We start from the raw sequence: 72,089 nt of genomic DNA, 5'->3' as shown, positions 1-72,089 counted from the left end.
CTCCCCCCCCCCGGATAATAACCCACGGACTGAGGTTGATATAAAGAAATAATAACGATGATGTGAACCAAAAATATAAAAGAAATGACATTAAATATTAATTTAATTTTTTACGACTAAGTAAATTGTTTCTACCTAAAATGCGTTGGTTTTTGTTCCCATTGAACACATGAGTTATGCCTTTGAAAAATTTATTGGAAATTTTCCCCCAAGTAGCAATGCCAATTCCAGACTATTTTGAGGACTATTATATTAGCAGACCACAACGTCGAGGTCGGAGACAACCTGTTTCCACTTGAGATATGGAACATGCACACACAGGCAGAAGACTATATGCCAAAAAACAAACAACTCAGTTGAAAGCTGGCACAGAAGTTTCCAGTCGAATATAGGATGCTGCCACCCAAATATTTGACTTTTTTAAAAAGGAACAATCGTTTCAAGAGGTTTAGCAGCGCTCGAATTTTAACAGTAGTTAAAAAAATTAAATGAGTCAACCATTATTGAGTATTTGCGAGGCATCGCTCACAATCTGTCTTTTTAAAGTTATAATAAAAATAAAAGTTTTTTTCTAATGTTTTTTTGTGTATTTATATATTAATCTTGGTTCTCATCATCTTTGGTTTTTCCTTATATAAGCCTCAATTGGGGGGGGGGTTGTCTAGGGGGTTTATATCGCGGGGGGGGGGGGGGGGGTTGTCCAGGGGGTTTATATCGCGGGGGGGTTTTGTCCATGGGGTTCATGACGCTAGGGTTTTATGTCCATGGGGTTTATGTCGTGGGGGGGGGTTGTCCAGGGGGTTTTTGTCCAGACTTTTTTTGACCGGACACCTTCCCTACGGCCAAACCATTTATCTATAAGCATGCCATACATTAGCCAGATGTATAGAGGGTAAGTGCCCTATACTCCGTTTTGAAATGACCCTCTGTTTTTCCCATAAAATACAAAGATTATATAGGGAGATATGACTGGTCAGTTTCGACCCATTTCCCGATTTTTCACGGACATTGCGAGCTTGTTATAACACCCCAAGGCGTTCCCCTACCTCCTCACAAAATTTCAAGGGGGGGGGGGGGGGGGTCGCCGGGCAAAAGTTGTTTTCGTAATAGAGTCCATATAAGGCGCCGGTCAGTCGAGGTCAGTTTTGACCCCCTCTACGTTGACTTGTTGGCCAACCGGCACCAGCTCTCATGTCCTATCGCCTCAAGGCAGACTCATGCTAAATTTGAAGCGCCTGCGGCGCCGGGAAGTGCCCTAGTGGGCACTTGACCGATTTGTATTATAAAGAAAAATTTGTAAGCAAATAATCGTGTGATGTAAAACAAAAACGCAAGCCTGTACTGCAATAAACTATTAAAACATGCTTCTATCTGAGACAAATAAGATCTAGTTAGGGTCTTTTCAAGCTACGCCTTGCCTTATAAAGGATAACAAGTAATATTAAATTACACAAATGTTTTTACATATTTAAGTAACGTAGCATGGAATTGTTTGTACATTGTGATCTTCTATACATGCCAATATAAAAGAAGCTTAAACAATCAAGTATTTAGACAATTTTTTTTTATTTTTTCAGAAAAGTGGCACGATTATCCGTGTAATCATACGCCCTATGCATTGTGTGAAATGTCGCTCAAGCCAACTCGCTTGAGGAATGTCAGCAAATCATTTGGTGAGGGGAATAAATCAATCGACATAATCTCATTTTTAAAAAATTAAGCCTTTAGTGATTGATTAAATACATAAATACACTACAACATAAAAGTAAATACTGAATGCTACTAATGTAAACCTCTAGTGCTTGATTAAATACTTAAATACACTACAACATAAAAATAAATAGTGTATGCCAATAATTGGTATTGAGGAAAACGCATTTCTAAATCAAAATATAAATCTGGGGAATATGTTTAAATATTATATTTAGTAAATCTGTCTATTGCTAGTTTATCCTCTGGATTTTTAAATTGAAATATATATTTACGGATATGAAATAATTTTCGACTAGTGTATATTTAATGTTGCGATTATTTAGGGAGTCAGCGTTTGAAAAATTTTATCAATTGAAGAATATTTGTAAAATTCGCAGCGTCAGCAGAGATCAGAGTTAAACAAGGGAGATTACTCTAAGAATTCATTTCAAGTTATAATTCTCTTAATAAAATAAAAAGTGGCAATAATCAAACCAGATTTTCACTTATTGTAGAATGCTATTTATATACGTGTAATGTGTTAGCTGTAAATATTGAAATTCGTAATCTGGATTATATATATATATATATATATATATATTTATTTATATATATATATAAATATGTGCCTTTTCTTTACGTTTAGAAAATGTAAATTTCACCGTAGTTTACTCTCAACAACCAAACGTACGTCCTGTGTTGATGCTGCAGATAATCCTCTTACTAGTGCTTGTTGGTTTTATTTACTTTTAAAACAGGTACATACAATTATTTTAGTTGCAATTTGCTAATAGATATTACTGTTTATTGGTTATTGTATAATTTAGTCATCAACTTTAATTATATTTATCTAAATGATGTTACGGTTTTCATTTATTTTTTTAAATAATTTTTTCCTGATAGGTTTTTAAAAAAAATATTTCTGATACTAGTGTTTGATGTTTATCACATATTTCCAGATAACAAACATTTAATAAAGTAAAAAACTTTAAATATTTTATTTCTTTTGATTAATGTAAACAACGATTTACATCTTCATTTCCTTGTTTTTTTTCCCGTAGAACTTTTTAAGAAAGAAACTACAAAACCTTATGAAAGGGCGATAGCTACAAAAACTTTTAGAAAGGGTGATAACTACAAAAATTGTGTTTTAATGATAAGAATAAACTGTATTCTTATGTTGCTTTTCCCTGTGTGGTTCAATATCTAACGACGTTTTCTATAAAGACGTTATATTAAACGACGTTATATATGACGTCGTTATATTTGACGTCGTTATATATCACGTCGTATATTTAACATCGTTATTATACATTACACAATATTCAGACAAATGAATTGCATGCTAGCTCTGTTTCTGAGTGGCTGACTGCGACAATGGAAAACTGATATTTAAATTCACACACGAAAACACGATCATACATAAACACATAGATTTTTACCATAGTGATAACGATTACAATACTAAACAGAACCATGTACGTAAAAATCCAAATTTTAAAAGGTGAACCAAAAAGGTTATTTATTTTAGTTTGCCATGGAGTGTTTTCCAAAATAGAAATCGAGTTGTCTGAAGATGAGTAAAAAGCTGGTAAATAATAGCATTGCTTTCTTCCCTGGTCACAGCAATACGCGCAAGATACGCTAATAAAATAGATATCAAATCACTTAATTTATATTTACAAATAATGTTTAAGTTATATCTTTAGAAAAATGCAAACCTTGCTGCATGTTCATTGTGAAGTTAAATCAGTCTAACAATGTCATGATATTGATTTCATATAACTTTAAATTTAATAACGTATCTCGATTCTCTCTCCCCCCTCTCTTCCCCCGCCTCTAACACACACACACATTCTTATTGCAAAACGATCACTTTTACAACCGTCGAGCAAAGGGTTTCAAGACACGTTCCGTTACTTCCCTTAGTTCTCAGTGGAACAAATTTCAGCTCACCAACGAAAGTCGTTACCCTACACGTTTGTAAGGTACACATGTAAGGTAACCGCAACAATTACAAAAAAAAAATCGCTTTAATGATATGCAATTTATAATAGGTTATTACAAGTTTAGTAATGATATTATTTTTTTTTAATTCTATAAATGTATTATTAAAATCAAATTCTATTGCATTTTCGTAATTAAAAAGAGTAGTTCGTTTTTAAAATACTTATCGCGCAATGCATCGCGGCATAGTAACATTTACAATTACGGTGTTTTATTGTAGCCTTTGAACGTTTCACATGCTAAACGATTGTAAGATTGAAATTAACAACACACAATGCATAACTGTTTAAAAACTTTCTAAATATAGCGAACAAGATTTTAAAATTCTGAAAAAAATCTAGCAGTGTGGATTATATCATAGTTATAACCACAGGATGGTGTTCAAATTATCCCCAATGACATGTAGACTTTTGTTCAAATTATCCCTATTGGCGTGTATGGTGATGTTCAAATTATCTTCAATGGCATGTAGACTGGTGTTCAAATTATCCAAATTGGCATATAGGTTGGTGGTGTAATAATCCCCATTGGCGTGTATGCTGATGTTCTAATTATCCCCATTGGCATGTAGGCTGGTGGTCAAGTTATCCCCATTGGCGTGTAGGCTGGTGGTCAAGTTATCCCCATTGGCGTGTAGGCTGGTGGTCAAGTTATCCCCATTGGCGTGTAGGCTGGTGGTCAAGTTATCCCCATTGGCGTGTAGGCTGGTGGTCAAGTTATCCCCATTGGCGTGTAGGCGGGTGGTCAAGTTATCCCCATTTGCATGTAGGGGTTCCCTGCTTTCCGTGGGGCCCAGACAATCCTCCTCGTCTGGCACCGTGTGACGTGTGGACATCCGGTCAATCAGCGAGCCGGGACACACGGGTAAGTACCTTTAAAAACGGGCATCACATGATTCATGCCGTAATTAGTCGTTATAAAATTATAGAACACACCTCAATTAATGATTTAATTAGTCGTCACCGACGGCGGCTGCAGATAATCGTCTTTCAGAGATCGCGAGTTACTGATCATGTTTTAAAGCGAACTTTTTTTATCGTAGTGTGTTTTATTTGTGTTTGCTTTGTAAATTATTAATAACTAAAAAGTAGATTTTAAAAAATAGTTTAAAAATAATAACAAGCTTTTTAAAGCACTAAAACTAAGATAATTAATCAAACTTGCTTTCCTCAAGAAAAGCTTCGATAGCTAAAACACGTAATCGATCTCGTGAGAATCATAAATATTTACAAAAAGAGCAAACTCGTTTTTTTTTCTTATTTTCAGGCAATTGAACAGCATTTTGAATGCTTTTCATTTGTTAACTAGATAAGCAAGAAAGGAGAAAATAAACGATACAAACATTATTTACAAACTATCGATAGCTTAAATGTTTTTTGTCTATAAAAATACAAGTTTATCTCTAAATAAAATGAAATTCTATAAACCTAAACAATTAAATCTATAAAGAGCAACGTAAGTCGCTCTAAACAGCCCTCATTGCTCCGAATATCCTATCGACACAAATACTGAACTTTACCATATCGTAAAGCAACGTATACAATTGTAATACACTATTCTCATAATTGTCGCTTACCACATTAGGTCTCAAAATATGTGTGTTTATTGAAATGGTTTTCTAACATCAGTTATTGTACATTCGAATTGTTTAATTTCAGTTAATATTTAAATATGAACCGTGCTTACCCTATTGAACGCATTAGGTATTTGAATAAAAAAATCTCACTCGGGTAGTTTTCTAACATACAGCTAGGAAAGATATAAAATGAGAATAAGCAACATGTTTTACTTTAGAGGGAAGAACTGTTTGATACATAAGATATTTTCATATTAGGTGCAAACAAAAAAGATCAACCCTATTATGACCGATTGTAACAACTTGCACAGAGGAACAACTGACCAGACATGTTCTAAAGGTCGAAGCTGTACTCAGATGACACGCCATGTCGAACATGAGAGATTCCTTACATTCACCAATGTTGGCATTACATACACAACATCCACCTTATTAAATATGGATGCCCGATTAAAATATGCAGCATGGAAGCATTACATACATATTGGTGAATACCTTCTTAAATTATCAGAATAATTGAAAAACAAGAACACTTCATGTAGATTTTATTTCGAGATAATCTAAATATTTAAAGACACGACATTTGAGACGACATTTGGCCTGCAGTTTGTCAACACTGAAGCAACTGGGTACAACGGCCAGTTAATTTATGCACCACCAATCAGGGAATAGATCGTCATTAGACACAAACCACTTAAAGCTTATTGGTTGGTTCAAGTTGAAACATCCCAGCAAGTATTTGAGTCAAAGTAACAGTGAGAGTGAACACACCTGTCCGTAGTTAACACCTGTGTTAACAGACAGTAGGTGAGTATTGTATAAGATTAGGATCCGGTGATTAATTCAAATGTGATAATCCAAGGCTGGATTCATCAATCAGATTCTATTGATATAATCAAATGACTGAATAAATAAACCGGGAGTGATCTCCCCTAAACTTTCTCGAATATTTTTATATATAAAAACAGGGGATGTGAACACGGGATATAGAAATGAATTTTAATCCATTTTAAATACTTAACTTTTTAAAATTGAATAAAATTTCGTAGAAAAAATAATTGCACATCAGTGAACGCCAAATAAAATGTGCATAATAGTGCGGAATATTATTAGTACTTTATAAAATTACATTAGATTTTGAGAAATCGGAAATAGCGTAAATTATTACTTCCTTCCGTTTAACGGAAATTACTCAAAATTTGACAGAAGGTAGAGAATTAGATCTTTTACTTACATGTGCATTTCATTTATGTATCTGAAATAGTACTTAATATATAGGCTTTTGAAAAATTCAAAGTGGAAAACCACTTCCGGTTATCGGAAATCACTCAAAATTTGATATTGATTTACGATTTTGAAAAAATTACTTATATATGAAATTTCATCAACCTAGCTGTAACGGTACTCAAGTTATGATTTTTACAGACACACAGACACACACACAGACCCACACATAGACATACACACAGACATACGGACAAGATTGCAAAATTATGTTTTTCCGTATCAGTGAGGTGCAAAACGTCGAGATTTGCAAAAATGTCGATTTATTTTGCACGATTACAAGATTTTCTGTATACTTCGTGTACACAAACAAGAAAGTAAAAAGCAAGTGTCAAATGATTAGATCAAGAAGTGATGTATTTAACTACCATGGATTGAGCCTTTCTTTAAGCATTCAACATTATACATTCAACATGCAACATGCGACATACATCATGCAAACTGCAAACTGCAAACTGCAAACTGCAAACTGCAAACTGCAACATGAAACATGCAACATGCAACATGCAACATGCAACATGCAACATGCAACATGCAACATGCAACATACTACATACTACATACAACCTACAACCTACAACCTACAACCTACAACCTACAACCTACAACCTACAACCTACAACCTACAACCTACAACCTACAACGTACAACGTACAACGTACAACCTACAACCTACAACCTACAACCTACAACCTACAACCTACAACCTACAACCTACAACGCACAACGTACAACGTACAACGTACAACGTACAACAAACAACAAACAACATACAACATACAACATACAACATACAACACACAACATACAACATACAACATACAACATACAACATACAACATACAACATACAACATACAACATACAACATACAACATACAACATACAACATACAACATACAACATACAACATACAACATACAACATACAACATACAACATACAACATACAACATACAACATACAACATACAACATACAACATACAACATACAACACACAACACACAACACACAACACACAACACACAACACACAACACACAACACACAACACACAACACACAACACACAACATACAACATACAACATACAACATACAACATACAACATACAACATACAACATACAACATACAACATACAACATACAACATACAACATACAACATACAACATACAACACACAACACACAACACACAACACACAACACACAACACACAACATACAACATACAACATACAACATACAACATACAACATACAACATACAACATACAACATACAACATACAACATACAACATACAACATACAACATACAACATACAACATACAACATACAACATACAACATACAACATACAACATACAACATACAACATACAACATACAACATACAACATACAACATACAACATACTAGATACAACATACAACATACAACATACAACATACAACATACAACATACAACATACAACATACAACATACAACATACAACATACAACATACAACATACAACATACAACATACAACATACAACATACAACATACAACATACAACATACAACACACAACACACAACACACAACACACAACACACAACACACAACACACAACACACAACACACAACACACAACACACAACATACAACATACAACATACAACATACAACATACAACATACAACATACAACATACAACATACAACATACAACATACAACATACAACATACAACATACAACATACAACATACAACATACAACATACAACATACAACATACAACATACAACATACAACATACAACATACAACATACAACATACAACATACAACATACAACATACAACATACAACATACAACATACAACATACAACATACAACATACAACATACAACATACAACATACAACATACAACATACAACATACAACATACAACATACAACATACAACATACAACATACAACATACAACATACAACATACAACATACAACATACAACATACAACATACAACATACAACACACAACACACAACACACAACACACAACACACAACACACAACACACAACACACAACACACAACACACAACACACAACACACAACACACAACACACAACATACAACATACAACATACAACATACAACATACAACATACAACATACAACATACAACATACAACATACAACATACAACATACAACATACAACATACAACATACAACATACAACATACAACATACAACATACAACATACAACATACAACATACAACATACAACATACAACATACAACATACAACATACAACATACAACATACAACATACAACATACAACATACAACATACAACATACAACATACAACATACAACATACAACATACAACATACAACATACAACATACAACATACAACATACAACATACAACATACAACATACAACATACAACATACAACATACAACATACAACATACAACATACAACATACAACATACAACATACAACATACAACATACAACATACAACATACAACATACAACATACAACATACAACATACAACATACAACATACAACATACAACATACAACATACAACATACAACATACAACATACAACATACAACATACAACATACAACATACAACATACAACATACAACATACAACATACAACATACAACATACAACATACAACATACAACATACAACATACAACATACAACATACAACATACAACATACAACATACAACATACAACATACAACATACAACATACAACATACAACATACAACATACAACATACAACATACAACATACAACATACAACATACAACATACAACATACAACATACAACATACAACATACAACATACAACATACAACATACAACATACAACATACAACATACAACATACAACATACAACATACAACATACAACATACAACATACAACATACAACATACAACATACAACATACAACATACAACATACAACATACAACATACAACATACAACATACAACATACAACATACAACATACAACATACAACATACAACATACAACATACAACATACAACATACAACATACAACATACAACATACAACATACAACATACAACATACAACATACAACATACAACATACAACATACAACATACAACATACAACATACAACATACAACATACAACATACAACATACAACATACAACATACAACATACAACATACAACATACAACATACAACATACAACATACAACATACAACATACAACATACAACATACAACATACAACATACAACATACAACATACAACATACAACATACAACATACAACATACAACATACAACATACAACATACAACATACAACATACAACATACAACATACAACATACAACATACAACATACAACATACAACATACAACATACAACATACAACATACAACATACAACATACAACATACAACATACAACATACAACATACAACATACAACATACAACATACAACATACAACACCTTCACCTAGTCTTATCCAACCAACTGCCAAAGTCACCATCTGGCCATTGTACTTGTCCCAAATGAATTTAAAAATACTGGACCCCACAAAAGACATAATTTTGTCACTAACTTTAAAAATAGATGTTTATAAAAAGTAAAAGTAACGCCCCCAACTACTTTTTTCAATCGGCATGTGGTTGTGTTACCATCTGGTCCTGATTCAGCCAACCTTAGCATAAAAGTAACATTCTTCTTTAGACCAGCGATCTTTTTGGAAGATGAAGTAGAGTTCCTATATTTCCTGATCCTGACATACACATGGATACTGTGGTCAGCACTATGTCTTTGCTTTCCCCGACGTAAGTCAGGCACCCAATTTTAATGTAGCTGTATTCTATTTACGCAATGGTTCCCACACTATTGTGGCCAATACCCTGCTGTTCGTAATAAACAAAAATTACAACAAAACACCAGAGAGTCCGCAATCACGCTGCAATAAATGTATTCAGTTTCGATTATGTGAATTTAAAAACCGCAGCCTATTTTAGTAAAGTTCCATTTTAACCAGGCAGGAAAGATTTTGGAATCGAGTCGATTGAGACGGCAGTGTATGCAATCACAAGATGCCAGCAATGTATCTCTATCTCGTATATATTGGACTCTTGACCGCTTGGCCAACATTTGCATCTGGGATCAAATCTAAAGGTACAAATATTTGATGGTGAGTTGTTGGGGGGGGGGGGGGGGATTAAGGAAGTCACATTCTAGCAAATTATTCCCTCTTAGCCACCCCTTCACATCCCACATTCAGTTATTTATAGTTTTTTGGAGAATTCGGTTTTGCAGAAAATATTTGAGCTGATTCCGTTGGCAAGAAAATAAAAATCTAGTTTTAGTTAATTAATCCTTATACATTTTTGCGAAATGGTTTAACTTAAAACGGTAAAATATCAATCGTCATAGTTTGATGTTACATACTTATTTTTATTATATTATCATTATTTTTTATTATACACTTATTTTTTTTTAATTTAAAGATTTAAAAAAAAAACAAAAAAAAAACTACGAGACAACAATACAATTTTAAAAAATATAAAATTGAACTAAAAGTTATTTTATTTTGTCCCAGCACAACTTTGCCCAGACGGTGTTGGTAAAATGTTTTCCGACAGGTGCTACTACTTTAGAGAAACAGCTCTTACATGGCAAAAGGCACAACAGTTTTGTACATTACTGGGGGCCAACCTGGCCAGTTTACTATCCATGGACGAGATAGATTTCTTAAACGCAATGGTAAAGTACTAAAGACGAGATAGATTTCTTAAACACAAAGGTAAAGTACTGAAGACGAGATAGATTTCTTAAACACAAAGGTAAAGTACTAAAGACGATATACACTTCTTAATCACAAAGGTAAAGTACTGAAGACGAGATAGATTTCTTAAACACAAAGGTAAAGTACTGAAGACTAGATGGATTTCTGAAACACAAAGGTAAAGTACCGAAGACGAGATAGATTTCTGAAACACAAAGGTAAAGTACTGAAGACGATATACACTTCTTAATCACAAAGGTAATGTACTGAAGACGATATAGATTTCTTAAACACGAAGGTAAAGTACTAAATAAGAAATCGAAATTTTGTTTTCAAAACTAAAAGTAGAAACAAAGTAACACATTTATAGTTTCAGAAGACGAGATAGCTTTTATGAACAGAAGTACTAATTAAGAAATCGAAATAGTTTAATTTTTTCAAAAACTAAAAGTAGAAACAAAATGACACATTGATACTTTGAGTAGACGAGATAGTTTTATGAACAGAAAGGTAACATACAAAATAATCTTTAGGTAATCGATACGGATTTTATATTTAAAATTTAAAAAGAAAAAAAAATAACAAAAAAAATGATACCCCCAGACACGAGCTTTCTCTTATACAAAAGAAAGCGAAAAAGTGGTTGACGAAGTAAACCTTTCGATGCGAACTTCGAGTTGAAACTACAAAGATGGTTTACACCCTGAGTCTAGCGAGAATAGCACAGGACAGTGAGAATATTTGGTTGGTGGCCGATACCCAAGCAGGTAGAAGACTGAAGAACTTTGGTTGGGGGCCCATACCCCAGCAGGTAGAAGACAGGAGAACTTTGGTTGGTGGCCCATACCCTAACAGATCAGACGGGCAGTGATAATAATACTGAGTATCTAGGTGAAATCTAACGAGTTCGAGCCTACCCTGTTATTAAGGTTAATCGACCAATGAAATTAAAGGCTGTTTGGACTACTGCTGGCTACATGTTCCTTAGTATATTCTGGACACACAAAGTAGGCAAACTCTAGTTCATGTGCAAGTATGATTGATTGGTTCGAATAAGTAGATATTTTTGTTTTGTTTTTTTAAAGTACATTTTAATGAAAAAAAAACATGAATCATACTAAACGCAGACTACTGATTGAAATGTTTTTTTTTTTATTTATGTGAAGATTCAAGGTCACACCGCGTGGATTGGACTGTACAGGGGGTCAGACAACAAAACCTGGAAGTAAGTGAATTGTAGGTCAATGTAAGTGAATTGAAGGTGAATGTAGGTGAATGTAGGTGAATTGTAGGTGAATCGTAGGTGAATGTAGGTGAATGTAGGTGAATTGTAGGTGAATTGTAGGTGAATGTAGGTGAATGGTAGGTGAATTGTAGATGACTTTTAGGTGAATTGTAGTGTTGGCTTTATGCTGTTACATCTTTGATTGTATCTGTCCAAAACTTAACTGTCATTTCAAAACTATTCTAGATCAATAATTCTATACTGAAAATACAAAAACACACGTTTTCAAAAAAAAAAATCTATTGATAGCTCGGATTTGAAATTTCAGATGGGTGGATGACGAGGAAGTGAGTATCACAAGATGGGAACTTGGCCAAGGGATAAACATGGACGAAAACTGTGCACTTGCCTATAATAGTTTTAAGTGATTTAAGTGTTTTGGTAAAATATTATAGATTTACTTTATTGTTTTGAAATGATTTAAGTGTTTTGGTAAAATATTATAGATTTACTATATCGTTTTGAAGTGATTTAAGTGTTTTGGTAAAATATCATGATTTACTTTATCGTCTTGAAGTGATTTAAGTGTTTTGGTAAACTATTATAGATTAATTTTATCGTTTTGAAGTGATTTTAGTGTTTTTGTAAAATATCATAGATTTACTTAATCTTTTTGAAGTGATTTAAGTGTTTTGGTAACATATCATTTGAAGCGATTTAATTTTTTTAATAAATATAAATCATGTAACCTTTTTAGAATATATAAGCGTAATTAAAATGACTAGCTGCAGAGTCCGTTGGAAGGCAGACAAAAAATGTGTAATTAGATTTAGACCCTCAGTTGTATTGGTCAGTTTTGTAGGATAGCGTTTCATAGAGACATATTGTATACATGAATATAAATATTTAAATATGAAAAGTGGTATTATCAAATATTTGTTACAAAGTAAATAACAAACACATATTTGTAATTGACACCATAATTTGTTTTCAAAGAGTTTGTTTATTTGTATACATATACAATATCAATTATTAATTACAAAATAATTATCATTAAAATCCTCGTCTCCATAGTAATTATAGTCATTTTATCTGTATTCAACAAAACCTTATTTTTGTGATACTTTTAAAAGCAAATGCTTTTGTTGGTAAACTATTAATATAAGTGGAAAGGCGTGATAAAACGGCAGAGCGTTTGACTGCTAGTTCGATGAGTCCACCCAGCTCTGTTAGTCCACCCTTAGTAGGGTAAAACAGAAGCGATGGTGCTGACGACTATACTTTTTATACCGAAGCCAAGAAACATGCAAACTCTACTTCTTATGCCCAATGGACCGCTAGTATAAAGTTGAATCTTACACATTTAGCATCATACTAATTAAAGAAGATTTTGTTTTAAAAATTCAAAATTTGGTATCTTAACTTTGGTGAATCTTTCACTTGAATATTTTAAAATTATTTTTCATCTTTTATATCAGGGGTCTCCAAACTTTTCAGTCCGAGGGCTGCATTAACTATAAAATTTCAGTTCGGGGGCCGGTTTCTTCCAGGCATGTCTTTGATTTTTATGGGCAAAGTTCCTTAGCAATCACCAACGAACGATTTTTCATTGGACAAAAAGATCTCCGCGGGCCGGATGAGAGGACATCGCGGGCCGCATCCGGCTCGCGGGCCGTAGTTTGGAGACCCCTGTTTTATATCAACATACTGACAAGTCACAAAGCTTTTTAAAAGTATAAATTAGTAAACAAAAAATCGTGTGATGTAAAACAAAAACGCAAAGTCTGTACTGCAATACACTATTAAAACATGCTTCTATCTGAGCTCAATAAGATCTAGTTAGGGTCTTTCCAAGCAACCCTTAGCCTTAGAGGATAACAATTTAATTTAAATTTCACACTAATGTTTTTACATATTTTAAGTAATGTAACAAGGCACTGTTTCCACATTGTGATCTTCTATACATGCCAATATAAAAGAAGCTTAAAACAATCAAGTATTTACAAAATTATTTTTATTTTTTAGATAATTGGCACGATTATCCGTGCAACCATACGTCTTTTTCATTGTGTGAGAAGTCGCTAAAGTCAACTCGCTTGAGGAAGGTCGAGAAATCATTTGGTGAGGGGAATAAATCAATCGACATGTACCATAATAAAGGAGCTCATTTTTATTAAATAAAAGTAAATACTACATGCTACTAATGTAAGCCTCTAGTGCTTGATTAAATACACTACAACGTAAAAGTACAAACTGCATGCTACTAATGTAAGCCTCTAGTGCTTGATTAAATACACTACAACGTAAAAGTACAAACTGCATGCTACTAATGTAAGCCTCTAGTGCTTGATTAAATACTTAAATACACTTCAACATAAAAGTAAATGCTGAATGCTACTAATTTGCTTAATCTTTACGTTTAGAAAATGCACCTTTTACCGTAGTTTACTCTCAACAACCAAACGTACGTCCTGTGTTGATGCTGCAGATACTCCTCTTACTAGTGCTTGTTGGTTTTATTTACTTTTAAAACAGGTAGGCCCTACATACAATTATTTTAGCTGCAATGCTATAATAGATATTACTGTTTATAAGTAATTGTATAATTGAGTCGTCAACTTTAATTATAATCATCTATATGATGTCACGTTTTTTATTTTATTTTATTTTTTATTTATTTCCGTTAGGTTTATTTTCGGTAATGTTGATACTAGTGATTGATGTTTATCATATATTTCCAGATAACAAAATGTATCTACAGTAAACAAATTATAAATGTTTTATTTCTTTTGATTGATGTAAAAAAAATCTATTGCGTTGCTCATTTTCCTTTTTTTAATTTACAGTTCCGGCATAGAAAGTCGAAAAGCTATAGAGTTTTTGCCAACAACGAGGAACTTGTTTTTTTCCGTAGAACATTTTAAGAAAGAAACTACAAAACATTTAGAAAGGGCGATAAGTACAAAAATTGTGTTTCAATGATAAAAATAAACTGTATTATTACGGTGCTGTTCCCTGTGTGGTTTAATTTGTAACGACGTTATTTATAAATACGTTATATTTAACGTCGTTATATATCACGTCGTATATTTAACATCGTTATACATTACGCAATATTCAGACTGATGAAATGCATGCTAGCTCTATCTGTTTCTGAATGTCTGACTGCGACAATGGAAAACTGACATTTAAATTCACACACGAAAACACGATCATACATACACACATAGATTTTGACCATAGTGATAACGAATACAATACTAAACAGAACCATGTACGTAAAAAGCCAAATTTTAAAAGGTGAACCAAAAAGGTTATTTATTTTAGTTTGCCATGGAGTGTTTTCCAAACTAGAAAGCGAGTTGTCTGAAGATGAAGAAATGCTGGTAAACAATAACATTGCTTTCTTCCCTTATAACGCTAGATACGTTAATGAAATAGATATCAGGACACTTAATTTATATTTACAAATAATGTTTATGATATAATATCATTAGAAACATGCAACTCTTGTTGTATATTCATTGTGAAGTTAAATCAGTCAAACAATGTCATAATATTGATTTCATTTATCTTTAAAACACACGCATACAAAAACATTGCGAAAAGGTTACATTTACAACCGTCGTGCTAAGGGATTCAAAACACCTCCGTTAGTTCTCAGTCATACAAAAATAGCTCACCAACGAACATTGTTACACTACGCGCTTTTAAGGTAGGTACACACTTGTAAGGTAGGTACACAAATGTAAGGTAGGTACTCCCTTGTAATGTAGGTACTCGCTTGTAGGGTACACGCTTGTAAGGTACACGCTTGTAAGGTAGGTACACGCTTGTAAGGTACACGCTTGTAAGGTACACGCTTGTAAGGTAGATACACGCTTGTAAGGTACACGCTTGTAAGGTACACGCTTATAAGGTAGGTACACGCTTGTAAGGTACACGGTTGTAAGGTAGGTACACGGTTGTAAGGTAGGTACACGCTTGTAAGGTACACGCTTGTAAGGTTGGTACACGCTTGTAAGGTACACGCTTGTAAGGTACACGCTTGTAAGGTACACGCTTGTAAGGTACACGCTTGTAAGGTACACGCTTGTAAGGTACACGCTTGTAAGGTACACGCTTGTAAGGTAGGTACACGCGTGTAAGGTAGGTACACGCTTGTAAGGTACACGCTTGTAAGGTAGGTACACGCTTGTAATTTAGGTACACGCTTGTAAGGTAGGTACACGCTTGTAAGTTACACGCTTGTAAGGTAGGTACACGCTTGTAAGGTACACGCTTGTAAGGTAGGTGCACGCTTGTAAGGTACACGCTTGTAAGGTAGGTACACGCTTGTAAGGTACACGCTTGTAAGGTACACGCTTGTAAGGTACACGCTTGTAAGGTACACGCTTGTAAGGTACACGCTTGTAAGGTACACGCTTGTAAGGTACACGCTTGTAAGGTACACGCTTGTAAGGTAGGTACACGCTTGTAAGTTACACGCTTGTAAGGTAGGTACACGCTTGTAAGGTACACGCTTGTAAGGTAGGTACACGCTTGTAATTTAGGTACACGCTTGTAAGGTAGGTACTCGCTTGTAAGGTAGGTACACGCTTGTAAGGTACACGCTTGTAAGGTACACGCTTGTAAGGTAGGTACACGCTTGTAAGGTACACGCTTGTAAGGTACACGCTTGTAAGGTACACGCTTGTAAAGTACACGCTTGTAATGTAGATACACACCTGTAAGGTGGTAATGCTTGTAAGGTACACTTGTAAGTTAACCGCAACAATTACAAAACAAAGTCGCTTTAGTGATATGCAATTCATAATAGGTTATTACAAGTTTAGTAATAATAGTAATAACAATTAGAAAAAAAAATTGACAACGTTAAAGAAATCAAAATATTGCAAGTTATACAGACATTGTATTCAGCCTTTGTGTGGTCTCCGTTATTTGGTACTAAGATACTAACATAAACTTCTGTCAAGAATTCGACCTTAATTGAGAAGCCTAAATATTGGAAGATTTCAAGCTGCGTTTTCATGAAAGGCTCATCGAGAACTGTACAGGTAGAAGGTGACCTTACAGTTATCCAACTATTGGTAGTTGTTTCTCAAAACATGTGAGCGTATTTCCACTGTGATGGCGATGCTGATGGTGATGGTGTTCGAAACTGATGGTGCTGATTTTGCTGACGGTGTTGGCCTTGTTGATCACCTTTGTAATGGTAATAATAATCATGGTAAAAATAATCATTATTGATGGTTAAAGCGATGGTGATGATATCGTCAACGGTGATGATGACGTAAGTGGGGATAAGCAAAAGCATTACGGTTAAGTTTTAGTGATATATGTTACGGTCAAAGCCCGAAGTGCGGCCAAAGCCCGCATTGGCCACCCAATGTGCGCATTGGCTGGCTCTCTTGGCAAAAAGCCCGAAGAACTTAGCACTAAGAGCTTTTGGTTTTACTTAAAAAAATATCTTGACGTCATAACAAAAATATTTTACAGCTGGTGTTTAAACAAATCTCATTGTGGGATAACTCGAAAGGACAAAAAAAACAGATCTTAATATGCTAAAGATAATAATAGTGTATGCACTTTTATTGGCTTTTTTTTAAAGCTTATTGAATATATATTAAATTTCAAAATAGCTTTCCTGTTGCAAGTCATGTAAACCATAGGTTTGGATATGAATTGTAAAAAAAGGAAAAAAAAAATACTTTAACTTTACACTAGCAAAGGAAATATAAGATTCACTTAATTAATCCACTCTGCTAGCATATCCATTAAAATTACATAGTGTCTACTTGTATAAAGTATGGTATAGTTATCTCTTCTATTTGTCCCCTGTATATGTGTGTTTGGGATATTTATATTTTCTCACATTATTGTATCTATCATGTAGTAGGCTAGACAAATGTATACATAACAACATGACAAACAGTTTTCATAGCCTAAAATTTGTTTATAAAAATTATTATAAACTAAAATTGCTATTTTTGGAATTGTCCAACTAAAAATCCAAATAATGTATTATTTGTTTGTAACTTAAAGCAACAATTTACTAATTTCCCCTAAATAAAGTTGTTGTACATAATAATTGTGTTTTAATAAAATGTGTCAATTTAAAGAAGATTGGACTTTCCAACTCATTTTTGCGATAATTTGATAATAAAAACGTACTATTTCAAAATTACCATATTTAATTGATGTCATTTTTCCTTTCTTTTACATTTGTTATTGTAGTTAGCGTGTATTTAAAAAAAATCACATTTCCATGCGCTGTTTATTTCATTTAGTTTATTAACACTGCTGAATAAATTTATAAATGGCAATCATTGGTACCAAACACGAGTGTACATAAATTTCTATGTTAAATTAATACAACTAGAAAATGGAAGTATTGGTAAATACAACTAGAGAATTGTATTGTAGGTAAATACAACTAGAAAATGGAAATATGGGTAAATACAACTAGAGAATTTTAGTGTAGGTAAATACAACTAGAAAATGGAAATATGGGTAAATACAACTGGATAATTTTAGTGTAGGTAAATACAACTAGAAAATAGAATATTTGGGTAAATACAACTAGAAAATGGAATATTTGGGTAAATACAACTAGAAAATAGAAGTACGGGTAAATAGAACTAGAGAATTGAAGTGTAGTGTAGGTAAATACAGCTAGAAAATGGAAGTGCGGGTAAATACAACTATAGAATTGTAGAGTAGTATTGGTAAATACAACTAGAAAATGGAAATATGGGTAAATACAACTAGAAAATAGAAGTATGTGTAAATACAACTAGAGAATGGTAGTGTAGTGTTGGTAAATATAACTAGAAAATGGAAGTGTGAGTAATTACAACTAGAGAATTGTAGTGTGGGTAAATGCTAGTAGAAAATGGAATTGTGGTAGAAAATGACAGTATGGTTACACTAAAAGCTAATAAAACATAATTTAAGGAGGTTTAGATTAGTAATATCCAAATACAAAACATAATCATTGAAATGTTCACATTAATGAGCGAATTTCATTAACTCTTTTTGCTTTAGTTCTTGTGTATTTTTAATAACTCTATTTGCTTGTAAACTGATTAAAATTAATAAAAAATAATACAAATTTACATAATAAAATTTTGCACACTTAATTTATTAAGATTTTGTATTTAGATTTTTAATTTTAAAAAAATACTTTTATTTGCATTTTAAACAAATACATTAATATCATTTACATAAATATCTCCTACATATATTTTAACAAAAAAAATGTACTTGATGAATATTTACATGTTGTCTAATGTCGTATGTGAGTTATTAATTCAAAGAGATAAGCCAAGACAAGGTTATATTTTATTTTATTTTTTAAATCTTTTTTTTTTTTTGGCCTCAGACATGTAATTTACAGCGTCAGTTTGCCTTGCAAGTTGGCATTATTATTACAGTTTCCATCATCGGTTCGTAAGGACTGGTACAGATTTAAAATAGTTATATATCTTTCTTACTTGTAGCCTACTTTTATATCTTTAATATTGTTTAATTATACATAGATTTAATACAAAACGTCTAATTACAATTTTATTTAAAAAATTAAGATTTTTAAAAGATTTAAAAAGACACAGTGTTTTAAATTGCTACAGCGTTAGAGGGACATAAATAAAAATTATAGCCATGTATAATACTTTAAGATATGGCATATTATATCTTAAATAATGTATTTATATTACACTATTAATCTTACTCTCTACTAGTACTTTCTTTCAATACTTGTAATTTATTAAATGTTTCTTTAATTTACAAAGTAGTTTGAACCTTTTGTATTATTTATCTACTAGAAAATGAGAAATTCATCTTTTTCTTTCAGTTAAAATAATGTAAAACATAAAATTATAACAACATAAAATAAAGATCACAAAGTTTTCAATTCTCTCATTATTTACTACAGAAAAAGAAACAGCAAAATTAAAATATCAAATAAAGGTTAAAACTCCTAATAATGTTAGACTGACCGAAATTTCATTTCAATAAATGATGGATTAGACATGTTATTCCACTGTACATATTGTGTACCCCAAACGCTGTTAAGATTAGAGCGCCAGCAATCATTATACCACCAAGCACCTTTATAGCTACTTGCACATTTAAAAATCGAAATGTCATTATCGCGGTCAAACGTTGAAAACTTCATACCATTGTGGTAGGCTAGACTGTCCCCAGTGTTCCCAGCGAATCCACCAACAAGTAGCCTGTAGCCGTCTGTCTCGCTAGAAATGTTGAAGCTGGAATACTTGACGAAATATTTTGTTCCATTAAATGTCATATCCACTCTCAGTTCTGTTTGACGGTTTGACGTTAAGAGATAAATGTTCTCATTGCCCAGGTAAAAATTACCTGAACTAAAATCACCAAACCCGTTTTTGTATACCGCCCAGTTCCTGTAGAAATCTACTGTCCCAGAAACACGTCTTTGGAAAATGGTCCATCCTCCACCGTCTGTCACTGTGTCACACATGACCTTTAGTCCAGATGTAAGGGTCACCACAGGTCGGGGAACAGTGTTGCTGACACCTTTGCATGAGCCAAGCTGCTGGCCTATAGAATTATATAATTATAATTTATAGAATAATTTCAAAATTCCGACTTCTGTAACGATGTGTAAAGTTTTATATGTAACTACTACTTAATGCCAGTACTCTAAAATTCGATGCCAATACTTTTAAAAAAATTCAAGAAAATTAAATGTAATTTATGTCTGTAAACCTGTTTCTACCATACAGTTTCAATAGCGATGTGCGAATAAAAGTTCTATAAGATTACAAGAGCAATAGATAATATATTTTTACTTTCTTGTATACAAAGTAAAATGGGAGGTATTCTAAGCGAGCGGAAAATTATAATTTAAACGTTATCAAACCACAACGTTTAAAACCTGTCTGCGTGAAGAATATTGTATATATTAGTTTAACATACTGTGAGTGGTTTTTTCATGTTTTAAGGGATTCCGTTTAACGGAAGTTAAACTCTACTCTATTTTTGGTTCAGATCAATTGTATCATTACAAGCTTAATTTTTGCAAGGTTTTATTTATTTCGCAACCTATGTTGCGTGTTTGTGTGATTGTGTATTTGTTTGTTTGTTTGTTTGTTTGTTTGTGTGTTTGTTTGTTTGTGTGTTTGTGTGTTTGTGTGTTTGTTTGTTTGTTTGTTTGTTTGTTTGTTTCTTTGTTTCTTTGTTTGTTTGTTTCTTTGTTTCTTTGTTTCTTTGTTTCTTTGTTTCTTTGTTTCTTTGTTTCTTTGTTTCTTTGTTTCTTTGTTTCTTTGTTTCTTTGTTTCTTTGTTTCTTTGTTTCTTTGTTTCTTTGTTTCTTTGTTTCTTTGTTTCTTTGTTTCTTTGTTTCTTTGTTTCTTTGTTTCTTTGTTTCTTTGTTTGTTTCTTTGTTTGTTTCTTTGTTTGTTTCTTTGTTTGTTTCTTTGTTTGTTTCTTTGTTTGTTTCTTTGTTTGTTTCTTTGTTTGTTTCTTTGTTTGTTTCTTTGTTTGTTTCTTTGTTTGTTTCTTTGTTTGTTTCTTTGTTTGTTTCTTTGTTTGTTTCTTTGTTTGTTTCTTTGTTTGTTTCTTTGTTTGTTTCTTTGTTTGTTTGTTTGTAAATCGAATTATATACAATTTGATGTATCAATTTATAACGTATTAATTTTTTTTATGTGTTTAAAATGTAAATGTACCGATCGAAACATTATCATATGGTCAGCACGCAGAATCATACGTTGAAATGATATGAAAGAAAATAATAAGATTTACCACCTGTGCACATAATTAAGTCTGTATCTGAGATGGAAACATCAGACAGGATCGTGATGTTTCTGGTTGTGTTGCAGAAATTTCCAGTAGAGAAAATTTTTCCCTGAACTTTTTGTTTTGAAGCCTGCAGTGGTACTAGCCAGGAACCTGTTAAATCAAAGTTTAAATATAAATTGCCATGTACGTTGACTTGCATTGAACGCAAGCGATTGGTTGGATCAATAAGTATTGTATACATACAGAATTTATGCTATGTTATTTATTTCAGTATTTTAATGCTAAAAATTTAAACTTGTTTAATTTATACCCAGCCATGATACAGCTCTTCAAATATAATTGTTTCTTACTCGAAGCACGCGTTTCTGAACAATTTTTAAAAATAAATCTAGAAATACGTCAAGTAACAAGATATTAAAAATGCAAGTGTAAAATTTGAATTAATTCAAGCTACATTGTAGAACATGTGTACAAAATCAAACTACAGAGTAAAGCAAGTGGACTCACCCAAACTACAATGTTTTGTGGTTTTGTTGTAGATGTAGCTGTAGCACGTTTTGTTGGAACTTGAACAACGTGAGGCGCAGGACAAAAGGCTGACTTGGTCAAACTCTACATCGATGGGCAGTGTGGTCACGTTTGTGTCATCAACAGCTTTATACTGGGTTTGTTGGATACCGATAACAATTTGAGCTATTGAATAAAATAAAACTAGTTATAATACAGCTAACCTTGTTTGATGATACACAGTAAAGATATAATACATCTAACATTGTGCAATGATACAAAGAGTAGTTATAATACATCTAACCTTGTGCAATGATACACAGTGAAGATATAATACATCTAATCCACATGATGTAAAGGTATAGGATGTGATTGTCCGCTATTTCAATTGTCGCTTTTTTATTCTTATGGTACCTTTTGTATGATAGTTTGTATCACAAAGTGTTATCTGTTCCAAGCATAAAAAAATATTAACAACATACATGCCATTACCTACATTGGCAGGCCAAGGCGTGCACTGGCCGTGATGTCCTGGCCAATGGTCTATCTAGACTAAGTTGTGATCACGTTTTCATTATTCTGGGTGCGGTTTCATTGTGAGTAACGTTTTGTTTTGTTGTTGTTTGTATGACATTCTTTATACAAGGCAACATGGGCCAAAAGAGCCGTTAGATCAAAAGACAGACATACCAGATGGCTGCCAAAATATTTATTAACTAAAGAACATGTGGCCGTAACTTAAACTAGTTCACGGAAAACCAAGGCATAGCCAAAGCCAAGATTCAGTAGAACGTGCTAAACAAGAAGTTCAAAACATGATGATGACAAGGACACAGAAACATGAATCAGCTCAATGGGCTGAGAGTCTCAAATTCATTCAATTTCTGAAAAACCTTTCTTTTCATCAAGAATTGCCATGCGAAGCCTTGTTTGGATGCAAAGCAAAAGTGGGACTTAGTACTTCAAATCTACCAAGAGAGGCTCTCGATAATTTAGTTACTGAGGGAGATCTTGAGAACAGTGAACAAGAAATGGAGGTTGACGTAAATGCAACGACATCCTCAGCTAATACATCTACTGCCGTGGCAGAACGTCTAGACCAGTTGCGTGACAATAATAAGGCCAACAGATTATGTGTAGTATATACAAAAATTGTGTATTGCAGCCCATTCTTGTGGATCCTGTGGCAACGATGTCCATGAGATATGCTGAAGAGCCAATGAAGCAGACGAAGGGTACGGAGGAAACATTACTTGCAGATTGTGTCACAATAAACAAGATATCATGGATAACAGAACAGCAACTTATACTAGCTTGCAAACTCAAGGTGCTAAGATGCTAACATTAAAAAAATATATAAAAATCTGCTTATTATCTTCTAATTCTAACCATGGCCAGTACGCGTATATGCCATGGGGGGCGATATTGGCCAATGTGCGCATTGGTCGACGTCTCGGGCTTTGATGGTAATATATATATATATATATATATATATATATATATATATATATATATATATATATATATATATATATATATATATATATATATATATATATATATATATATATATATGTGTGTGTGTGTGTCTATATATATATATATATATATATTCAGTTATACATTAAATGAGAAAAAAGTCAAACTTGCCCAGCAGAAGCTTATTGCAGTTTCTTTTTGCACATGATTGTATTTCATTAAATTAAGCTTTGGACAAAGCCGTGTATAAGACCATAGGGCAAATAAATGAATATCTTTCTGTATCTTTGGCTTAGGTTAATATATTGTAATAGGTCGAACATCCAACCGCCACTGATTTCCTTAATGTAAGGTTTATAATCATCACGTACGTCTTACAGACTTAAGTCAGCCATTTCGAGACAACATTCGAGCACTCTACACACCACACCCACTTTCACTCAACGACACCGTCACACCAACATGTATCACATTAGATAATCATCTATGTATATACTACTAAAACTCAAGTTACATGTTTGAATATTTATTTTTTGTTTGTGTTTTTGTTTGTCCTTTTGGTTACAGGAGAGAATCTGCACCATGTGTAGAGCTTTGCAATACGTAATTAGGTAGGGAACAATTTTCTTTTTCTAAACAGACTTTTACTAACAAATTATTTTAAAAAGACGTTAATTAATTTATTGACATATTCATTGGTAGATAAACCACATTAATTATAAAATTTCGGAACAATGACTTCAATAATTGTGACATCGCATGATTTATTTACTTTTTATAACAATAATGGCTGCTTCCATCGAAGGTTTTGGTGCCCATTCAAAAGCTTAATGCATTATAAAGCTAATTTTCTGTCGGCTATAGCTTAAACGATACGTCCGTTTGCTAGTTTTATTAGGCTCTAACACTATTTACAATTTTTAACAGTTCTAATTTGAATATACAATAAATTTCTTTAGATCTAGAGATCAGCTGTCAGATGAATGGAAAGTCATTCCTAGATCTAAAATCTAGAATCTAGGTCAAGCCAAAATTAATAAGTTAAAAATAAACACAATTATATAATCACAATAAATTATTGAATTTCTTTATTACACTCTGTTAGTCCTTAAATATTTTATATAAAATTTGCTTTTTAGCTTCAATTATAGTCTAATTCGAGAATACATGGCATTTATCTATCTGTATCTAGGTTCTATCTGGTTCTAGAGTTTGATCTACGGCAAAAACTAGACTTAACGTAAATTCTACATGTAGAAATAGACTTAAAGTAAATTCTAGAATCTAGAATCTATATACTAATCTATTTCAGGCTTTAATTATTTTGTATTAATCTTTGTTTGTTTAGCTATAGGATTGGCTAATTTGGGGTAAAATGTAATTTGAAATAATACTAGATCTATGGCCTATTCGAGTAAATCAAGTTTCTTAAGCAGACTCAAACTATCAACAGAGCACAAAAACAAACGTCAGTGACTTATAGAGCCTAGATAGCTAAGGTGTTAGTGTAATAGGCGCCCATGCGTGTGGCACGGGTTCTAGACACATTATTTCAATGTTTAATTTTTTTTTTTTCAATTTTGTTTTTAGATGTGAATGACAAAGTTGTCTTTTGGAATTTGTCGGGATACAAGGCAGATGAAGTAGCGTTCAACTGTTTCCTCATTATATGAAGGAATAGTGTGGTCAGAGCCATGCTTGCCCGAAATTGTTTTTTAACGATAAAAACTTGTTGTCAGAGACTTTGGAGGACACTGGGCAGTTAAAGTAGAGTTGGGTAGGCGTAGAGTTCACACGTGACGTCAGCATATGAAGGGGTAGTGTGGTCAGACCCATGCTGAGCCGAAATCGGCGTTTTTAAAACGACAAAAACGTCTAAGGTGTGAGGTCAAGGGATGACGGGTAGTCAAGTTGTAAATAAATGTAAAGTTTCTTGTTGTTTAATAATTAAAACATTAATTTAAAATGTACTTGCCGATTGTAAATGATCAGATACCGTACATTTTAGCATTAGTGTGTATTAGTATCGAGTCTATGTAAAGGGTAAGATTGTGACCATAATGTATTAGATAACCAATGCAAAACTTGTTATACTGCCTGCCAGAATAAAAAAACGTTTTGTTCGCTAAAGGTATTCAATAGATTTCTTGACTAATTACCATGTGCAAAAGCAATGTATGAGTAAAAATTGAAAATTTTAATAGACTTAAATTTGTAAAAACACGCCCTGAATATCTTTGAGTAACACCAGAAAGTTATACTACTATAGACAGGACCGTACATCTTGTTTGAAACGTTTCCTCCTTTTATTTGTATTCAACTTAAGTTAAAAAGTTGCTTTTTTCCTTATAGACACCAAAACATTGTACTAGGGTCATTCAAATTTAACTTTTTGTTAATTTAATAAGTGTGTGATCAAATTGTCTACATTTTACAAGAGCAAATACCGTCTAATCAAGGTTAATAAAACGAAGCTGGAATTAAATTTGAGAAAAATCTTCAAAACTTACCTTTACCCAACAAGAGAACATAAACTACTAGTAAACAAGGACGAATTTTTTCCACAGTTGTTAAACGTGAGCTTAGCAGTCCCAGAGCTGTACAGTCTAGATATTGTCTTTCTTTATTCACCAAAAATTGTGGGCGGGCTATTCAGAGCACTAGCATTTAAGGCGTGGGAGTTTAGACAATATATACACTTTAGAATCGATTTACATGTCATTAACATTGTAAGCAATTTTTGTTTGTGTTACTTAAGCGAAAGAAACATGATTATCATACACCCTCGCACAAAGGTACGCTGCGTTGTTTCTCGTACTGCGTCTAAAATAGTTCCAACAAAAGAATGCTCTAGACGGGAACACACCCATTTAAATAGATGCGTTCATCCAGTTGAAACAATACAATAATTCAGTAAAATCAGTTAAATGTATCATGTTCAAAGAATAAATGTATTCATTTTAATTAAAAGATTCATAAAGTTAAAATATTACATTAATTCAATTCAAACAACAGAATCATGCTTTTTAATTATTAAAATAATCCAATTTAAACAACAAATCAATCTAATTAAAACAATAAATTCATCCAGTCAAATCATTATATGCATTAAATTCAAAGGAAAATTAATCCAATTCAAACAATTAATATCTAGTCAAATCAATATAATCTTACAATTCAGAGCATACATTCATCTAATTCAAGCAATCGATTAATCCAGTTAAATCAATATATTCAATTAACTTATAGAAGAGAAAAACGCACCAGTTGACAACAGTTAAGAGGGTGACACCAAGATAAAAATTAAAATAATTGCCGAGAAAACAAAGAACTGGCCTGTTAATTAATAATTTATGAGTTAGTGACATCCGTAGAAACAGATTAGTATCGTTGAAAAGTGACTGGAGTGGACGGTGGGTGGATTGCGGATGTAGATAGTGGGTGGATGGGTGAGGGGAAGGTGCAACGCTCGAATACAGAAGAAAAAAGCAACAGCCAAGGCTGTGTTGAATGTCTAAAAAAAATAAATTCGTTTTAAATGAATTAAACATGAACAGAAGATTACCATATTTAGAATGTCACAATGTTGTCTTCCAGTATTTTTATGTTATATTCGTGTAGGAGGAGGGTAAGAGGATTTTAAAGACTTTGTTCACTTTCTTTCATGTAAATGAAATTTTAAATATTGCTACGACGCAGAGGCGTAGCCAGGATCGTCTTATGGCTGCGCGGGGGGGGGGGGGGGGGGAATTGTAACCATCATTTATATATTTGTATATATTAGTGTGGTAATGTAATGTTTATGAAAGCTGAATACGTGGGGTGGTTCACAGCGTGTGTGTGTGTGTGTCCTGTAGCGTGACGCGAGACTGGGTGTGTTGACGTGTATGTTGTTGTACGGAGTGAACGGGGGTACCAGGGAAGCGGTAATATATTATGAGACAACAAATAACAAACAAAAAAATTGACCTAATTCATTACGGGCGAGATATAATTGTGTTTTAAAAAAAATGTATCTCATTTATTCTATTTATAACCTCCTAAAATTGTGAATCATTATGGTTTCCGTGTTTGTTTTATTCTTGTTTTTTTTCTGCATTTGTATAAATAACTAGCCGTCCCGGCCAGGCCCTGCCTCGCCTCTGTGAAAAACATATCTGTAAAGGACCATGATGGGTGTTTAGTAATCAGCATATACCTGACATTGCCCACCCTAACCACAACCAACCAAAACTAAAACACCCTAACCACAACCAACCAAAACTAAAACAAATTAAAAGACAAAAAACGCAAACAACACAAACGCAAACGCAAACACAACTACAAACACAAACACAAACGCAAACACACACCCAAACATAAACACAAACAAAAAAAGCAAACGAAAACAAACCAAATCAAAACACAAACCCAAACGCAAACCCAACCCAATCTTAACTCAAACACAAAGAAAACACAAGCGCAAACATAAGCGCAAAGGGATCACAGTCTAGCCCGTGGAGTAAATCGCATCATGCTGGGGCGCCGACGGAACCGCCTGTTTCAGCTTAGTAAACGACTCTAGTACACCAATGTATCCATATGCTATTGCACTCACTTAAACGAACGTAGGCGCCACAGCGAACACGGGAAGGCCCGGGGCGACAAATAGCACCCTGTCGGGGTGCCGGAGAACGCCTGGATTTTATTCACTTAAAGACTATAGTAACCTTTCTTATCCATAATTTATCGCAATGTTTAAAGGGAAATTATGCACCATAGCGCTCACAGGATATGGGACATTTAGGAGCTGGCTTATTAACTGTTATTGATTTTAAAAATAATTAGTACGTTCAGTGTATAGAATACATAAAAGGCAGTATTAAAAATACATACAACATTTCACCTGATCAATCCCCGCTAATTATGTAATACAAATTTCAGCTCACTAACGACTTACGCTTGTAAGGTAGGTACAGGCGTGTAAGGTAGGTACAGGCTTGTAAGGTACACGCTTGTAAGGTACACGCTTGTAAGGTACACGCTTGTAAGGTAGCCGCAATAATTACAAAACAAAATCGTTTTAGTGATATCCATTTCATATATTACAAATTCAGTAATAGTAGTATTTTCTAATTCTATAAATGTGTTATTAAAATCGAATTCGAATACATTTTCGTATTTTTTGTTTTGTTTAACAAACTGAAATAGAGTAGTTCCTTTTAACATTCAAATTATAGCGCAATGCATCACGGCTTAGTAAAATTTACACTTACGGTTTTATTTGTAGCCCTTGAACGTTTTACATGCTAACCCATTGTAAGATCGTAAATTAACAACACACAAGGCATAACTGTTTAAGAACTTTTTAAATATAGCGAACACGATTTTAACATTCCGGAAAAAATCTAGCAGTGTGTATCATATCCTGGTAGTCATATAATCACCATTGGCATGTTGACTTATTTTCAAACTATCCCCATTGGCGTGTAGGCTGGTTGTCAAGTTATCCCCATTGGCGTGTAGGCTGGTGGTCAAGTTATCCCCATTGGCATGTAGGCTGGTGGTCAAGTTATCCCCATTGGCGTGTAGGCTGGTGGTCAAGTTATCCCCATTGGCGTGTAGGCTGGTGGTCAAGTTATCCCCATTGGCGTGTAAGGGATCCCTGCTGTCCGTGGGGCCCAGACCGTCCTCCTCGTCTGGCACCGTGTGACGTGTGGACATCCGGTCAATCAGCGAGCCCTGACACACGGGGAAGTACCTGTGAGAACGGGCATCACGTGATTCATGCTGTTATTAGTCTTTATAAAATTATAGAACACACCTCACTTAATTAGATCTTTAATTAGTCGTTTTAAGTTAATACATCTCGGTACAGTCAAAATTATCCTGATGTATAATTTTTAAAAATTAGAAAAAAATTGACAGCGTCAAATAAATCAAAATATTGCAAGTTATTAGAGACATTGTAGTCAGCCTTTTGTGTGGTCTCCTTTATTGGGTACTAAGATTCTACAAAAGCTTATGTCACGAATACGACTTTAGTTGAGAGCCCTTAATGTAGGAAGATTTGAAGCTGCGTTTTCATGAAAGGCTCATCGAGAACTGTACAGGTAGAAGGTGACCTTACAATTATCCAACCATTGGTAGTTGTTTCTCAGAAAAAAATTGAGGTATGTCCACATCTCACCTGACTAGATTTACTGGGGCAGACTTACTTGCTACATGGCTGACGGTTAGTGGTTTTCTACAGACTTACTTGCTACAAGATAGTCGGTTGGTGGTTTTCTACAGGCTTACTTGCTACATGGCTGACGGTTGGTGGTTTTCTACAGACTTACTTGCTACGTGGCTGACGGTTGGTGGTTTTCTACAGAATTACTTGCTACAAGATAGCCAGTTGGTGGCTTTCTACAGACTTACTTGCTACAAGATAGCCGGTTGGTGGCTTTCTACAGACTTACTTGCTACAAGATAGCCGGTTGGTGGCTTTCTACAGACTTACTTGCTACGTGGCTGACGGTTGGGGGTTTTCTACAGACTTACTTGCTACAAGATAGCCGGTTGAGAAAAGGTTGTAACAATGGGATGTCATAGACAGACAGATCACCCTCAGGTCCTTGCGCTTGATTCCTCCAGTGTAGCAGTCCGCGTTCTTTTCTAGTTCCTGGGGTAGAAATGGATAATTGAAGCTCGTCTTAGTTGGTAAACTCATGGATATTGCACGGATAAATTATATCACAACAAAAACACGGACGCATTTTGAAAACTTCTATATCATTGAAATTTCGGTTATAATTCAACTTTCGATGACAATACACTACTATATAATTTTAAAAAAATAAAAAATTGAGAAATTAAAAAGCGTTAACAAATTAATATCACTATAATATCTGATAATATAAAATACTAAAAGCCCTCTAATTTACCTGGGATACTGTTGTCCAGCACAAAAGCCATGACCCCGCCCACTAACATCGAGGTACCAAACAACACGGTCAGTACTTGGTCAGCCAGCTCACTGCCTGTTGCAAAATTCAATTGTGTACTTAAGCCAAGTTTTGTTTGAGTTTGAAATAAAGTATTCCAAAATATGATTAAAGAGATGCCGAAGGTAATCATAAGTCAATGTTAAACTAGCGATTTTTTGTTTTTTGCGCTAAAATTGTGTGAGCTTAAAACTTATTTGCTGAAGATTGTTACTAATTTATAAAATATGCAAAACTGTGTGTATGTTTTCGTGTAAGGGTGTGCGTGTGTGTTTGTGTGTGTGCGTGTATGTGTGTGCGTGTGAAGTTGTGTCTTTTAGTTGATATAGCGTCGCTATTAATGTAAAGGAGAAAACTAGATTTTACAGAACATTATTTTTTTAGTCTCATCTTACATGATGCTGTATAACTGGCTAATTTTTTTTAAATAAGCTGTTGTTTTAATTCCAGCTAAACGTTTCCCAACCGTCCTTCTTTCTTTTTCTTCGTTCTTAATTTTTAGTGTTGGAGGGGCTCGAGTCTTATCTGCCAGAGGGTTAAAACTCCAGATTTTTATTCGAATTTATCAATCATGAGCTTATGCCGACTCGACCACGCCTCCATCACAATTAAGGATACGTGTCAACTGGTTATGCGCCATTGAGGCCATTGACTCCGATTTCAGCCTGATTTTTTTTTTGGATTCGCTTCCATAGCCTTTGTCCAACCAAGAACAAACTACAAGGCAGCAGTTGTTTGATTTAGGAGTTACCTCTCCTAGAAGAGAGGCTGTCCCCAGCTAACGAGCCTCATGTGCCCGAGGGTTCAAAATGTTTCCCTATCGTCTAAATGTTTCCCTATCGTCTAAATGTTTCCCTACCGTCCAAATGTTTCCCTACCGTCCAAATGTTTCCTAACCGTCCAAATGTTTCCCAACCGTCCAAATGTTTCCTTACCAGCTAAATGTTTCCCAACCAACTAAATGTTTCCCAACCGTCCAAATGTTTCCCAACCGTCCAAATGTTTCCCAACCGTCCAAATGTTTCCCAACCGTCCAAATGTTTCCTAACCGTCCAAATGTTTCCTAACCGTCCAAATGTTTCCAAACCGTCCAAATGTTTCCCAATCGTCCAAATGTTTCCTAACCGTCCAAATGTTTCCTAACCGTCCAAATGTTTCCTAATCGTCCAAATGTTTCCCAACCGTCAAGATCTTTCCTAACCGGCTAAGCGTTTCCCAACCGTCCAAATGTTTCCTAACCGTCGAAATGTTTCCTAACCGTCCAAATGTTTCCTAACCGTTCAACTGTTTCCCTACCGTCTAAATGTTTCCCTACCGTCTAAATGTTTCCCAACCGTCCAAATGTTTCCCTACCGTCTAAATGTTTCCCAACCGTCCAAATGTTTCATAACCAACTAAACGTCAAGAGAACTACCTGTCTTGACCTGATGTGTGCTGACCCAGTTAGACACGCTGAGACCGAAGAAGACCGGCAGACCGAACACGAACAGATTTCTGGACGAATTGAGGTCAACATGTTGGAGATTAGAGATCCCAACCGCCGCCACCATACCTGGTAGGGGAGATAATCAATCTCTTACTGTCTGCTGTAATACTCTTTGACGTTATATTATGTTGTTTCAAGCTAAAACTAATTGTATTTTAATATATATATATATATATATATATATATATATATATATATAGAGAGAGAGAGAGAGAGAGAGAGAGAGAGAGAGATACTCAGCATGACCGCTGAACGTACCAAACATGACGTAGAAGAGTCCACCTAAAACAGGCTCAGGTATAGTGACGAACAGCGCACCAAACTTGCCCACACAGCCCAGGACTAGCATCAGACAACCAGCACACTGGATCACAACACGACTCGCTACCTTGTGGCGGGGAGGGAAACAATTCAACGGGAGATGAGCGACGGATGGTGAATAAACAATATACACCTCACTCACAGCAACAACGCACCCATTCAATTATTAATCCCTTAACATATTAAAAAAAACTATTCCTGAACATTAAAACTTTTATAATTTTGATTACATATTTACCAGATGGCTGTTAAACACGAATGTTGTTTGCATACTTCGATAGGGGGGATAACTTATAATATAAATAACTTCCTGCTTATCATATTAATTCCCTTTTAAAAATGAACTCCTCTATATACTTCGACAATTATTGTGTCATTTTTTAATAAAAATATTGCAGCAAATAAAATAATGTATGCATTCGTCACCAGCCCACCTCCTCTTGTGAAACTCTCTGTCGATGTTTACGTTATAGTTTTACCTTATTTTTTACTACGCTTCCATCTTCAAGCTTCTGGGTTTGAGTGGTTTAGTTGACTTGTCACGATGAATAATCATACCATTAAATCATGCTGCACTATAAAATGTAATTGCGCAACTTTTTAACTTAACCCTTACCCTATGGTAAGCACCTGTGGTCAAAACCCCATGATCAAAGCACCTGCTACCAAATGTCCACATACCGCTGTCCTCAGCTAACGAGCCTTAAAATACTTCCAATACGAACTCAAAACATTTGGATTAGTTAGTTGCTCTATGCCCCGACCAATTCCTTCTCACACCTATGGGGATTCACATGTTACATACAATGTGATTACACACCTTAACAATCTGTTAACTTTGATGTACGCACTCACCTTTAGTGATGTATTTGTTACCTATCATAGGAGTACTCACCTTTGTGATTCCAATGGCGCCGATATTTTCACTGTACGAAGTGGTGCCGCCCCCTGTCCCCCAGGCTCCAGCCAGCAGACACGTGACTCCCTCCATGGCTATACCTGTAGTAAACAGACTTGACCTACTTCTACAGCTGACACATTAAAAGCTTGAACGTACAACCATTCAGACTACCACGCTCACGATCGATTCATATTATAGCTGTCATTTGTTCTTTAATTCTGTCAGTCATTTGTACCCTTGCTCTGACATTAATTGGGTTTATAGTGTAACGAACAGGTGAGTTGATGAAAGGTATGAATATTATGAGTACGCTGTAACCTGTCCCGTTCGTCCATGCTCAATCCTCGCGCTGTGAGCTGTCACATTACATCGTCTGGCATGCATTTAATTTTGCACGTGTATAAAACTCGTGTAACATCGTGGTTTAATGAGTTAGTCCAGTACTTTAAATCAAGCATGTTAGCGTAGTTTAATTCTTTGTACTTTAGTTCTGTAGCCACTGTATATTAGACTTGTGTACACTTCTGTGTCATTTAGTTAGAATATAATACAATTAACTATGTGTTGATAGCATAGAAAGTCGTTAAAGTTTTAGTTCGTATTGTAGAGAGACTTCGTGTAATTTAGTCTTGCGTTTTGTAACCCCTTTGTTTTTGTTTTTTGTCTTCTATGTTGCCTGACGCCATTACGTAAAGGCGTCAGTGTGTCCACGACAATATTTCTGACAGCTTTTTGGTCTCCTAGTTCTGAGAGTTTTGGGTTTTCTACCATTGAGAGTTATGGTTTTTTTTTTTTTTACAAATGAGAGTTTTGAGTTTTCTACAAATGAGAGTTATAGTTTTTTTTTTACAAATGAGAGTTTTGAGTTTTCTACAAATGAGAGTTATAGTTTTTTTTTTACAAATGAGAGTTTTGAGTTTTCTACAAATGAGAGTTATAGTTTTTTTTTTACAAATGAGAGTTTTGAGTTTTCTACAAATGAGAGTTATAGTTTTTTTTTTACAAATGAGAGTTTTGAGTTTTCTACAAATGAGAGTTATAGTTTTTTTTTTACAAATGAGAGTTTTGAGTTTTCTACAAATGAGAGTTATAGTTTTTTTTTTACAAATGAGAGTTTTGAGTTTTCTACAAATGAGAGTTATAGTTTTTTTTTTACAAATGAGAGTTTTGAGTTTTCTACAAATGAGAGTTATAGTTTTTTTTTTACAAATGAGAGTTTTGAGTTTTCTACAAATGAGAGTTATAGTTTTTTTTTTACAAATGAGAGTTTTGAGTTTTCTACAAATGAGAGTTATAGTTTTTTTTTTACAAATGAGAGTTTTGAGTTTTCTACAAATGAGAGTTATAGTTTTTCCACCAATGAGTTAAGAGTTTTCTAAGAACGAGAGTTTTGGGTTTTCTAAGAATGCGTGTTATGGTTTTTCTATTAAGCAGTGTTTCTCTCAGGCATCTCTTCGGTGGGGCTCTGCACCTCCCACTCACCCCCCCCCTCCCCCTTCCCCACCGAATAAAGTCTACCGCTTCCCCGAACGAAATGGAATTCATATAGAAAACATATACTTTAAACAGTGTCGCCCCCCCCCCAGGAAAATGTAGTCCTCTCCCCCCCCCCCCACACCCCCCACCACGAAAATTTAGTCCGCTCCCCCCAGGAGAAAAATTTTTCTTGAAGAAACACTGCTACCAATGAGAGTTATGAAAGATGGTTGTCGTGATTGTCGTAGTTCCCTACCTCGACTAACTGCACTCGGTGGAGGCGGTGGAGCCCCAGCAAGTCTTGCGCATGCGTAGTAGTCTCCGACAGATTCAATTGTAGAAGCGAGTAGGGCAGCCAACATGCCCAACACGCCGGTCACAGTGATCCGTGGCACGCCCCACTGACCTGCAAGAGGCAAACCATTGGGTCAGTTTTAATTTTTTTTTTACTTGATGCCATTTTAACGTTACATTATCATGTTCAATATAAAATTAGTTGATTTAAAAAATCATTTTGAAACAAGAATTTAAAAAAAAAAAACTATTACAATTCGTAAACATGTACGCTACCGGCGAGAATGAAAAGAACTCACATTTTAGAGTGTGTACATAAAGGACAATGATCTTGTGTACACCCCCTACCAACGGTGTATAAACTAACTTGTGTACACCCCCTACCAACGGTGTATAAACAAACATGTGTACACCCCTAGCAACGGTGTATAAACAAACTTGTGTACACCCCTACCAACGGTTTATAAACAAACTTGTGTACACCCCTACCAACGGTATATAAACAATCGTGTGTACACCCCCTACCAACGGTTTATAAACAAACTTGTGTACACCCCTACCAACGATGTATAAACAATCGTGTGTACACCCCCTACCAACGGTTTATAAACAAACTTGTGTACACACCTACCAACGGTATATAAACACACGTGTGTACACCCCTACCAACGATGTATAAATAATCTGTAACTCACCTGGATAAGGAAGACGGAACCAGTTGGATGCGGACAATGCCTTAGCCCTGATGTCAGTTCTAGCCTTGTAGCCCCACTCGTCTGGGTGGTCAGTCAGGGCATTGCTCACTGTCAGTATGTGGCATATGCCCCAAGAGATCATCACAGCCAGCAACACCTATAATCATATACATATATATATATATATCTTTATATATATATATATATATATATATATATATATATATATATATATATATATATATATATATGTATATGTATATATATATATATATATATATATATATATATATATATATATATATATATATATATATATATTGAAACACCTAACATAATGTCTTCTTTAATGTGTAGATAACTTACCGGAAATAAGGCAAAAATTTGTATTTTTATCTTTATGAAAGGAATTTTGATGGCAATGTTTCTCAAGTACTGGGAGAATAAGACCACCAAAAAGATTGTCCTGAAAACATTTTGTTTACTTAGTTTTTCTCATTCTGGTAAGACAGATGTACTCATGTGAGACACATTTACTCCCTTGATAAATGTAAGTACATGATACAATGTACTTACGTGAAACAGATGTACTCAATATATACAGATGTACTGAGTCATATATACTCACATTACACATAAGTACTTAGACGTATGTACTCACATTACACAGATGTACTTAGACATATGTACTCACATAACACAGATGTACTTAGACATATGTACTCACATGAGACATATGTACTCACATTACACAGATGTACTGAGACATATGTACTCACATTACACAGATGTACTGAGACATATGTACTCACATTACACAGATGCACCAATGACTTGACCCTTTATCAGCAGCTACATCAAACAAGGACAACGCTATGAGACAGATGGTCGGCGCTATGGTCAACGGACCAATGAACCTCATCAGAAGCCCGATCATACCAGAACATCCAAGTACAATAGACAGGAGTGACGCCACCATCAGCGAACCTTGCAGCTGAAATAATTTTATTACCCTCGTTTGGAGCTACGCCATTGTAAATTCAACATTGAACAATGCCTATACAATAATTCGCCTAATCTTAGAACTAATAAGCCTTTAAAGAAACAAAACGACACATTTAATTTTCGATATCCTGTAATATTCTCTCAGCCATCAATATATTTTGCATTCTAAATGTTTTAGTAAAACATATGTCAACAGTCAAGTAGCCTACACAATTCACACACATGAAGTTGGTTTTCTCTTCAACATGTGAAACAGATCCCACCTAATTCTATTTAGTTATATATACATACTTTATCAGATATATATATATATATATATATATATATATATAAAAAAAAATATATATATATATATATATATATATATATATATATATATATATAAAACTCGTGACTAATTAAACCTCCTATGAAATTAAAATTAAATGTCTCAAGACTAACTTCCGGCCAATCAAAAACAATTGTCTTTAATTAAAGACAACACATGTACATTAGTTTAATTTAATTTGTTTGCTAAAGTTTAATTGAATGTTTTAATACAATTCACAAATCACACTATAGTAAGGTAAATTTAAATCTTCTGCAGATTAAGATTTCAATTAGACCTCGCAATTAAATCTTTGAGAACCGCCTTAACAAAAATAATAACCGAAAATAACTGTTATTAACTAATTAAAATAATGTTTTAAAAGTTCTAGTAAAATACTTGTTATTGTTAAGTAAACAGTAGCAACTTAATCTAACTGGCCTTGTTTACAACGTGAAAAATAACTTAGTTTTAGAGAGAAAAAAAAAGGTAAATACCATGCATACCTCACAGAGGTTTGACTTCCAAACTTCCTGATGTGCAGCAGATCCATAGTCTGGCAGGGTGGATTTGTTGACTGAAATATAAAGCTAAGCTCTACACCTCAAATGGCTTTTCTTCCCATGCGAAACAAAAACACCAAAATTATTCTTGTTCAATATTTTGTAATGTTATACTTAACAAGATGACTGCTATGTAACTTAATGAGGTAGATCATATAAAACTTTTACTATTTAGGTTAGTCAGATTGTACACCTTTCCCCTTCCCTGATATATGTAAGGGTAGCTTTTGATATAACTACACCCTTACACTTACCTGAGAAGTTTTAGGGTAATTATTGATATAACTACACCCTTACACTTACTTGAGTTATGATAGGACAAGTGTTGATATAATCACTCCCTTACTTTTACCTAAGAAGTGTCTGTGCAGGTGTTATAAACACACACACTTACCTGTTGGGTGTAAGGGTAGGTGTTGATATAACTAAACCCTTACACTTACCGGACAGATCATGGTACGGACAGCTGTTAGATCTGACTGACAGCACAACAAACGCTGGGACGATGAAAGTGTAACTACAACTTTGTATGATGGGCAGTCTGAAAATGTGAACATGAAAGTGTAACTACAACTTTGTATGATGGGCAGTCTGAAAATGTGAACATGAAAGTGTAACTACAACATTGTATGATGGGCAGTCTGAAAATGTGAACATGAAAGTTTAAATACAACTTTGTATGATAGGCAGTCTGAAAGTGTGAACATGGTGAAAGTGTAACTACAACTTTGTATGATGGGCAGTCTGAAAATGTGAACATGATGAAAGTGTAACTACAACTTTGTATGATGGGCAGTCTGAAATTGTGAACATGAAAGTGTAACTACAACATTGTATGATGGGCAGTCTGAAATTGTGAACATGAAAGTGTAACTACAACTTTGTATGATGGGCAGTCTGAAAGTGTAAACATAAATAAAACATTGATAATACATTGATTAGTTCACAGTCAAGTAAAAATGTATTCAAAAGATATGTGTTCTTAAATAAATGGCGACATCCCAAATTGACAATCATTTAATTAGAGTGTAACATATGTAATTTAGATAAGATGTTCTAGAAATGCAAATATTCTTTCATATATTGTTCGAGCATTGTTTTCTTGATGAAATACTATCTTAGTCATTTTAGTTTTCTCCTATATCTACTAGACTGTGTATTATGTTTCTTGTACATTATATTATCTTATTGTAGTACCTTTCTCCTGTGTTTGTGTTTTGTATCTTGTACATTATATTATTCTGTTGTCGTAACGTTCTACTGTGTTTGTATTATATATCGTGTGCATGATATTATCCTGTTGTAGTACCGTTGTCCTGTGTTTGTATTACCTTACACCAAACGTTGATTGTAGAATAGAAGACGCGCCAGCTACAAATATCACAGTACTTATCAACTGTCCTAGACCGACATCGTCACCATCTATACACAGAACACCGCTGATTATCACAGGGTATGCAAAAGTCGCACCGAAGGCTGTGAGAAACTGCTGTTGGTGGAAGAAACATAATATGTTAACCTAGTTGTGTGGATATATATAGTATGTCAATATTGTTGTCTATATGCAATATGTCAATCTTGCTGTCTAGATATATGCAATATGTCAATCTTTCTGTCTAGAAATATGCAATATGTCAATCTTGCTGTCGAGATATATTTACCATGTCAATCTTGTCTAGATATATGCAATATGTTATTATTGTTGTCTAGATATATGTAATATGTCAAAATTATTGTCTAGATATATGCAATATGTCAATATGGTCTAGATATATGTAATATGTCAATATTGTTGTCTAGATATAAGCAACATGTCAATCTTGCTGTCTAAATATATGCACCATGTCAATCTTGTCTAGATATATGCAATATGTCAATCTTGTTGTCTAGATATATGCAACATGTCAATCTTGTTGTCTAGATATATGCACCATGTCAATCTTGTTGTCTAGATATATGCAACATGTCAATATTTTTGCCTAGATATATGCAATATGTCAATCTTTCTGTCTAGATGTATGCAATATGTTAATCTCGTTATCTAGATATATGCACCATGTCAATCGTGCTGTCTAGATAGATGTAATATGTTCATCTGATAGTGTAGATTGCGGACTGGTATTTATAAACATGTGGGTTATGTTGGGGGTGGTTCACCAACAACATATGCGGTCAGCTATATGTCTGCACAAGACATGAGTATATAGTAAGAAATCTTTATTTTTTAAACAAATGTATCAATGTGGTTTGAAGGAAGTAGATGGAAAATAAATGTTCCTAGATCAAATTAAGGCTACATGTTTGTGGAGGTAGCAAGTCACATTAGCTAGAAAAATGTTTTACCTGAAATCCTAGAAATACACAGAGATACCAAGGCGGGATTTCGTCAACCTTGTACAAAATATCCGAGTTCATCGTTGTAGTGTTACTTGTCTTTCAAAATAAAACTTTGGTTAGGATGTAACCGTCCGAGTTCATCGTTGTAGTGTTACTTTTGTTTTAAACTAAAACTTTGGTTAGGATGAAACCGTCCGAGTTCATCGTTGTAGTGTTACTTGTCTTTCAAACTAAAACTTTGGTTAGGATGTAACCGATCAACTCCACATTCAAGTTTATAGATGCTGAATCTGAAAAACCGCAACACACCTGAAATAACAGACTTTTCCAAATAGCTTAATAGTTTTTATAAGTGTTGTAAGTGGCTCTAGCTTGACCTAGATCCGAACTCGCGACAGTCTGGTTGATAAGCGACTGGTCTATCACTATACCAGGTAGACTCGACAGCCCGACAAATAAGTAGCTCTATAATTCCTTTCCAACCCAAGCGATCAAATACAAACCTCCTGTTGTATTAGCTAGTGTCAGTCGGTTGGTGTTGTTAGTGTTGTGTGCACTACATGTAGTTAGAGGGCTGGTAGTGGTGTGTCATTGTTTAATATATGTTTAAATATTTTACAATCGCTAATCTAGTAACATTGTGAATTCTAGTTTAATGTTTTTATTATGTTCATTAGCCTTTTTTCCTATTAAATTATTACTATTTGCTTTTGATTATAGAAGTTGTCCATTCATCGATTGTTTTATACGAAAGTTTTGTAGTCTTTTATCTGAGCTTGATTCGCTATGCCTGGATATGCATTTTTTTTTATTAAACCTCAATAGCATTCTTAGTTATTTGTTTAGTTTTATTTATTAATCTAATCTTAGATGTGTATTCATTTATTGAGCCTCTATATTATTCTTTGTTACTTGTTTAATTTTATTTATTAATCTAAGCTTGAAGATGATATGTGTTATAAGTATTAACAGAGACGTTCATTCTTTAAATATACATTATATTTGCCATAACCCTTACACTTACATATTTCGGCTAAAATGTACAATAAACCAACAACCTCCGTGGTAAAAAAGTGTTTCACAACATATTTTACATTTGACTTTCGATGAACGCTTGGTAATTTAAAATATCCACAAACTGGTTAATTATGATAATTAAGATCGAACCCCTATGACTGTTTGGTGAACAATGGACGTGTGTTAAACAGCTGGAGATACTTGTGGCCGTGGGTATAACAGGAGGATAGGATTATAGGATAGGGGGAGAGGAGGATAGGATAGGGAGGAGAGGAGGGGGATAGGGAGGAGAGGATTATAGGGTAGGGAGGATAGGGGGATAGGATAGGGAGGAGAGGGGGATAGGGTTATAGGATAGGGGGAGAGGGGGATAGGATAAGGAGGAGAGGATTATAGGGTAGGGGGAGAGGGGGAGAGGGTTATATGGTAGGGGGAGAGGGGGAGAGGGTTATATGGTAGGGGGAGAGGGGGAGAGGGTTATATGGTAGGGGGAGAGGGGGAGAGGGTTATATGGTAGGGGGAGAGGGGGAGACGGTTATAGGGTAGGGGGAGAGGGGGAGAGGGTTATAGGGTAGGGGGAGAGGGGGAGAGGGTTATAGGGTAGGGGGAGAGGGGGAGAGGGTTATAGGGTAGGGGGAGAGGGGGAGAGGGTTATAGGGTAGGGGGAGAGGGGGAGAGGGTAGGGGGAGAGGGGGAGAGGGTTATAGGGTACGGGGAGAGGGGGAGAGGGTGATAGGGTAGGGGGAGAGGGTTATAGGGTAGGGGGAGAGGGGGAGAGGGTTATAGGGTAGGGGGAGATGGGGAGAGGGTTATAGGGTAGGGGGAGAGGGTTATAGGGTAGGGGGAGAGGGGGAGAGGGTTATAGGGTAGGGGGAGAGGGGGAGAGGGTTATAGGGTAGGGGGAGAGGGGGAGAGGGTTATAGGGTAGGGGGAGAGGGTTATAGGGTAGGGGGAGAGGGTTATAGGGTAGGGGGAGAGGGTTATAGGGTAGGGGGAGAGGGGGAGAGGGTTATATGGTAGGGGGAGAGGGTTATATGGTAGGGGGAGAGGGTTATAGGGTAGGGGGAGAGGGGGAGAGGGTTATATGGTAGGGGGAGAGGGTTATAGGGTAGGGGGAGAGGGGGAGAGGGTTATAGGGTAGGGGGAGAGGGGGAGAGGGTTATAGGGTAGGGGGAGAAGGGGAGAGGGTTATATGGTAGGGGGAGAGGGTTATATGGTAGGGGGAGAGGGTTATAGGGTAGGGGGAGAGGGTTATAGGGTAGGGGGAGAGGGTTATATGGTAGGGGGAGAGGGTTATATGGTAGGGGGAGAGGGTTATAGGGTAGGGGGAGAGGGTTATAGGGTAGGGGGAGAGGGTTATAGGGTAGGGGGAGAGGGTTATAGGGTAGGGGGAGAGGGTTACATGGTAGGGGGAGAGGGTTATAGGGTAGGGGGAGAGGGTTATAGGGTAGGGGGAGAGGGTTATATGGTAGGGGGAGAGGGGGAGAGGGTTATAGGGTAGGGGGAGAGGGGGAGAGGGTTATAGGGTAGGGGGAGAGGGGGAGACGGTTATATGGTAGGGGGAGAGGGTTATAGGGTAGGGGGAGATGGGGAGAGGGTTATAGGGTAGGGGGAGAGGGGGAGAGGGTTATAGGGTAGGGGGAGAGGGTTATAGGGTAGGGGGAGAGTGTTATATGGTAGGGGGAGAGGGGGAGAGGGTTATAGGGTAGGGGGAGAGGGGGAGAGGGTTATAGGGTAGGGGGAGAGGGGGAGACGGTTATATGGTAGGGGGAGAGGGTTATAGGGTAGGGGGAGAGGGTTATAGGGTAGGGGGAGAGGGTTATAGGGTAGGGGGAGAGGGGGAGAGGGTTATATGGTAGGGGGAGAGGGTTATAGGGTAGGGGGAGAGGGTTATAGGGTAGGGGGAGAGGGTTATATGGTAGGGGGAGAGGGTTATAGGGTAGGGGGAGAGGGTTATAGGGTAGGGGGAGAGGGTTATATGGTAGGGGGAGAGGGGGAGAGGGTTATAGGGTAGGGGGAGAGGGGGAGAGGGTTACATGGTAGGGGGAGAGGGTTATAGGGTAGGGGGAGAGGGTTATAGGGTAGGGGGAGAGGGTTATATGGTAGGGGGAGAGGGGGAGAGGGTTATAGGGTAGGGGGAGAGGGGGAGAGGGTTATAGGGTAGGGGGAGAGGGTTATATGGTAGGGGGAGAGGGTTATAGGGTAGGGGGAGAGGGTTATAGGGTACGGGGAGAGGGGGAGAGGGTTATAGGGTAGGGGGAGAGGGTTATATGGTAGGGGGAGAGGGTTATAGGGTAGGGGGAGAGGGGGAGAGGGTTATAGGGTAGGGGGAGAGGGTTATAGGGTAGGGGGAGAGGGGGAGAGGGTTATAGGGTAGGGGGAGAGGGTTATAGGGTAGGGGGAGAGGGGGAGAGGGTTATAGGGTAAGGGGAGAGGGTTATAGGGTAGGGGGAGAGGGGGAGAGGGTTATAGGGTAGGGGGAGAGGGGGAGAGGGTTATAGGGTAGGGGGAGAGGGTTATAGGGTAGGGGGAGAGGGTTATAGGGTAGGGGGAGAGGGGGAGAGGGTTATAGGGTACGGGGAGATGGGGAGAGGGTTATAGGGTAGGGGGAGAGGGTTATATGGTAGGGGGAGAGGGTTATATGGTAGGGGGAGAGGGTTATAGGGTAGGGGGAGAGGGTTATAGGGTAGGGGGAGAGGGGGAGAGGGTTATATGGTAGGGGGAGAGGGTTATAGGGTAGGGGGAGAGGGTTATAGGGTAGGGGGAGAGGGTTATATGGTAGGGGGAGAGGGTTATAGGGTAGGGGGAGAGGGGGAGAGGGTTATAGGGTAGGGGGAAAGGGTTATAGGGTAGGGGGAGAGGGGGAGAGGGTTATAGGGTAGGGGGAGAGGGGGAGAGGGTTATAGGGTAGGGGGAGAGGGGGAGAGGGTTATATGGTAGGGGGAGAGGGTTATATGGTAGGGGGAGAGGGTTATAGGGTAGGGGGAGAGGGGGAGAGGGTTATAGGGTAGGGGGAGAGGGGGAGAGGGTTATATGGTAGGGGGAGAGGGTTATAGGGTAGGGGGAGAGGGGGAGAGGGTTATAGGGTAGGGGGAGAGGGTTATAGGGTAGGGGGAGAGGGTTATATGGTAGGGGGAGAGGGAGAGGGTAGGGGGAGAGGGTAGGGACGAGAGGCGTATAGGATAGGGAGGAGAGGGGTATAGGATAGGGAGGGAGGAATATAGGATAGGGAGGAGAGGGGTATACGATATGGAGGAGAGGGGAATAGGATAGGGAGAGGATGATGCGATCGAGAGGAGAGGATTATTTGATCAGAGGAGTGGTGATTAGCTGAAGAAGAGTAGATAATGGTTTACGTTTCATTAATCAATAAAAATACATCACTAGTGGTATGTGGAAATATAAAAGGTTGCCAGCTATAATAGTCAAGCGCTTTAACTTTTAACCGAGTTAAAGTACCGTCCGTTATTCATAATCTTTTCCCAATTTGTACCGCAGACACAAGGGGCAGATAAAGTACAAGTCATCTGTTATAATGAGCTCGGGTTGAATGGTGATAGTGTGGTCAGCACTATGCCCTGCCGCCTTACGTTAGTTAGGTACCCATCAGAGCTGGATGGACTCACGAAGAGAGCTGGGTGGACTCAGGGTCCTTCAACTAATTTTTTCCGGATTAGAAGTCAAGCTCCCTACCGCTATAACACGCCGAACCCGTGATTATTTTTAAAATATAGTTACATTTTTATTTTATTTTAGACGCATTTTTAAATTACATCCCGTTAAACATTGCGCTGAATATTTTTTTAAATAACTTCATGTGTGTTACATTGGTTTTTTTTTTAAATAATAGGTAAGTAGCCAAAACTTACTGTGGGGGTGTTGGTTGCTACTCATCGGCTGTTGGTTGCTGTTCAGCCGCTGTTGATTGCTGTTCAGCTGCCCTTTCTCGCGGTCGAGCGATTGAAACTGTGTGCGTCAACAATGTGCGCATCAAACTGACGGTTGATGTAACAGCCCTCTCACACACGAATGGCTAAATTAGTAATATTGTTCGTAAGTGCTCAGTTAACAAACTATCTGAATTATCTTTCTATTGTTGTTGTTTTCTTTGCGTCTGCAAGTCATTAGTACCCCGGCCATTAGAATAATCAATGCGTGATTAAATAAAGAAGGTTATATCATACAGATGGTAATTTTACAATGATATGCTTGGCTGAAGTTGAATATTTATTGCAACGATTGTGTGACATCAGTCTGTTTAGGTCTATTTGAACATCATCTTGAGATATCTGCATAAAAACTGTCGTAGTTATGTCTATTTGAACACAAAATATGATGTCAGTATATGTATATTTGAGTATCATCATAAGATGTCAAGTATGTCTATTTATACATCATTATGGCATATCAAGTATGTCCGTCTGAACATAACATATGATGTCTGCATAGGTACGCATATTTGAACACATCGTATGATGTTTGTATAATTAAGTATATTTGAACACATCATATGATGTTTGTATAATTAAGTATATTTGAGCCCAACATGCGCAACGTGTAGACAATATCGTTATATCAAAAGTGAACTACTCAATTTATATACAATTGGCTACATATTATTTACTAGTACACTTGTTGGTATTTTTAAAGCATTGAATTATCATATCTCAAAATATGACACATACGGCGGTCCATATGGACTACTAGTTTACTTGCCAATGTTACAGATAAAGACGGCAGAAAGCCAAACAAATTTAAAATATTAAAAAATACAGAGAAAAAAAAACATTTCGCAATTGAAAAAAGATAATATTATTTTAGCCAAGGTTAAACGAAATATAGATCTGAATGTTTTAAGTGCTAGAATTCAATTCACCACATTCAAAGGCGGCACAAACTAGATGTTATGAACAAATATGAAGGTATCCCTGGTGCCGTATGTAGCTAAAAAAAACCAACAAATTATCAGAAAAGTGATATGTTCAGAGGTTGAAAAGGCCTCTTCTTTCAACTGTAGCCTATATATTTCATGATACAAGCCTGACAGTTTGTTGTTTCTATTATATGCCATAATATTATCAATTTACGTGTGATACTTTAGTCATATCAGCCAATACAAATTGTGAAGAAAATCAGTTCTGTAGGTCTATTTCGTATTACGAGCGGACCCGCGGCGTATCATATGCTGCTATTTAGTTGTTTTATTTCCTACTTTTCAGTAATTCATAATTTGTGAATTCGACAGTACCAATGCTGCCACTGAAAGTATTTGCTTTAAAACACTATCAGTAGGTCGTTAAGGACGATACCCCCCTCCCACCCTCATTCCCCCAACCCCTACCCTACATCCCCCCCCCGTGAAAGCAGCCTCCTCTAAGTTACCTCGTTAAGTTTAAAATCGATTCAAACTAAATTATCTGCCCCTAATAGCCGTCACTAAACCCGGCTCTACGATTGTAATCATTTAGCGTGAACGACAGCTAACCAGACCATGTGGGGGTGGGGGTGGTAGCTATATGCCTAGAGAGGAAGAGAGGGGGGCTGCTAGGCGCGCTTACAGCTTGGTGTTTTCTATAGTCTTCATGAAGATAATTATATATATATATATAGATAATATTTACTGGTGAGGGCGTGTTCAAAACAGTGGTTATGACATTGACTAGTGAAAACCACTAGGTGAAAGCTTTGCACTTGGCGACACAAGTTTTGCACACGCTGCAAGAAACTGCGTCTACACGTCTGAACATATGTTTTCAATAGCTAATGTGGGTTATCCATACACAAGTCTGTTGTACAAGATGAAAGCAATCCTTCCACCCTTATGTTTCTCGTCTCTCTATTCATCTCACTTTTTTTTCATTCTCCTACCTCTCTCTATCTCTCTTACGCGAAATTTACAAGGCTAATATGATCAGGTGGGATGGCATTTGTATGAGTAACATTATTTAATGCATGTTGTTTTGTTTTTCAAATGAAATACTTGTGGCAATACACATTTATATTAAGCTTTGTCTCCCTAGTTGATGTAGCTATACAAGGAGTTTGTTACTACTTTCTGTTTATCTTAATCATACGTGTGGTAATTTCGAATCAATACTTGTGCTTAACTATATATATATATATATATATATATATATATATATATATATATATATATATATATATATATATATATATATATATATATATATATATATATATATATATAGATATTTGTGTGTGTTTCGAAAATACATACATTAACCTCTATTTTAAGTATACCAAAGTTTTGTATGTGTCTGGACGTATTTGCTGTCGGGTGTCTGTTGATGGAGCTAATATGTCGTCATCCGCTGTTGCATGGCAACAGTATGTCACCATTTTCTTTAGGTTTGTGGTTAACGTAGTATGTTTTATCTAAGTGGTTAAGTGGTTTATACTAAACAGAAAACTAAGCATTGTGTGAATGATAAAAACTTTTTTTTTCTTATTCGTATTGAAAGAAAAATACAAATAATTGTATTATGTTAAAAAAAAACAAATTTACAATTTTAACACAATAATGTACACATATATCTTTAAAAAAATCATTATATCTATATTTGCAAATTCCTTTTTTATCGAATATTTAACCATATGACCTACTGTGCTATTTCATTATATATAACTCGAAAGAATAAAAATCAGTTGCATAGGTTTTTACAATTTTATGATTAATTGTTTAAACTATTCATCAAATGTAAAAGCTGACGAGAAAAAATAATTGTGAAAATAAACTATAAATCATGCAATACAATTTGTGTTATTTCTATCACTCAGTCCAGTTTGAAAACATGCCACATTGATTTGTTTCTATTTAGCTGTTGTCTTACCATGTTCTATTTATAGTTACCCCAACTGCCTGCTATACATGACAGACAGTGAGCTAAAGTATTTTAATGTCGTTACAACAGTTAGCTCGTCATCTGTCCCATGGTTTTTACGTGATCTTTTTTATATCAGAAACGTGTGTACACTTTGCTAATCATTGTAGAAATATAATGCATTTACACAGTTAATAGATAAAAATAAATATAAACATTAATTGAAAATTGGATTTTTCAAAAAACATATTACAATAGACTGACTATAAATATTTTTTAGAATTTTTTTTTTTTAAATGAGGGACGTTTCATAATTTTTAATTATATACTTTGTTTACGATCACGTTATTTAAAAGTCTTGCTAGAAAATACAAGAATTGCTAAAATATACGTTATGTTAAATCAATGGATGTTGAACAACGAAAGTAATTAAATTAGCAATAAAAGTAGCTAAATCGTCATTAAGGTGAAAATAACAATAGATTATTGGGTGTTGTTTTACATAACTATGACAATACTCATATAATTTGAAACAATCCTTGTATCTTATACAAATAACCTGATATATTTAATTTTTGACTAATTACTCTCTTGTATTTAAAGATGTAATAATCGCATCTATTACTAAGTCTGATATTATAAAATATAAAGATTTCATACAGTTCATATTTTCATGAAAAAAACAGCAGTTATAATAAATATTCACAATAACTGATGACACGAACTGATGACACGAACTGATGACAATAACTGATGACAATAACTGAGAATGTGCTGGCTTTGTGATAAAAAGTGTATGACGAATATCATCTAATTATCGTATTGTCACTTTGTATTTCTTTAGTTATAAGATGATACTTTTAAAAAAAATATTACACAATTTTACTATAAACTGCAACAATGTTAATTAAGTTAACAATTGCAACCATGCTTACATTATCAAATGTAAAGCAAAAATTTAATGGTACTTTAGTTTCAGATTAATATTATTAATACTTTTGAAAAATCGATTACTTTGAACAATTTAATGTAGACCATGTCTGTATTTAGTTAGCGCTACAAAGTGTTAAGTTCTTTTTATTGTTTACAAATAGTATTCAATTGCATGGTGTCATGTACATTTGTTTTTAAATTGATACGAAATATACTTAGATTTGAATTCATGTTATAGTGTTTTAGAAGAGTAGATAAACGTATTTCTATGTTGTTTTTAAAATACGCAATAATATAATAATTTTTCAGTATGGTATGGTAAATAGATCATCCAATTCGCAATATGAACAAATTCTTCGTTGTATTTCGATTATGTAATGAAGAGAACATACTGGAAATTATTTAATCTGTTTGTGTATTTAATCTGGTGCTTTTTTGAAGTAAAATGTATATATTTAGGATTCATTTTCGTAATACTATGTAAATGATTTATTTGATGTGTAGAAGTTAACACTAAGCTAACCTCTTAAATATTATTATGGGAAAATGAAGCAACGAGATACAAATATAACTCTACATTAGCGCTAAGAAAAATTTCTAGCATACATCTGTCCGCTCAGCCATCGCCCCTACCTATGGAAAAAGTAGAACCAAAAGTATATAGAAAATATATTTTTTTCACCTCGTCCGCCCACTCCCTCTGGATAAAGTAGAACACAAATAAAATATATATAGAAAATTTATGCGTTCACCTTGTCCACAAGCTGTATTTACATTTCGGAATTTTCAAGTCCTCCCCCCCCCCCCCGCCCATAAAGCTACTATTATTTATAACAGAAAGCCTGTCAGCGAATGGTTAAAACATTGCCTAGTGAATTCATCTGCGTGCACGTTTTGCACACGTTTTGCAAACGCTGCTTGAGACTGTATTTAAATAGCTGAACATATGTTCGCGGTAACTAATGTGGGTTATACATACAAGTCTTTTTTTAACAACATAACTGCATTCCATCTTCTCTTTTATTTACCCTAACATACTTCTCTCTTTATCTCACTTTCTCCAATTACCCACCTCTATTCATCTCACTATCTCTCTCACCCCTCTAAATCTTGTTTTTCTTTCTCGCACTTTCACACCCGTAGTAGGGTACAAGTCAATTATTACTCAGTTTGAGAAAGGTGGTTCTTATAAAATAAAATGCCCAACATACTACATTGATCTCATTAGCAGAGTTTCTTTCGGGCATCTCTTGGGAGTTAAAGTTGTTATACAATAGAGTATACTGATCATTTCTGTTTCTGTAATTCTTGTGTGTCTGTAATAACCAACTAACTAAATAAATTATATATATATATATATATATATATATATATATATATATATATATATATATATATATATATATATGTCAACATAATTATATCGTTACATAGAACTAATATGTCGCCATCAGACGTTTTGCTAATAAGCAGCCATTTACTTTTTTATTTTCTCGTATACAGAGTATAGAGGAAATATTGTCATAGTGCACCAAATCACATGACATTTTGATCGTTTTCACAGTTTTACACCTCAGTATTTTATCACATTCGGAGTATATGGGTCTTATTTTAATCGGGCAATTATAATTCCAGATTTATCAAAATTTTGGCTTTTTATGCGTAATCGAGTCGAAAGAAAAGGGCTTTGCAATTCTGTAAGTACGTCTGCTTGTGTGTTTGTCTGTGAACACAATAACTTGAGTACCGTTACAGCTAGGTTGATGAAACTTCATATTAAAGTATTATATCAATTGTGTAGTTCTGTTGCAACTTTTGAGCGATTTCCTATAAACGAAAGTGGAACTTATTCTACTTTTAGTTTTTCTAAAGCCTATAACCTGAGTATTGTTTCACATAGATAAAGTAAATTTCACAAGTATGTAAAATATCTAATTCTCTGCCTTCTGTCAAATTTTGGGTTATTTCCGTTGAACGGTTGTAGTAATTCTACGAGATTCTATTCTATTTTTAATAGTTTAAGAAATTAAAAAGAACAAAAATCATGCCTATTCCCCGAGTAGCCATCCACGGTCGTGTTATATAATAACTTTTAAGAAAGTTTAGGGAGATCACTCCCGCTTTATTTTTCTGTACAGCAGAATAAGCTTTGTCCCAAATGTATGAAATACAATATAAAGCAAATAACTGTGTAAATGATTAAGACTTTTATTCGTTATTATTAGTGTAAAAAAACAACAACAAATAAATTTAATATAATAAAGAACCACAAGTGTAAGTCTTACACTAAAATGTGCATTATATATTATGCAAGTCTTCATATATTTCCTAAGTTTTTTAAATCAATCATTTAATCACAGGCCATACTGAGCTTATAAATTTTTTTCAATTTTGTGATGTACGCTTTAAATTATTTATCAAAATATGAAGGCTAACAACACATAAATGCTTATGAAAATATGCAATAAATGTAGCAATAAAAATTGTGTTATTTCATGTGAAATGTGTTTTAATAAAAATCCATTTTGTTTATTCTTTTTATTTAGTATATACATAAAATTCAGTTACATAATATCCCCTGTAAACCATCCATCTCAAAAGGTGATGTAAACTTTGTAGAAAGATCATGTTAAAATTGTAAATGATGAAGTTAACATTGTAGGAAGGTGATGACAGCACTATAAAAATTGATATTAACATTGTAAAAAGGAAGATGTTAACATTATAAAAAGGTGATGCTAACATTGTAAAACTAGATATAATACATACGTCAACAATATCACTTGCAAAACAAAGGCAAACACCAATCTATCATTACAAGGTTTGTAATTTAATAAAAATGACAAAGAGTTGTCACATTTAGTTTTAAAAATTCGACATGTAAAAAAAATTGCTAATTGAAATTAAAGTTTAAAAAGAGTGGAAGGTGCGGAAAAATTGGTTTCAAAGTTTCGCTGATATTGCTTAATTTTTAATTAGATTTATTAATGACTCGAGTCCGAAAAAAATATTTTTTAAATGTATTTTTAAAAAAATGTATTCATATTATGGCGTCTTTTGATACACAAATCAAACCTGAACTGATATGAATGCGCTTTTGTTACATAAAAAAATGAACGCGCGTCTTTTATTATGTATTTGTTCTATTTACAAAAATTCAAAATATTTATGTTTTTTCTCAACATCAACCATAGTTTTAATAATAAAATATTTTAAACATGTTTTTAGTGCCTATATACTTGCAACAGAATAAAAGCAACATTAGTATATAAAATTACAATTGAAATAATTAAGGACGTTAATTAAGCTGGTTTAAATTTCATTTCAGTGAAAGATGCATTACGGTAACCGTTCCAGTAAAAGCTACTTGAACCCCACTCAGCGTTAAGATAAGCGGCAGCGCAAGATTTGTACCACCACCCTCCTTTAAATAAAATTGCACAGTTAGCCGGGTTGTACACGTCATTTTCTCGGTCAGGCGTTGAAAACATCATACCGTTGTGGTAATTTAGACCGGTGGAGAGATTCCCCGTATAACCATCAATATAAAGCATGTAGCCGGCATCCTCGCTAGACAAGTTGAAACTGGAATACTTGGCGAAATAATTGATTCCATCGAAGGTCATGTCCACTCTCAGTTCATTGTGTCCTGTTGACGTAAAAAGATAAATGTTCTCATTGCCCAGGTAAAAATTACCTGAAGTGAAATCACCAAACCCGTTTCTGTACTCCAACCAGTTCTTGTTAAAATCAACCGTCCCAGAAACACGTCTTTGGAAAATGGTCCATCCTCCACCGTCTGTCACTGTGTCACACATGACCTGAAGTCCAGAGCGTAGTGTCACTAATGGCCGAGGGTTGCTGCTGTTGATAGTTTGGCATAATTGATCCTGGCCTGTAGAGGAAAAAGTTCTATTTATTTCTGGCTTTTACTCTTGCCTAATATATTATTGCGCGCTATTCTTTTTTAACTAATGTACATATAATTCAAAAGTAGTTGATCCATTTCTAAATCTTGTCAATGCTGAGCACCTAAAAAATACAATGGACAACATGAAATATCCATGGGTTTAACAACAAGTTCAACAACTCGTCTACGTGACGGAATTTACTGTAAGCCTAACGATTTTTATATATTTTAAATTTTAAAACTTACTTTTATGTTTACCTACTAACTGCTAATAAAACCCAATAGAAACGAAACAAAATATCTTACCTGTGCAAATCATCAAGTCTGTATCTGAGATGGAACCATCAAACAGGACCGTGATGTTTTTGGTTGTGTTACAGAACTTTCCACTAGAGAAAATTTTTCCCTGAACTTTTTGTTGTGAAGCTTTCAGAGGGACTAGCCAGGAACCTGTAAAGTTGAGCTTGTGTACTTTTATGTCGCCATAAGATTACATAGTAAGTATTTTAATATTTTTAATATGATTGTTATAAAGTCATCAGTATCATTGATACTACGGGTTGAAGTCGTTGATGACTGCAGGGAGAACAGTTGTGTTGTTGAACTAGACATATTAACAATAGATTACTTGATTATACAAAATATACACCAACACAATCTCAGCTCAGTAACTGTAATATAATGGATGGTTGATTCTTTTGGTGTCCGGGCAAAAACCCCCTGGACAAAAAAAAACCCTGGCCAGCCCTACCACACCTTACAACAAAAATCACGTCTACATCCTCACATGGCTCACATTCATCAACTTTCTGGCACTCACCACCAAGCCTGGGGTCTATGTCTTTAAAAACAATAGGGTCTTTCATTATGTGTTTCTCAAAATTTACTTCTTTGGTCAGTAGGCCTGTCCCAATTCAGGTGGGGAGGAGATACGGGGTATAATCCACTAGCAGCAATAATGGACTCAGTTATGACATTGATATTGTACATAGTTTTTAATATTAAACATTATGCCTATCTTCTATGATATCTAACCTCCAGATCTAAAGTATTTTAACTCAATTATAAGTAAATGAACGAAAACCACTGTGGGCCATTCATTGCATCTAAACTAGTTCCTTCACCATGCTTGTATTATTTCCTATTTCATTTCACTGGTCCTACCCATCCCCTTCATCATTTCCCGATTTCTCGTTCATTACACTACAACATAATACAATCCTTAAAACAAATAAATCTACAGTGAACGTACCTAAGCTACAATGTCTTGTGGTGTCGTTGTAGATGTAGCTGTAGCACGTTTTGTTGGAACTTGAATAAAGATGGGCGCAGGACAAAAGGCTGACTTGGTCAAACTCTACATTGATGGGCAGCGTAGTCAGCTTTGTTTCATCAGCTACTTTATATTCGCTTTCTCTTATCTGAAGATTTGCTTTGGCTAATAAGGTGGAAACGAATTTTTTAATTACGAATAAAAAATACTATTAATGACTACATATACTTCTTTCAATTTAATTTAAAAATCTCTATATACGTTATAATACACAGTAGGCCTATAACTATAACACGTCTAACCTTGTGTGATGATACACAGTATAGTTATAGCACATAGCGTCCACATAACGATGAATGAATGCGAAGTTATCAATTGCCCAGCTCAATTATTATTCAGCAATTCTTGTCTAAGTACCAACATTGTAATTTATGAAACAAATATGTTTTGATTTTTTAACTTATTTCAAGCCTTAATAAGATGATACACGTATGAAATATAATAAAGTTAATATTAATGCAAAACTGCGGAGGATTAACTAGTATAATTAGAAAAATACAATTCAGTACAATATATATATATATATATATATATATATATATATATATATATATATATATATATATATATATATATATATATATATATATATATATTATATTTTTGTTGTAGTGGTGCATCGTGATATAAATATTGAAATAGGCCAATTTTACACAAAGTTGTAGTTGGCTTAGAATTATAAAAAATGGAATCACGTTTGATGTATTCCGTGTAAAAAGAAAGATTTCAACTTAACATTACCACAGTTAGAAACGGTACATATTAAAATGAGTTTGAAATATTTTACTAGTTAGATAAACAAGTGAAAAACCAAATTTATACAATCTTTGGTTGTATTTGAAAGATAATCCCTTAGATTCTCTTTTGTAAAAAAAAAATTAGACTTTGAATATTAATAATTTAAACTATCACACAAAATGCGACCTTATTTTGTACTAAAATGTACACCTACAACAACAGAAAAAATTGAAATCGAAATGCAGACAAAAATGTCACACTTTTCAAATATTTCCTACAAATTGAAGTTAAAATTGAATGTTTAGGTGCAGACATTCTGCATTAAGTTGCCTATATGTCACACATTACCTAACCACAAACAACTGAGCCGTTGGTTACAACGTGTAAATGATACTTTGACAACCTCACAAACTGATATTCCGGGTTGCTGAAGATATGATGAGCAGTTAATTAATAATTTAAAACCAACCGCCGTAAGAAAAGTGTTCAAATATTCCACTACAATGTCCAGCAGAGAGATCTAAAGCACGAGAATAAAAGGAGAAATAGACAAAATAAACAAAGACGTATTTGTAAGAATAAAACAATAAATGCTGATTTGAATCGCATGGTGCGTTCGGACCAAAGTCCAATGTTATCCCAGTTTAGATGTAAACCAAAATATTAATGAAGATTACTTCAGGTTAGGTGGGCCTAGAAGATTACTTCAGGTTTGGTGGACCTAGAAGATTACTTCAGGTGGGCCTATAATATTACTCCAGGTTAGGTGGCCCTAGAAGATTACTTCAGGTCAGTAGGCCTAGAAGATTACTTCAGGTTAGGTGGGCCTAGAAGATTACTTCAGGTTAGTTGGGCCTAGAAGATTACTTCAGGTTTGGTGGGCCTAGAAGGTTACTTCAGGTTAGGTGGGCCTAGAAGATTACTTCAGTTGGGCCTAGAAGATTACTTCAGGTGGGCCTAGAAGATTAATTCAGGTTAGGTGGGCCTAGAAGATTACTTCAGGTTAGGTGGGCCTAGAAGATTACTTCAGGTTAGGTGGGCTTAGAAGATTACTTCAGTTGGGCCTAGAAGATTACTTCAGGTTAGGTGGGCCTAGAAGATTACTTCAGGTTAGGTGGGCCTAGAAGATTACTTCAGGTTTGGTGGGCCTAGAAGATTACTTCAGATGGGCCTAGAAGGCTACTTCAGGTTAGGTGGGCCTAGAAGATTATTTCAGGTTTGGTGGGCCTAGAAGGTTACTTCAGGTTAGGTGGGCCTAGAAGATTACTTCAGGTTAGGTGGGCCTAGAAGATTACTTCAGGTTAGGTGGGCCTAGAAGATTACTTCAGGTTAGATGGGCCTAGAAGATTACTTCAGGTTAGGTGGGCCTAGAAGATTACTTCAGGTGGGCCTAGAAGATTACTTCAGGTGGGCCTAGAAGATTACTTCAGGTGGGCCTAGAAGATAACTTCAGGTTAGGTGGGCCTAGAAGATTACTACAGGTGGGCCTAGAAGATTACTTCAGGTTTGATGGGCCTAGAAGATTACTTCAGGTATGGTGGGCCTAGAAGATTACTTCAGGTATGATGGGCCTGGACACATAGAATCCTGCAGTACATATGCTTACGTACTTTCACCTTGTCTGTACAATTATTGTGTAATGACAGTAATTATTTTTATCTGTACATTTTAAGAGCTTTTACATAAAAAATTCATACAGCTGTCTCGGGCCGGGTCTAAACTCAGCAATTAGACCAATCAATGAATCCACACACTTTCCACTGTTTGGAACAAAAACAAAACACACTTTCTTTGAGCCGAGTCCCATTGATCCATTTTGTACCAAAAGTTTTATACCGTTTCTTTTTAAGCTTCACATTTTAAAGAGCGTCTTGTTAGTTTATGAGTAGATTTAGACATACAATTATAGTTAGGTATAGATTTAGGTAAATATGTTATGAATATAACTTGCATAAAATGAGCTGAGTTTTACATCATCTCAGAATTATATCATCAGTCGAGTTTTAACTTGATGATCAGCATATTTAAGTTCGCGGTGAGAGAGGGGGAAAAAGGACAGAAGTAAAAGGGCTAAATGAATTTGAAATTTCTAAGGGCTATAAACTAAGGGATAAGGGCTAATGTTTTTGGTTTAGAAGTGATTTAAAGCAGGTTCTAGTACTTTCTCCATTTACTACGATCATATGATTTAAATATTCCATCAGTTTATGTGTACCACTGCAAGCCTACACATTTTATCACATGTGTTCTTATTATCACACGTTTCCTACAGATTTCATCTAATGTGTTCTTATTATCACACGTTTCCTACATACTTCATCTAATGTGTTCATATTATTACACGTTTCCTACAGATTTCATCTAATGTTTTCTCAACTACACATACAAATCAATATCCATTTTTAATACGTCCATAAAAGCATTTGAACAGTCAATCACACTACCTTAATATGGCACAATATAACAATATAACAATTAATATCACGCAACATACAATGTATTATATTATATGTTTATAGAACCTAAAGTTTCCTGTTATATAAAGACACATTTGATCCAGGCGATACACAGTTCTTACAGTTCGTTTGTGCTAAAGATGCGATACGTTTGTTCTTGAAAGATTTACATTTGCTATTCTAGAAACCTTGCACAAACGTTAACGGTCTATTGAGCTTTTCATCCGTTTTTGTTACGGTCTGTTTGTCCCGCGTTCTGCAATGATCGCTGCACTTTTGTAAGAATGTATTTGTGTTATAAGTACACATTGTTTTTATTAGCTAGGCTATTTGTCAAATTATTGCTTGATAATTTTAACTAGCTGTTTGTGTTATGATGATTTGTCAACAATTATAAGTCTGACATTAAACAATTTCAAAAAAAGATTATATTAAAACAACTACGAAATGAAAAAAAAAACACGCACTAAATATGTGCAATACTTTATATCATATCTTTGAAAAAAAAATTTCACATAATCTAAATACAAATAATTTTGTTGAGAAGGATTACACTTATAAGTACCAAACAACAACTACTAAATCTAGATATAAATAACATTATATAATAACACAACTAAAATATATATATATATTTATATTAATCGAATAATGTGTTTGATCAATCGATATTTTTTTTTAAATTTCAAGTGTTCTATTTTTTAAACTCCAGTGGGTAGGAACCATGGGGACATTCACGAAAATAACTGTATAATTTTTTATAGAACATTACATTGTGTTACATGCAAGTAAATCTCTGTAACGTTTTTAAATACAGCTTTACTTTGTGGTACTTACAACCTCAGGTTGTCTTTCACATCTTGAGAAAAGAGCAGTAACCCCTAATATCGTCGTGTCCTACGTTGTGTATCTTACTTTTAGACACGCTTTTCCGGGGTGGGGGTTGTGTGAGGGAAATAGCTTGGCAAGAACCGTGGTTACATAATCATTACCCCGTGTTCAATTACCCATCACCAATCGATGAACCCCCCCCCCCCCTCCCCTCCCCCGCTCCAAAAAAAAACATAATGTAGTGAGCCATTAAGTGTGTGACAGGCAACTTGTTGACAAAAATAGAAAATGTTGTACGGGACGGGAAATCAAAGAAACTGTAAAATACAATTACAGCAACACATAATAACTCGAAAATTAACTCACATTTAAACCACAACTAGGTCCACACGCATTTTCATTTTAATTCGTTGGTCACTAAATTATCGAAGAACTTTAAGAGCGACCATTACTTTTATTTTAACTATATTCAAGTTAAGAAACGATTTAAAATTGGCGGAAACATATTATCAAAATATTGATTATTCGTCAAACTGGTTTACTTGCACTTTTAGATACTTTGTAAATTTTCATATTAAGAATATAATAAATTAACAAGAGTTTTTTTTTTAATATGTTTAAAATGCAATTTGTATAACCTATTAATTGAAATTTTTCCCGGATCTTACACGATCCCTACAAAATGTTCAATATCCATCATCTTATTGTATTTGGCCTCATTGGAAAGCTAGATACCACTTGTGTTTGATTCTCGTAATTTCCGTCATCTCTGAAAAATCTAAAACTTAGAATTAGCTTTACAAATTGCTCAAAAACGGTACTTTCGTGACCTACTTTTTGTTACTTTTAGATGTTTTTATCATTTTGCAGTTTTTTTATCACAAAAAGTATTTATTCTTCATGTAATAATAAAGCTTTGTGAAGAGAGATATACAATGGCTTTTATAGAAAAAATGTTTATCTTTAAAAATATGCAAATTTGTAAAGCTTTCGTATAGTAAAAAGAATGCAAATTTTCGGACCAGTAGCCCAATCAAAAAGTCTTCGTGACAAAAGTTTAAATCTATATACTACTAAAATATATACTGAAACTTAAGCAGTGTAACGTTGATTGCGATAAGTGCATACACAAAAATACCTTAGCGTTTTTAAAATTACCCAAACATTTAAATGTCGGGCGTTTTTTTCTGGTTTCCATGACAACCGAAATTGTTTTCGAACCCCTTTTTGCTGTTTAATTCTTACTTTAAAAAGTTGCCTAAAGGCTTTAGAAAAATAGAAAAATTTTAAACACGCATATCCACCTAAGTACATGTTAAACATATCTAAATTTCATTTCACAAAAGGAGGCCTGATAGTATGGTAACCAGTTGACGCCAGTGTGGTCGTTTACACCATATACGCCATTAAGGTTAGATGCGTAGCAAAAGTTATACCACCAGGCACCGCGGTAAAATTGTGCACAGCTACTGGAGTCCATGTCATTATCCCGGTCAAATGTAGAAAACATTATACCATTGTGGTCAGCTAGACTGTCCGTAGCATCTCCTGTGTAGCCACCAACAATTAGCCTGTAGCCGTCTGCCTCGCTAGTAATGTAGAAACTTGAATATTTGGCAAAGTAACATGTTCCATTAAAGATCATATCCACTCTCAGTTCTGTTTTGTTTTTAGACGTTAAAAGATAAATGTTTTCATTACCCAAGTAAAAATTACCTGAACTGAAATCACCAAACCCATTTTTGTATTCCGTCCAGTTCCTGTAAAAATCTACAGTCCCAGAAACACGTCTTTGGAAAATGGTCCATCCTCCACCGCCTGTCACTGTGTCAATCATGACCACAAGTCCAGAGGTAAGAGTCACCAATGGTCGAGGGTCATTGCCGATTACATTTTGGCATAAGACTTGAATGCCTACAGAATCATTACAAATAAATTTAAAGAATAGCATAGATTAACTTTTGCTACACATTTCTGTAACTTTGTGTAAAGGAAAATATTTATGTAGCTGGATTTCGTTAACAATGGATTTAAAAAAGTAATGGAAATAAAACTATTTTATTATATAACATTTACAATCAATTTTTGAACAGTTATTGCATTAAAAGTCCAAACATATAACGCAAACGAGAGGAATTTTCCTTCTTCTAAAGAAAGAATAGTGGGGGGGGGGGGGGGGGTGGAGTATCCTACTCTTGCTAAAGATCAAAATCGAAATTTTAACAAACGAAAGTTAATTTTTACACTTTCCCGTATCAGGAAAAATCGCACTCTGCCTGGGCGAAGACCAAAGTAATTTATTTATTACGAGCCGACCCGCGGCATATCATACGCCGCTATTTAGTTGGTTTTTTTTTCTAATTTTCAGTAATTTATAATTTGTGAATTCGACACTACCAACGCTGCCACTGAAAATATTTCTTTAAAACACTATAAGTAGCTCGTTAAGGACGATAACCACCCCCTCCTTCCCCCCCCCCCTCCGTTAAAGTAAACTCCATTTAGTTAACCCCCCCCCCCCCCCCCCCCCTCTACGCTACGTTTAAAATAGTTTCAAACTAAATTATCTGCCCCTAATAGTCGTCACTAAACCCGGCTCTGCTTGTAAACATTTAGCGTGAACCACAGCTCACCAGACTATGTAGGGGTGGGGGGTGGTAGGGAGCGCGTTTACAGTTTGTTTTCTAGCGTCTCCCAGAAGAGAATTATATATAAAGATTCTCCCACAGAAACCTTCCCAGGAGTATTCTCACCAACTCCCCAAAGTTTCATGGCACTCGGATGAAGAGTGTCGACTCACATTCGACTGTTATCTTTGTATACCGTGCTAGCCATTATGGACTAGGCTTTAATCCAGTAATATCTACCTTTAAATACTAACTGAAACATAAATGTGTTTTTTTTATATTTAATTAAAAAAAAACAAAAACAAAAAAAACATAAATATGCCATTTAAAAGTAAATGTTTGAGTGCTCCAGAAGCGTAGCCACCTATTTCGGTGCCAACGGCGGACTATACATTTTGCGCCCTCTCCATTCTCTTTCTCTTTATATATTTCCTGTCTCAATATAATATTTATGAGAATCTGGTATTTCTCAGTGTGCTTTGGCCGCAAAGCTATCGCCTTTATACAGATCTAGTTTGTATCGAATCTGCAAGTGTATAGTTAATATAACGCGGCGGTTAGTCTTGTTCTGTTTTTGATCACTTTTAAATAAGAATAATGAGATGTGTGTAATTTGCCTGTAGGATGAGAGTAAACAGCACATATTTGCTAAGAGCTATTTCACTGTAACTGAATTGCAAAGACTTACTCTAATACATGTGATAAAGAAACAACCCTCACTTTGCTTATATATATATATATATATATATATATATATATATATATATATATATATATATAAAGTTGAAAATTATGTATGTATGTAATTATGTTTGTCGTGGATTACGATGGATTTGAAGATACGATAGTTCCATGGATTTAAAAGTTAGATAATTAAAGCGCTCATGGTCTAAATGCATGGTTTAAAAAATTAATACTGAAAGTGTTGGGAAATAATTTTCATTTTTCAAACTGATAGTAATGAATGTCGGCATGTTCATTAAACCATTTTTTTTAAAATATCTTTTACAAAAATTCTAATTATGTCTGAAAATTATTTATATTTAGTCATTTAGCACTTAGTTTCCTTTGATAAATTAGGAAAACACAATTACTTCCCTTTATAAAACATTGCATTAGTCGAAAAGAGGTTACTTTTTATTACTTTGTTTTGGTGTTGGGAAAAAAAACAATTACATAATTAGCACGGATTAATCAAGTGCATTTGGTAGGTATTTTTAATTCTGCCTTTTATTTATTTCAAACACTGAACATGCTGTTTACTAAATATTTTTTTATTAAAGACATTTGACGTAAAAAAAGACATCATTATTCGAGAACAGGAATTCTCGCAGGTTATTATTTGTGTTTTTTTTTTGCGCATTCGTTTGTGTCTGTCTTTTTTTCGCACGAAAAGGATCTCGATTTGGTCGGTCACACCAGAAAGCTCTTTGTGGGTGCTGAATGGCTAATGGTAGCTAACAGTAGCTAGAGGTTTTTTGATCTGGCCGAACGCCCCCCACGATCAAGCTTGGTACCTGGCGGTGGGACGACGTCCTGCGTCTGGTGGGTGGGGAAGGAAAGCCCGGTGAGAACCGACGGAGAAGCGACCGGCACTAAACGACTTGCCACTACCACCATGTGTCGGAGTTTGCTACACTGAGGCCTGCCTGGCTAATGGAAGTCATATTTCTGAGCCGGTTTCCGTATATATATATATATATAGAGAGAGCTCTTTTATAGACACCTGCAACAAACTACAAGAAGATAAACAATTTTATATATTAGATTATTATTTTTAATCAAAGACTTGTGAAGTAACAAAAGACATCTTTATTCGGGAACGGAAATTCCTGCAGGTTATTAGTTCTCTATTTTTTGGTGTTTTCGTTTCTGTCTGTCCTTTTTTCGCGCACGAAGGGGAATTCATTTTTGTCTGTTTCACCAGAAAACTTTTTTTTTTTAAAGAGACCTGCACCAAACTACAAGAAGATATACAATTTAATATAATTATAGCCTCCCGGTTTGTGTTGTGTTGTGTTTATTATGTGTTTATGTTGTGTTTGTGTTGTGCTTGTTTTGTGTTTGTGTTGTGTTTGTGTTGTGTTTGTGTTGTGTTTGTGTTGTGTTTGTGTTGTGTTTGTGTTGTGTTTGTGTTGTGTTTGTGTTGTGTTTGTGTTGTGTTTGTGTTGTGTTTGTGTTGTGTTTGTGTTGTGTTTGTGTTGTGTTTGTGTTGTGTTTGTGTTGTGTTTGTGTTGTGTTTGTGTTGTGTTTGTGTTGTGTTTGTGTTGTGTTTGTGTTGTGTTTGTGTTGTGTTTGTGTTGTGTTTGTGTTGTGTTTGTGTTGTGTTTGTGTTGTGTTTGTGTTGTGTTTGTGTTGTGTTTGTGTTGTGTTTGTGTTGTGTTTGTGTTGTGTTTGTGTTGTGTTTGTGTTGTGTTTGTGTTGTGTTTGTGTTGTGTTTGTGTTGTGTTTGTGTTGTGTTTGTGTTGTGTTTGTGTTGTGTTTGTGTTGTGTTTGTGTTGTGTTTGTGTTGTGTTTGTGTTGTGTTTGTGTTGTGTTTGTGTTGTGTTTGTGTTGTGTTTGTGTTGTGTTTGTGTTGTGTTTGTGTTGTGTTTGTGTTGTGTTTGTGTTGTGTTTGTGTTGTGTTTGTGTTGTGTTTGTGTTGTGTTTGTGTTGTGTTTGTGTTGTGTTTGTGTTGTGTTTGTGTTGTGTTTGTGTTGTGCTGTGTGTGTGTTGGGTTGGGTTGGGTTGTTTTGGGTTGTGTTGTGTTATGTTGTGTTGTGTTGTGTTGTGTTTGTGTTATGTTTGTGTTGTCTTTGTGTTGTCTTTGTGTTGTCTTTGTGTTGTCTTTGTGTTGTGTTGTGTTTGGGTTTACGTTCCGAATTGGTTTGTTTTCGTTTTCTTTTTTTGTTTGTTTTTTCTTGGTATTTATGTTTGTAGTTGTGGTTGGGTTTGTTCTTAGGTTTTTGTTTTTGTTTGTGTTTGTATTTGTAATCGTGTTTGCGTTTTTTTTTTGGTTGGCTGTTGTTAGGATGGGCAATGCTGGGTATACTAAACACACAGGTAATGGTCCTTATCAGATAGCTTTTTCACAGAGGCCAGAGCAGGGCCTGGCCGGGACGGCTAGTATATATATATATATATATATATATATATATATATATATATATATATATATATATATATATATATATATATATATATATATATATATATATATATATAGCCGGCCCTTCAAAATTGAAATTATTATTGCAGCAAATTTGCCGAGAGTATTCTCATCAACTTCAAAACTTTTCATTGCGATTGAATAAAAGGTGTAGTAAGTCAAGATACACAGATAGACACGTAATTTCAATTTCATACAATTTCATATAATGTATAGATATATTTTTCTTATGTAAAAATAAAGTTCCCGTTTTAAGCCTGAGGTCTATAGGGCAACTGAAGTAGTTCACTTGTTTTTGTAACCTCGGCATATGAAGTGATAGTGTGGTCAACAATATGCACAGCCGCCTTTCCTTTTCCTAACGTGTGTTAGGTACTCATAAGAGTTGGGTGGACTGAAGGACGGTAGACTGACTTGAACCCGGGTTCGAACTTGAGACTTACGGGTTAGCAGTTTAGCTCTCTACCGTTAGACCACTCCGTCCCATTTTCTTATGTAATAAATTCAAATATTCTGAGGTGTCACCAGTTGTGCGGGGGGGGGGGGGTGATGTAAGCACAGTTAGTAATAACAAAGTGGTTGACAATATGGCAAAAATAATCTTAAATACTGATGCTTGCTTTGTTTAAATTAGCAGCTAATTCTTTTTTTTTACAATACAGGTTAACCCTCCGATGAGGAGGCGTGGAAGTGATTACTATAGGAAACGTATTACTACTTAAATTTAGGTTATATTAAATAATCTTATGTATTTTGAAGTAAATATAATACCGAATTATTTTTAAAATTGTTTAGAATGTAAATTAACAACCTAAAAGAGGATCACGTGGTAAGAACGTAGAAGCTTATTAAAAAGACAAAACAAATAACCTGTGCAAAACATCAAGTCTGTATCTGAGATGGAACCATCAGACATGACCGTGATGTTTTTGGTTGTGTTACAGAACTTCCCACTTGAGAAAATTTTTCCCTGAACTTTTTGTTGTGAAGCTTTCAGCGGGACTAGCCAGGAACCTGAAAATTCAACATATATATATATATATATATATATATATATATATATATATATATATATATATATATATGACATTGTACCATAACCCTGCTCAATTATAAAGAAATATGTAATTTAAGTAAATTATTTTATGGATGAAATACTGCAGGAGAAAATTACAACACAGGTGTATTTATGGTATTCCTCTGTTTAGTTAACATAATACACCCATGGTTCACAATATCTTTACAGTCGTTTTGTCTTACAGACAAATACATCTGCATTATAGGCAATCTATTTTTAAATATGGACATACAAGTTTAAGGCGGACCGATAATGCACATTTATTTTGCTCGAAACTTCCATGGTATTTTGAAACATGCATAATGTATTTCCTGCAATACTAAAGCTCTTTATATAATATTGTGCTTTACCAGAAGCGCATATTTTTACTCAGTTTTATTTTAACAATACTGTCTAGTTATATCGCATGTTACAACACATCCAAACGAAAATTTAAAACGTGAACACACCTAAGCTACAATGTCTTGTGGTTTTGTTGTAGATGTAACTGTAGCACGTTTTGTTAGAACTTGAACAATGTGAGGCGCAGGACAAAAGACTGACTTGGTCAAACTCTACATCGATGGGCAGTGTGGTTACGTTTGTGTCATCAACAGCTTTATACTGGCTTTGTTTGATAGCGGTAACACATTCAGCTATTGAAGAAATGAAAACTAACTTAATAAATACATTAAAAAGAAAAGAAAAAAAAAGTTAAATGATTAAATTAATTAAAATAATTTTAAAAAATAAAAAAAAATTAAATAAAATAGATAAAATAGATTAAATAAATAAAATAAATAAAAAATAAATAAAATAAATAAAATGAATAAAATGAATAAAATGAATAAAATGAATAAAATGAATAAAATGAATAAAATGAATAAAATGAATAAAATGAATAAAATGAATAAAATGAATAAAATGAATAAAATGAATAAAATGAATAAAATGAATAAAATGAATAAAATGAATAAAATGAATAAAATGAATAAAATGAATAAAATGAATAAAATGAATAAAATGAATAAAATGAATAAAATGAATAAAATGAATAAAATGAATAAAATGAATAAAATGAATAAAATGAATAAAATGAATAAAATGAATAAAATGAATAAAATGAATAAAATGAATAAAATGAATAAAATGAATAAAATGAATAAAATGAATAAAATGAATAAAATGAATAAAATGAATAAAATGAATAAAATGAATAAAATAAATAAAATAAATAAAATAAATAAAATAAATAAAATGAATAAAATGAATAAAATAAATAAATAAAATAAATAAAATAAATAAAATAAATAAAATAAATAAAATAAATAAAATAAATAAAATAAATAAAATAAATAAAATAAATAAAATAAATAAAATAAATAAAATAAATAAAATAAATTAAATAAATTAAATAAAATAAATAAAATAAATAAAATAAATAAAATAAATAAAATAAATAAAATAAATAAAATAAATAAAATAAATAAATAAAATAAAATAAAATACATAATATGAAATAAATTAATAAAATAAATTAAATAAATTAGATTGTTTTAAAAAATAAAATAAATCAAATTGATAAATTAAATTAAAAAAAAATAGTTAATTGAATAAATAAATAAATATAAAAATAGGTAAATAAATAAATAAATAGGTTTATAGATAAATGACTGTAACAAAATGTTTTATTACATATATATTTACAAATATTCATATATATATATATATATATATATATATATATATATATATATATATATATATATATATATATATATATATACATATATACTTTTTTGTTTAAACGTAAATGATATAATTTTCAGTAACCGTATAAAATGTCGTCATGTTGCAGATAATATAACGCAATTAAATATTTTGTAGCATGCAGAGACCCATTTCCATAAAATATTTGATTCGTTTTGTGCTATAATACACATCGTAGCTATAACCAATCTAATCTCTTATGATAATATAAAATGTAACAATAAAACAGCTAACCTTGTGTGATAATGTACAGTATAGTTATAACACATTGAGTCCACATGATAATAAGCAATTTAAAGTTTTGAGCTGTCCCCTAGTTCCACACTCAATCCTCTACTCTTGTAGGAGCATCTGTACAAAAATGTGTATAACAATATGTTATCTATTCCAGGTCGGAATATTAACATAAAATTTCCAAGAAAGGTTGTAAATAATTAATTTACATTATGAATAATTATTTTTATAAACTTCAGCACTTTGTGTATATTTAATACATGTTTCAAATTACTCACATGCAATAAGACGGAGTATAGTAAAATATATTGTAGTGAAGTACAATAGAATAGAGAGGAAGAGGAAAACAAAGACTACATTAAAATTAGTTAAAATTTAGTAGATTGGGGAAGATTCGGGAAAAACTTTGCAGAATATAGTCAAATTGATTAAAGTTTAGTAGAATGAAAAAAAATATAAAAAGTAACATTATATTTTTAGCTCGAACTTCGTATGAATAACAAATAAAAACATTACTAAACCTAGCAACCAATTAATAATAATGAACCAGTCGTTAGCGTAGTCTATTTTCCTAGGAAGCCATGTTGCGAAAGTAAAGTATTGCTCTCAACTTATTTAATAAACTAAACGCTTAACAGCAGCAATACGAATAGCTGAGATATAGAAAAACGCATCTTAACAGTGCATAAAGACCTCTGTCTTGTTTGGAAATTGTTTGTTTCTCTTTTCTTCGAATGTTTTTTTTATAGTGATACAAAATTGTCTAGACTAGGGCTTTTTAAATTAAATCAATGAAAAAAAAGCATTTTGTGAAACGATGTTTTTTTTTAAAAGTTATCCACACCAAAAACCTATGTTTTAAAGCAAACTTTATCACATTACATAAAAATATTGCAAATTCAAAAGTTTATCCCTTTATGGAGTTATTATTTTGATAACCTAATTTCTACATTGTGTAAGTTTCACTACAGCAAGTACCGTCAAAAACTAGCAAACATATGTCTTGACTTAACAAAAATACAGCATGACTTGCCTTTACCAAACAAAGAAAACATTAACACAAATGCTGATTGAACAATATGTTTCCTAAGTTATTAAAGATGTGCTCATCAGTCGCGGAGAAGTTCTGTAGACAACATTTGATGATGTAGGCTGTATGAGGCTGGTCTGATGCTGTATTCTGGCGTTAGACGAGTATACTTTCTGATGTTGACGTAGGCGTGACACCAGCGGTTGGCTGTACAAGTCACGTGATAACCGTATCTAGGTGCTTCTACAAGCGGTTGACATTCCTGTGGAGGAAGTGTCTTTGTTTAACAAGACAAACATTTAAACCGTAAACGTTTAGACAATATATACACGTTTGCACACATTTAGCTGTGATTTAGCGTGTAAGCTAGTAAAAATATAAAGCAATTAAAGCGACCGAAACATAGACTACATATCACACGCCCCCGCGCAAGAGCTTTGGCTGCATACAGTTTCTTCCGGGCAACTCTTCGGGGGGGGGGGGGGGGAGGGGCGAAGATAGTCTACCCCCCCCCCCCCCCCCCCCCCCCGCTCCCCTCCAAACGAAATGGAATTCATATTGAAAACATACTTCTACCAGTTTTCGCCACCGGGAAAATGCTGACCGCCGCACGAAAATATCAGATCGACCCACCCCGACTGAAGTTATTAAGTTCCCTCGACCCCCGAGAAAAAAGTCTGGAAGAAACACGGCCTGCGTAGCCTCTTATTTTAATACCACAACGTTTCCAACAAAATATCACTCTACAGGAATAAAATCCTTTAGTAAAATTAATAAATTAATTCAGTTAAATCAATACAATCATTCAGTTAAATCAATGGTTACATTCAGTTAAATCACTACATTCGATCAGTTACATCTTAAATTCGTTCAGTTAAATCAATCCATTCATTATGTTAAATAAGTCACTTCATGTGTTAAATCCATAAATCCATTAAATTTATTCTTTTCAATCGATAAATGTACTCAAGTTCAAAAAATAAACTCATCAATATAAATCAATGTATCGATCCAGTTCAAACAGCAAGTTCTATTAACTGCTGAGGTTGAGCAACGCACATAACGACCATAATTAATAGGCTGACCCCAAGATGAAAATTTCAAACATCGTTAACAAATCAACGGCTTGGCGTTTAAATTAATAATTCATTGCAATTAGTCGTGTCAGTTAAAACAGATGTGTACCGTACGACAAGTGTGGGAGTGGACAGTTGGTGAATGGGGGAGGGAAGTGGACGGTGTGTGAATGGGGGGAGGAAAGTGGACGGTGTGTGAATGGGGGGAGGGAAGTGAACGGTGTGTGTATGGGGGGAGGGCGGTAGTTGGTGGCTGGGGGTGACACTCGAATACACAAGAAATAGAAATACTCTTAAGCCCTATAGAATGTTTGAAGTAATACTTTGCATTTTAAATTAGCATTAATAGTTTTAAAATGGCACAATTTTACAATTTTATGTTAAAGCCAACCATTTTGTAGAACAAGAGTTCTTTATGGTTTGTTCGCGCAAAAGGCGTTTTATAAAATTCTAAAGATTTTATAGTTCAAGTACATCAGGCTAAATAACTTTTTATTCTTTTGCCGAGGTGCTATCTATATATTACTAAAACTCAAGTTTGTTTACATGTTTGAATATTTATTTGTTTTTTGTTTGTATTTTTGTTTGTCTGATTTCGTACTTTAGAAAATCTACGCTATATAGAGAGCTGTAAAAAAGAAGGTAGGTAGAGAACAATTTTTATTTTCAGACATACTGTTAATCACAAATTTATTTAAAGACGTTAATTAATTTATTGATTTATTCATAGGTAGATTAACCACATTAATTTTAAAAGATTAGAAAAACGACTTAACTTGACGGAATAGTGACATCAATAATGGCGGCCTATCGAAGAAGATTGTGTTCCCGTTCCAATGTTTAACGCGTTCTCAAGCTAATTTTCTGTCGGCTATAACTTTAACAATACGTCCGTTTGCTGTATTTATTGCGTTCCAACACTTATAACAATTTTCAACTGTCTTTTTCATTTAGTTTTACGATAAATTTCTCTAGATCTACAGATCAGCTGTCGAAGGAAGAACAAGCGTCAAGTTGAAGTTATGAATCTAGATCTAGATTAGATCTAGATCTAGGTCACTAGACTTTACGTAAATTCTAGATCTAGTCTTAAAATTCTACATCTAGAATCTATTTCAGGCCTTAATTATTTTATATAAATCTTTGTTTATCTTCAATGATCATCTAATTCGAGAATACATGTGATGTATCTATCTATGTGCTAGATCTAGATATAGTAGGATTATTCGCTAACTTGGAGGCGTGGTCGGCTGCTAACTAATCTCTCTCAGAAAACACCACCCACGGAGCTGTCGTGTACCCCTGCTCTAGCTACTAACTCCTACCACGAGCAAAATGGCGGGTTTTCACATTATTTAAACATGCTATAGTTGGCCAGGGCTAGATATGCCAGAAAAGCATTTTTAAATTTGCTTTGAAGAATGAAGGCTAAATTTTAAATCAGTCTCATTAAAATTAATAGAACTTTTAAAAGGTCAACAGTGACGTGATGTTATTTATGGATGACCTCGGAAATCCACAGTTATCTAACTAAATGACGGGTAGTCTAGTTTAATTTAAAATTGCATCCATTAAGTTGTGTTTATTTTCATGCTTGCTCTGAGCTCTACAATTTAAAGATTTGTCAATTTCGATAATAATTTCAAAACTATACCAACGACTTGTCTATTTGAATGTTAGTTCTAGTTTTATATATTTGTTTCTATGTTTTGTTGTTCAATTGTCTATTGTTCTGTTATGATTTAAGGTTGTTAAAAGAACTTGTGTTTTCTACGTTAAACAGAATGTGTATTTGTTTTCTTGTTGGTTTGTTGTGTTAAGTCTATTTGGTTTAACATAGTATGGAGTCAAGGCTCACACATTTTATGATCTAATCCACAAAATTGTAATAATAATATTACTAAAATTTATAATGAGGAATTTTTGTTGTATAATTATAAAACTAGAGAAACTATATCAAAACGAATTCGTCAACATCATTTTTTTGTGTTTTTAAGTTTAAGAAATAAGGTTTCTTTATTGCTAAGTTTATGTAAGCTAGCGTTTATGCAAGATAAGTTTACACCATTGTAAAACAAATTAACCTCACATTAAATATTTAATTTTTAGTTTAATGTAATATTGATTTTAATTGTAAAACTACTTGTAAATACCAAATTAAACAAAAGGAGTCAAACAGGCGTATTATGTCTTTAGTGTTGTAAATGTTTCACTCCCTTAAGGATTAACCCTAAAAGAAACATTTAGCATTTTGTTACGTTAAGCTAATAGCAAATATATTTTAACTAGTACCTTACATGTATTTTATCACTTTGGCTGGTTTTAATTTTTTTTTTAAAAGCTCATACCTTCCATTGATGTAAAGCAAT

General features: G+C 34.4%; 2 protein-coding genes across 2 annotated transcripts; both read right to left on the bottom strand.

Annotated features, from left to right (window-relative positions):
- Nucleotides 1-17,698: 17,698 nt before the first annotated feature.
- On the bottom strand, nt 17,699-23,236 carry LOC131945926 (fibrinogen-like protein A). Its single transcript, XM_059306559.1, has 5 exons — nt 23,191-23,236; nt 22,887-23,072; nt 22,383-22,529; nt 20,779-21,180; nt 17,699-17,802 (listed from the first exon to the last, which is right to left on the bottom strand). The coding sequence occupies exons 1-5, from the start codon at nt 23,234-23,236 to the stop codon at nt 17,699-17,701; spliced, it is 885 nt and encodes a 294-aa protein (XP_059162542.1).
- Nucleotides 23,237-30,886: 7,650 nt separating this feature from the next.
- Nucleotides 30,887-40,796, bottom strand: LOC131945925 (solute carrier family 23 member 2-like). The gene is made up of 13 exons (XM_059306558.1): nt 40,725-40,796; nt 39,713-39,870; nt 38,825-38,922; nt 38,325-38,395; nt 37,319-37,530; nt 36,873-36,972; nt 36,507-36,663; nt 35,774-35,923; nt 34,036-34,139; nt 33,078-33,207; nt 32,748-32,885; nt 31,274-31,369; nt 30,887-31,011 (listed from the first exon to the last, which is right to left on the bottom strand). Exons 1-13 carry the CDS (start codon nt 40,794-40,796, stop codon nt 30,887-30,889), a joined length of 1,611 nt encoding a protein of 536 aa, XP_059162541.1.
- Nucleotides 40,797-72,089: the final 31,293 nt, after the last annotated feature.

The sequence above is a fragment of the Physella acuta genome, unplaced genomic scaffold, assembly GCF_028476545.2.
Source record: "Physella acuta isolate Inbredline_101_S28 unplaced genomic scaffold, ASM2847654v3 ptg000540l, whole genome shotgun sequence".
In the NCBI taxonomy this organism is placed as follows: Eukaryota; Metazoa; Mollusca; class Gastropoda; family Physidae; genus Physella; species Physella acuta.
The sequence above is the reverse complement of the archived record's forward strand: the minus strand, read 5'-3'. Positions and strand labels throughout refer to the sequence as shown.

Bases quoted from the DNA above. Each gene is read 5' to 3' on its own strand.
- LOC131945926 (XM_059306559.1), bottom strand. From the start codon at position 23,236: ATGTGGATTAGATGTATTATATCTTCACTGTGTATCATTGCACAAG. The intron at 22,530-22,886 runs GTGAGTCCACTT...TTGATTTAACAG, and splicing joins CACAAAACATTGTAGTTTGG to GTTCCTGGCTAGTACCACTG. The intron at 21,181-22,382 runs GTAAATCTTATT...ATAATTCTATAG, and splicing joins CTTAATTATGTGCACAGGTG to GCCAGCAGCTTGGCTCATGC.
- LOC131945925 (XM_059306558.1), bottom strand. From the start codon at position 40,796: ATGAACTCGGATATTTTGTACAAGGTTGACGAAATCCCGCCTTGGTAT. The intron at 36,664-36,872 runs GTAAGTTATCTA...ATATGATTATAG, and splicing joins AAATTTTTGCCTTATTTCCG to GTGTTGCTGGCTGTGATGAT. The intron at 35,924-36,506 runs GTGAGTTACAGA...TGCCTCTTGCAG, and splicing joins GTTCCGTCTTCCTTATCCAG to GTCAGTGGGGCGTGCCACGG.